Consider the following 72,089-nt stretch of genomic DNA (forward strand, 5'->3'; position numbering starts at 1 on the left):
GTTCACAGAGTAACTTAGTAGAGGAAGGACGCTCACGGAGCACCTATGTCACATCGTATTAACTTCAGAAAAGGAGGTGATTTACCAGCGTTCACAGAGTAACTTAGTAAAGGAAGGACGCTCACGGGGCGCCACGTGCTACATGTCACATCGTATTAACCTCTGAAAAGGAGGTGATTTACCAGCGTTCACAAAGTAACTTAGTAAAGGAGGGACGCTCACGGAGCGCCTGTGTGCTACATGTCACTTCGTATTAACCTCTAAAAAGGAGGTGATTTACCAGCGTTCACAGAGTAACTTAGTAAAGGAAGGACGCTCACGGAGCGCCTATGTGCTACACGTCACATCATATTAACTTCTGAAAAGTAGGTGGTTTACCAGCATTCACAGAGTAACTTACTAAAGGAGGGACACTCACGGAGCGCCCATGTGCTACATGTCACATGGTATTAACCTCTGAAAAGGAGGTGATTTACCAGCGTTCACAGAGTAACTTAGTAAAGGAAGGAAGCTCACGGAGCGCCCATGTGCTACACGTCACATCGTATTAACTTCTGAAAAGGAGGTGATTTACCAGCGTTCACAGAGTAACTTAGTAAAGGAAGGACGCTCACGGGCCGCCACGTGCTACATGTCACATCGTATTAACCTCTGAAAAGGAGGTGATTTACCAGCGTTCACAAAGTAACTTAGTAAAGGAGGGACGCTCACGGAGCGCCTGTGTGCTACATGCCACTTCATATTAACCTCTAAAAAGGAGGTGATTTACCAGCGTTCACAGAGTAACTTAGTAAAGGAAGGACGCTCACGGAGCGCCTATGTGCTACACGTCACATCGTATTAACTTCTGAAAAGTAGGTGGTTTACCAGCATTCACAGAGTAACTTACACAGAGTAACTTACTAAAGGAGGGACACTCACGGAGCGCCTATGTGCTACATGTCACATGGTATTAACCTCTGAAAAGGAGGTGATTTACCAGCGTTCACAGAGTAACTTAGTAAAAGAAGGACGCTCACAGAGCGCCCATGTTCAACATGTCACATCGTATTAATCTCTGAAAAGGAGGTGATTTACCAGCGTTCACAGAGTAACTTAGTAGAGGAAGGACTCTCACGGAGCGCCCATGTGCAACATGTCACATCATATTAACCTCTAAAAAGGAGGTGTTTAACAGCGTTCAAAAACTGGGCTCTGGGGTGGGTTCTAGTACTTACCTTTGGTGTTTTCTAATATTCCCAGCACCACTCTACACACTACACTTGCCTAGAAGGGAAACCGACTTTCGCATTCCACTTTCTTAGTATATTGGTTGTGTTCCCTCTAGGCCCATTTCTAACTATTGTGATTTTCACTATTTGCACTGTTTTCTAACGTTTTTTACAGCTTTTTCTGCATAATAGTGTATATAATTTGTGTATTACTTACCTCCTAAGGGAGTCTAGTCTCTACGGTATTTTTGGCATTTGTGACACCAAATAAAGTACCTTTTGAGAAAATGTACATAAAGTTAATCATACACCATAGCTGCTAGGCATCTGTTTATCTTTATTATGTTGCCATGTGCTCGACAAACCTCTTGAACTTTGATGATTGACCTTGTGCTCGCAGCCTTGGGCTGCAATCTGCTTATTTCTGCCATTTACTTTTTCCAATTACAGTTCAGAGAATTGTCGTGCTTAATCAGTAACTGCCAGAACAAGTTTGTACAGGTCGTTGCCACCTCCTGCCAGCTGTATCTGTACCTTCTCCCACCACACGTGTATCCCTGAAATATTCTGAAGGCCGTAGAGGACCTTGAATACGCTAGGGGTGGAGTTGTCCTCTGACTAAGCAGTTTTGTGTGTATATAAGGTTGGGTGCCCCAGAGTGAAGAGGCAGCCTCCGTAGGATAGTCACTTGACTGTCCTGGGACTCAGTATTAGCTCGAGCTATAAATCCATGTAATAAACTTCTCTTTAGTCCTCCAGTTGGTGACTCCGTCTGATTTGTGAACTCTCTGCTAAATTGACCCTGAGGACATAAAGGGTGTCCCTTCACCGCTGGGAAGGAGACCTCGGGTGGGGGTCTAATCTTTCCTGGTTCCTCATTTATTTTTGTAATACTGAGCATTTTCTTTCATGTGTGTGAGTACTGTGTGACTACAGTGGTACTGCATGAGCTTTGCATATCTCCTAGATAGGCCATGGCTTCTCATCCACACTACCCCTAGAGAGCCTGGCTTCTAGACACTGTCTACATTTCACTGAGCAGGGGCCGGAGGAGGTGACGGGCAGCAGCTGTGAGCTGCCTTTTGATCAGGGCAGGAGCCCTTTAAAACTGCGTGTGCGCTCCCGCTCCGCGGGAAACGCCGAAACTTGCAGGGGCCGGAGGAGGTGACGGGCAGCAGCTGTGAGCTGCCTTTTGATCAGGGCAGGAGCCCTTTAAAACTGCGTGTGCGCTCCCGCTCCGCGGGAAACGCCGAAACTTGCAGGGGCCGGAGGAGGTGACGGGCAGCAGCTGTGAGCTGCCTTTTGATCAGGGCAGGAGCCCTTTAAAACTGCGTGTGCGCTCCCGCTCCGCGGGACGCGCGCGGGCAGCGCCCGGGCGAAGCCCGGGCCAAGGGCGGGCCCGTCCTTGCCCGTCATTGCCAGGAAGAGGCAGGGCAGGGCCACCCCTCTGACACTTATTTTTAACTGTGGTCCCTGATAACCACTCTGTATTTGACTGCCTGAAGGACATACTCAAGCCTATTCACACAGTGTTGGGGTAGTTTTCCTTCAAAGCTCTAGGCCTCTACCTAGCTCGTGGTTAATTACCAATATAAACCCGCCTTTGTTCGCCCCGTTGTGCTCCTACTTGAATCTCCCACTAATCCCCATATATTTTCCAACCGTAAATTTGTCCTTTTGGTAGGTGGAACGTGGCGCAGGGGTTGGAACCCTCCATTCATTTTCCGCCCTGTGCCTGCCTGCTCACGAAAAGTGGATTGGGCCAAACTACACACACATATATGTACCTGGGCCTTTGACCGTAGTTTTGTCCCTGAGATCCGCAAATAGCAGGACTTGAAAGTCCACTTAACGCTTGCTTGGGGCAGAAGTTGGGTTCCAAAAGGCCCAACCATCACTATTATTCAGGAGCTCATTAAAGGCCCTTGGTTTTTTGGCAAAATGGGCCGACGACGTGGGGGGGGATTGGATGGGAAACTGCACTCTAACAAAACCCTGGACGGCTTTTTACAAAAGGCCGTTGGGGAACTTGAAAGAGAAATAGAATTAGTGCAACGATGCCTTACCGCCCCTCCTTCCGCATCCATAAGTCTAGCCCATGATAGCCCAGTTTCACAGCCCCACCCGCGACTAGAGCTCCAGTCGGTACCGTTTATCCCTTCCCCTCCTCCGTCTAAAACTCCTCAAGAGATCCAAGATGTAACTCCAAATGCACCTGCCATTGGTGTCGCACCAACCTTGTTGGCCCAGTGTCCCTCAACAGAAGGTTCCCTTACTTTAACTGAATCCAATACTAAAGGGAAAAGGAAGCGAAGGGAATCTGTCCTCAAAAATAAACGCTCCAGAACCCTGAGTCCCTCCAACTTGGCCCAACCTTCTACTAATGATATGGCATCAATCTCCTTACATAATACCATTAACCCCTATGCAAATGAGTCTATTAGGGATCTCATAAGAGATGAGCTCTCTAAATTACTTCTTCCTATCTCTAACCGTCTTCAAATAATTGAGGACAAACTTGAAAGTCTCACGAGCAGGCAGCTACCTATAATTTCTTTACCTGTAGAAATTCAACCTAATCATGATTCTTTTGCTTCCAATAGTCACACTGGCCAAATACCCAAAAATTTTCCTCCTATTTTAACTCACGACCGGCCTAGTTCCGCTAAAACTCCCAGTATCCTGACGAATAAGCCCCACATGGCCTTAGCTCCCTTACCAAAAGCAACTGCCTCATGGAATAATCCAGTACCTAAGTCGGGAGACGGCACCCCTATTAGGGAATTCTCACAACCAGCATACCAGAAGAAGGATAAGAGTAGGGACTCTCATGAACCTAAAGTGCTTCATTTACCACCTGAATCATGCTCTTATGTTCTTATTATATCCAATGTTCCCGAACTCAAACCTCATTTTTCTGAATCTTTTTTTGAACTTAAAAACAAGGTTATTCACTGGTTGCATGTGAATGCGGGGTTTGCCTTTTCCATGTCACCTTCGATATTGATGGTGAGAAGGGTTGGGTGGGTAGGTCCTCTAGCGAAGATTGGATCTGGGGACTGTATTGTCATTAATTTTAATTCCCCCGATCTTGTTCAACGACTTTCTTTAATTGCTAACAGACCTTATCCTACAACTGGCAAAACTTCTCTTTGCAGGTTACAAGTGTTCTATCCACCTTCCATGTCGTCCTGGAGCACCCAACCATCACCATCATACGGGGCTGGTTCGGTTACTTATACACTGCCTACCCCCGTAACTGGTCCTAGACGTCCCCTATCTTCTCTCTCTGAGGCAGATTGACTAGGAGACGCCTTTCAGGATGTGGTACTGTCTAACTGTGAAGCTGAGTCCATTTGCTCTATTGGCCTTAACATCTTGGCAGATTTTGTTGTCCCGGGTTCACCCACAAGTTCAACATGTCAAGCAACTGAGGAATGCATTTCTAATTTGTCAATTGCTCCCTATACCTTGGGTCACATCAGTATGGTCATTTCACCAAATCCAAACAGTGTTGGGGTTACATCTAGCGTGGTTCTAAAGACACAGAACGAGAAATCTCTTGGTCTTAACCCACCCGAGGGAAGCATCATGGTCTTTAATAGTCCCCCCCTAGTATTTTGTATTCCCAGAATAAAGTTGGGTCCTCATGCTCAGAGGATCTCGATAAGGTACTCAGCTGGAACATAGCTGGATTGGAAAGCAAATTACAAAGCCCAGGTTGGGGTAACCTTATTGATGATCACTTGATCTGTCTTTTTCAAGAAACATGGGCATTAGAACCCAAATATAGACTCGGTTTCAAAAGCTATTGGGTTTCGGCCCGCAAGTCATCCTCTGGGAGACCTTCGGGAGGGTTGCTTGTGTGGCTAAACACTTCTCTCAGATGTAAGATAGAAGAATTAGACACAGGTTGCCCGGACCTGCAAGCTTTATTGTTAATGATTTCTGAAGAAAAACCCCTCCTGTTAATAAATATCTATAACAGGAATGCGAGCCCCCACTCTGAGCCTGACGTTCTGTCGAATTTGGACTATCTTCTTAAAAGCAATCCCTCCTTTTTTGTCTTAATTGGAGGAGATTTTAATGTTACTTTTGAACCCAATCCTCTAGTCCAAGGAATTTGTAAAGAAGAGGATGCCCATTGGGGCATCCCCCAACTAGTCTCCAACAAAAAACCAAGATTGAACAAATCTGCGCGCTTTTTGGCTGACATTGCACTAGCCCATGGCCTCCGAGCCTGTAATGGCCGCTCACATTCGGATACTATTTTGCGACCCACTTTTAGGCGCGGAGAATATAGCAGTCGCATTGACTACATATTTCTTGATATCCGCCTTTGGCGATACATGGTAGATATGAGGGTAGAGGAGCAGCCCGTGAGCGACCACGATCCTCTGATTCTATCAACCAGAGGTCTTTTTCCTTCACTCATAGTACCTCACCCTAGGTCTAATGCTTCCCATCTAGCCCTAACTAATAATAGATGCAATCTTAAATGGGAATCTGTTATCTCCTCCCCTAATCATCTGGCATCTATTTATAGCTTGCTTGCAAAGCATATGGAGTGTATGACCCGGTTAGACGAGTCTGAGGAGGGCGTCAGCCTTCTCACAGCCCATACTGATCGGTTCCAATCTTTAAAACAACTTTTTATAAAAGAGACTGCCAACAACTTAAAAAAAAAATACAATGCTCCTTGGTTCAATAACTCTTGCAGAATAGCACAATTAGCTCTCCTGGATGCAATTAAAGAAGGCCACGCTGCGACACTGAGAATAGCCAGGGGCGCTTATAAGAAGGAATGCTCAAAGGCACGCAGAAGCTGGGAGGAGGCCAGATGGGCCACTATTCTGGATTCAGCTTTATCTAATAATACATCCAGGTTTTGGAAACTAATAGCTGACAATGACATTGACTCTCCTGCCGCGCCTGGCTCTACAATCCTCTCAGCAACTTGGGTAGAGCATTTTGGGCAACTTTATGGAGGTCCACCAGAAGTTTCTCTGTGGCCCCCCAATGATTCATTAAACCAAAAGATCATTCCAATTTCATTTTCTCTATCCGAAACTAGAGCTGCAATAGACTCCCTGAAATGGGGGAAGGCTCCTGGCCCAGATAAAATTCCAGGTGATCTATATAAATCTAGACCTGACATATGGGCTCCCTACCTCAATTTTATCTGCAATGCAATCGCAGCGGGCGCTCCAGTTCCATCTACTTGGAAAGGGGCTGAAATTGTACCGATCTTTAAAAAAGGAAATCCAAACACTCCAGCTAACTACCGTCCAATCAGTCTCCTCGATAACTTTCAAAAAATTTATGCGAAACATCTTCTGTCCCACCTTGAGGAATGGATTATTGAGTTTGAAGCTCTTTCTGATTTACAAGCGGGTTTCAGACCCGCAGTGAGCACAGTTGACCAAGCCCTAAGATTTATGTCTATAAAATGGAAGAATGTTGACCTGGGGAGGGGTAACCTTTATGTGGTCTTTGTAGATCTAAGAGCCGCATTTGACCTGATCCCCAGGAATCTGCTGTGGTCAACCTTATCAAACATGGGAGTGCCATTTGGCCTCCTGAAACTTATAGCTCAATTGCACCAAAATACCTTTGCCCAAATCAGGTGTGGACAAGGGGGCGAGCTGACTGACCCTGTAGCTATCAAAAAAGGAGTTAGACAAGGTTGTGTTTTGGCACCTACTCTTTTTCTGCTCTACATTAATAATTGTATCCACTACCTAGAGAACTGCATAAATGATTCTCCGAAACTGGGTGGGAAAAAAATCCCCTGTCTGCTTTATGCAGATGATACGATCCTATTGTCAAAATCGCCAATGGGAATTCAACACCTGATCAACCAGTTCTGTGCTTACTGTAGCGACTATGGTTTAGAAGTAAACATTAAGAAAACTAAATTCATGATATTCACTAACTCTAAAAAACGATTGCGTACTGATATTAAGATGAATTCAACCCCATTGGAGAAAGTTGAAGAGTTTGACTATTTGGGTCTCAGATTATCTACATCAGGCAAATGGAAGGCAGCTATTGATAAAGGGGCTCTGATCATAAGCCAAAGAGGTGGGGCCTTAGTCCGTAGATCTAGAAAGGCTCCGAGCCCCCCTCTGAACATTCTCGCGGAGATTTATAATGTTCAAATTAGAGCAGCGGCCTTATATGGAGCGGAACTTTGGGGGTCCAACAAAAACCTGGACATTCTGCAAACCAAGGAAAACATTTTCCTTAGGCAGGTGTCCAGGCTAGGTACAGGTACACCAATGACCCCTTTAAGGCTTGACCTTGGTTTAAATGGCATTAAAACCCTAGCGGCCTTAAGACCCCTTTCCTACTGGATTCGTCTATGGAAATCTGCTGAACTTGAACCATATAGGCTGGCTATAAGAGAGTTGATAGCTGCCCCCAAGGCATTGGAGAGAATCCCTTGGCTGAAAGAGATGAAAACCGCCTGGGATAAAATGGGTCTCCCCCATTATTGGAACCACCCGGATCAAATCCCTGATAAGGCTAGGAGATTTGTCACAAGCAGATATTGGGAGAAAGTTAACGAAGATTCCTTGCACCAAAAGGGGGCGGGTAGGTTAACAATGGATTTTCTTCAAATTAAGCATGAACCCTGGGCTGAGAATTTCCTGAACCTCCCTATCCCTCCGTATGCCCGCGCTCTTTACCTGCAGTTAAGATATGGTACATTGCCTATCAATGGGTTCACGGCCCATTGGCCATCTAACATCGCTACAAATGATAGGTGTATTTTCTGCCAACATTGCAAAGAATCATCAGAGCATGTATTATTCTTCTGCCCTCTGTATAAGACACCAAGAAAGAGGTGGATTATTCCCCTCTGTAAAAATATGTCATTTCAGGATAGAGCGACTGCCATTAGAATCTGCACGCATGATTTCTCTCCCAGGGTAGCCATTCCAGTTACCAAATACTTATCGGAGACCTGGTACATCCGTCGCAAATTCATTGCATCTAAAAGCCCCTGAGTCATCTCTATATTAGTCTTTAGAAGGATTTTAATCTGCTCTTTTTATCTTCCTGTATTTTTTTTAGCAGGAAATTTCTATTAGGAAGTTGTTGCCTTCTTCATGATTTCCTGAGACTGCACTAGCCTATATAGCCTTCCCATATAGCTTTTACTGCTGTTTTTTGATTGGTATTCTGATAATGTTTTTTATTCTATTTTTTATTTTTTAATCTAATCAGGCTATCTCTGTCTTTTTGTCTTCTGGTCGTGCACACTGGTCCCCCAGACAAAAAGTTTTATACCTTAATTTTTAGCTCTGTCCCCTTTTTTTTACTACATCTATTTATGTCCTACCTTATTGTATTTATATATTTGATCAAATGCTCTGTCCTGTTGTTCTTATTGCTAGAATGTTTTGACGACTATTGGTTTTACATTGTTACCATGTTTTTATCACTTTTTTTTTTTATGTATGATTGTTATTATTACCTCAAATGGTCTAGATTTCTAGACCGAATGAACTCAAATAAATAAATAAATTTGTGTATTACTTACCTCCTAAGGGAGTCTAGTCTCTACGGTATTTTTGGCATTTGTGACACCAAATAAAGTACCTTTTGAGAAAATGTACATAAAGTTAATCATACACCATAGCTGCTAGGCATCTGTTTATCTTTATTATGTTGCCATGTGCTCGACAAACCTCTTGAACTTTGATGATTGACCTTGTGCTCGCAGCCTTGGGCTGCAATCTGCTTATTTCTGCCATTTACTTTTTCCAATTACAGTTCAGAGAATTGTCGTGCTTAATCAGTAACTGCCAGAACAAGTTTGTACAGGTCGTTGCCACCTCCTGCCAGCTGTATCTGTACCTTCTCCCACCACACGTGTATCCCTGAAATATTCTGAAGGCCGTAGAGGACCTTGAATACGCTAGGGGTGGAGTTGTCCTCTGACTAAGCAGTTTTGTGTGTATATAAGGTTGGGTGCCCCAGAGTGAAGGGGCAGCCTCCGTAGGATAGTCACTTGACTGTCCTGGGACTCAGTATTAGCTCGAGCTATAAATCCATGTAATAAACTTCTCTTTAGTCCTCCAGTTGGTGACTCCGTCTGATTTGTGAACTCTCTGCTAAATTGACCCTGAGGACATAAAGGGTGTCCCTTCACCGCTGGGAAGGAGACCTCGGGTGGGGGTCTAATCTTTCCTGGTTCCTCATTTATTTTTGTAATACTGAGCATTTTCTTTCATGTGTGTGAGTACTGTGTGACTACAGTGGTACTGCATGAGCTTTGCATATCTCCTAGATAGGCCATGGCTTCTCATCCACACTACCCCTAGAGAGCCTGGCTTCTAGACACTGTCTACATTTCACTGAGCAGGGCTAATTGGACCTGGTATAAGGTGTAAGTACCTTAGGTACCCACTACAAACCAGGCCAGATTCCTACTCTCCCTGGACCACAAACAAGCATCCTGGGACCGGTTTCTGGGTATCACCCTTCATCAGCCAGGCTAGCTTGAATACAGTGGCACAGTAAGCACAGGACCCATGTATGGGCATCCACTTCCCACTTAGGGAAACTTTAGCAACACAAAAGGATGATGGACAGAGTGCTGAAACTTTTCAAACACTCACCCCAGTCACATAAATGGATTTAATCAACCGCTCTTCTGCTCGTCATGCCACCCCAGTTTGGACCCAGCCATATGGCAATCAGTCTTGACCTTATTCCCCATGGGAACAGTCTAGCCTGAACTGCCAGCCCAGGTCTTCCCTGGACCAGAAACAAGCATCCTGGGACCGGTTTAAGGGTATCACCCTTCATCGGCCAGGCTAGCTTGAATCCAGTGGCACAGTGAGCACAGTGAGCACAGGACCCACATCTAGGCATACCCTTACCAATTAGGGCCACTTGAGCAACACAAAAGAATGATGGATAGAGTGCTGAAACTAAAGCTAAAGGCGTTCCAATTGTGCCAATGCATCACAACAGTTTTAAGGAGAGAGCTCTGGTTCAGGGAACCTGGTTAGCAGGGGCACGGACCACTACAATTTCTAGGCTACATCATACCTCAAGCAAAGAGTGGGAGCTAACCATTTCAAAAAGAGGCCTTTTCTCACAACCAACACTGTTAAGGGTTTTAACTAAATGAGGGAATATGTGCACATCCTGCTGTGTTTTACTTACATTGTAAGGAGTGATAACATAAGAGGAAATCTCTGCACTGCACTACTTTTTACTACACTCTACGGAGGCATTTACAGAAGAAATGAGATTTGTTCCTACATCAGGGTCATGTGGTTGTGGCCTGCTTCATATAGGAAACCCTGTTTTCTTCCCTGAGAGACTCCCTTGTTGTTTACAAGCAACAAATGAACAGAAAAAAACTTTTGTTCTTGTGTTTTACAACTGTGGATCCTTAGAATGATTCTGGCTTTACTCCCCACTCCTAAGAGAGTGGAAGAGGTAAGAGCATTTATTCTTTACCAAGAAGACTATCTATTATGGTTTACTGGAGGCTGTGATGGGAAGACTGCAGCAGACACTGATTGTATCGGTAATGCAGATGCTAGTGCTGCAGAAACGTTATCATGTAATTTCATTGGTTTCCCAAGCAAAACTAGATCACTTTAAAATCCTCTGTCTTACTCATCAGGCCTTTCACAAAGTACAGAGGTAGTCCAATGTCCTTGTGAGACAAGTTGGTGCCACACAATCTTACATGGCTTCTGCGATTCAGCCAAAAGGGCATAAATCACATTTCTTGTTTCCGGAGGACTAGATGCAGACGGAGGATCTTCAGTGAGCTGGGTCAGCACCTTTGGAATGGGCTACATTTGGCCCCTGGACTCATCTTTTCCCATTATGAAGTCGGAGTTGCTTCAGGAACAATCTGACAATGTACTTATTCTGTTGATGCACTGTCCTGTTTGCTTGTGCTTTCTCTGTCTGTTTTAAGTCCACGAGTCTGTCCTTGGTCCACTAGTGCCAGGAAACCTTTGATCACAGTATGATCAACAGGTAAAGCTTTTCTACAGCTCAAGGGGCCTGCATGAAAAAATAGTGCAGTGCGCACAGATTTCTCACAGTGCACTAACATGCACTGCAGCGTGCACAGATTCCTCATAGTGCAATAGGATGCAGTGTGCACAGATTTCTCACAGTAAAGTAAAGTGCACTACAGCATGCAAAGAATTCTCACAGTGCAGTAAGATGTAGTGCAGCATGCACAGATTCCTCTTAGTGCAGTAAGATGCAGTGCAGTGTGCACACATTTCTCATAGTGCAGTAAGATGTAGTGACACATGTACAGATTCCTTATAGTGCAGTATGATGCAGTGCACAGATCGTTCAGTGCAGTAAGATACAGTGCACTGCACAGATTCCCCACAGTGCAGTGAGATGCAGTGCACAGATCCCCTCTTTAACTCAAATGATTACCACAGTCCCCCAGAGGTTCCCAGATGTAAGAGCCCAGCTCAGCCCGGCTCCTGGCAGAGATTCCTCACAGTGCAGTAAGATGCAGTGCACAGATCCCTCAATGCAGTAAGATGCAGTGCACAGATCCCTCAGTGCAGTAAGATGCAGTGCACAGATCCCCTCTTTAACACAAATGATGACCACAAACACCCCCAGGCCGGAAGGAAAGCCCCCCAGAGGCCCCCGGGTAGAAGAGCCCAGCTCAGCCCGGCTCCTGGCAGAGATTTCTCACAATGCAGTAAGATGCAGTGTACAGATTCCTCACAGTGCAGTAAGATGCAGTGCAGTGCACAGATTTCTCACAGTGCAGTAAGATGCAGTGCACAGATTCGTCACAGTGTACAGTAAGGTGCAGTGCAGATTCCTCATAGTGTAGTAAGATGCAGTGCAGTGCACAGATCCCTCACAGTGCAGTAAGATGCAGTGCACAGATCCCTCACAGTGCAGTAAGATGCAGTGCATAGATTCCTCACAGTGCATTAAGATGCAGTGCACAGATCCCCTCTTTAACACAAATGATGACACAAACACCCCCAGGCCCGGAAGGAAAGCCCCCCAGAGGTCCCCGGATAGAAGAGCCCAGCTCAGCCCGGCTCCTGGCAGAGATTTCACAGTGTAGTAAGATGCCGTGCACAGATTCCTCACAGTGCAGTAAGATGCAGTGCACAGATTCCTCACAGTGCAGTAAGATGCAGTGCACAGATTCTTCATGGTGCAGTAAGATGCAGTGCACAGATTCCTCACAGTGCAGTGAGAGTCAGTGCACAGATTCCTCATATTGCAGTAAGGTGCAGTGCACAGATCCCTCAGTGCAGTAAGATGCAGTGCACAGATCCCCTCTTTAGCACAAATGATGACCACAAACACCCCCAGGGCCAGAAGGAAAGCCCCCCAGAGGTCCCCGGATAGAAGAGCCCAGCTCAGCCGGCTCCTGGCAGAGATTTCCTCACAGTGCAGTAAGATGCAGTGCACAGATCCCTCACAGTGCAGTAAGATGCAGCGCAGTGCACAGACCCCCTCTTTAACACAAATGATGACCACAAACACCCCCAGGCCCGGAAGGAAAGCCCCCCCAGAGGTCCCCGGATAGAAGAGCCCAGCTCAGCCCGGCTCCTGGCAGAGATTCCTCACAGTGCAGTAAGATGCAGTGCACAGATTCCTCACAGTGCAGTAAGATGAAGTGCACGGATCCCTCAGTGCAGTAAGATGCAGTGCACGGATCCCTCAGTGCAGTAAGATGCAGTGCAGTGCACAGATCCCCTCTTTAACACAAATGATGACCACAAACACCCCCAGGGCCGGAAGGAAAGCCCCCCAGAGGTCCCCGGATAGAAGAGCCCAGCTCAGCCCGGCTCCTGGCATAGATTTCTCACAGTGCAGTAAGACGCAGTGCAGTGTGCACAGATTCCTTATAGTGCAGTAAGATGCAGTGCACAGATTCTTCACAGTGCAGTAAGATGCAGTGCATAGATTCCTCACAGTGCAGTAAGGTGCAGTGCAGTGCACAGATTCCTCACAGTGCAGTAAGATGCAGTGCACAGATTCCTCACAGTGCAGTAAGATGCAGGGCACAGATCCCCTCTTTAACACAAATTATGACCACAAACAGCCACAGGGCCAGAAGGAAAGCCCCCAGAGGCCCCCGGATAGAAGAGCCCAGCTCAGCCCGGCTCCTGCAGAGATTTCCTCCAGGATTATTCAGTCTATTTCTACAAACACAGCAGAAGGTGCTGACAATCTCCTACCTGAGCAGAAACCTGTGCAGACATTTCCAGGCTCTCTCCTCCTCCTGGGGATGGGGGGGGGGGGCAGGTGCAGATTTGGAGTCTGAGGGGGGGTCTGAAGATGAAGATAACTGCACAGACAGACAGGGGGTCCTTCCTCCTCCGCAGCAGGCTGGACACAGAGGAGAGGAGGCGGAGACCCGCTGCTTGTGCTGACTCTGCCGCTGCTGACCCAGACGTTATTCTACTCACAGGCCTGGGAGGGGGTGTACGAGGTCCCGCTGCCTGTGCTGTCCCTGACACCGGTCACCCGGAAGTGAAACAGCTCTTCACAGAGGGCGAAGTGGGAGCTTCGAGTTACCAAAGGTGAGTCTTGGGGGGGCAGCTGGAGGAGGGAGGGGTCGGAGGACTTTAAGTCAAGTCTTAGTGTCCAGAGTTTCCCTTTTAGATATATTTTTAAATATAATATCCACGTTTTCTTGTTGTGGAATGTGACTCTTTACTCTGCCTCAGTGAGCTGTGGTTCAGTTTTACACCCACCGGGGAAGGGGACAATAAAAGGCCTCTCGTCCCCGTGTTACTGTGAGAAAGTAGCCTCTTTCTAGCATGGTTACCCCCATCTTTGGCCTGTTTGTGGAAGTTTTTCAGTGTGTTTTTACTGTGTCCCTGGGACCCTGCTAGCCAGGGCCCAGTGCTCACAGTTTGTGGCCTGTGTGTGTTGTCAGTATGCTTGACTGTGTCACTGAAGTGCTGCTAACCAGAACTCCAGTGCTTATGACCTCTACTTACCAAATTTGTCACTACACTTTAGTGACCCCATATTCCAATTCTGATTGGCACAATGTACCCCCTTATAAGTCCCTAGTATACGGTACCTAGGTACCCAGGGCATTGGGGTTCCATGAGATCCTTATGGGCTGCAGCATTTCTTTTGTCACCCATAAGGAGGTCAGACGAACATTTCTTCAGGACTGCCACTGCAGCCTGAGTCAAATAGTGCACACACTATTTCACAGCCATTTTCACTTCACTTAAGTAACTTATAAGTCACCTATATGTCTAACCTTCATTTACTTAAGGCTAGGTGCAAAGTTACTGTGTGTGAGGGCACCCTTTGCATTAGCAAAGGTGCCCCCACGTTGTCCAGGGCCAATTCCCTGGACTACGTGAGTGCGGGGATACCATTGCAAATGGGCACTACATATATGGCAATACATATATGTAGCTTCACAATGGTAACTCCGAATATGGCCATGTGAGGTGTGTAAGATCATGGAATTGTCCCCCCATTCCAAATCTGGTATTTGGGGGCCAATCCCATGCAGCCTTGGAGCTCTACCATGGACCCCAGAGTACTGCCAAACCAGCTCTCTGAGGATTCCACTGCAGCCCCAGCTGCTGCCACCTCATAGACAGGTTTATACCCTCCTGGGGACTGAGCAGCTCAATGCATTTCCTTTGGGTGGAGGGTGTTACACCATCTCCCTTTGGAAATAGGTGTTGCAGGCTTGGGAGGGGTAGCCTCCTGGATCCTCTGGAAATGCTTTGAAGGGTACAGATGGTGCCCTCCTTGCATACACCAGTCTACACTGGTTGAGGGACCCCCAGTCCCTGCTCTGGCACAAAACTTGACAAAGGAAAGGGGAGTGACCACTCCCCTGTCCATCACCACCCCAGGGGTGGTGCCCAGAGCTCCTCCAGAGTGTCCCTGGCGTTGGCCATCTTGGATTCCAAGGTCTGGGGTCCCTCTGGAGACCTCTGAGTGGCCTGTACCAGCAGGTGATGTCAGAGACCCCTCCGGATAGGTGCATACCTCGGTATGTAGCCAATCACCCTCCCAGGGCTATTTAGGGTCTCTCCTCTGGGTCTTTCCTCAGATTCAGCTTGCAAGACACCTCCAGGAATCCTCTGCATCCTCTGCTTCAGCTTCTGACCATCGGATCAACCGCATACTGCTCCAGGAACTGCTGTAACTGCAACAAAGTATCCAGGACAACTCCTGTGACCTGCAACTTCAGCTCCAGCTAGAATTTGCAACAGTTTCCAAGGTGTGCATGCTCTGAGGACTGCCTGTATTCACCCTGCACCAGAAGAACCGAAGGAATCTCCAGCTTCTGCAGGCACCCTTCTGCGATGATGACCGGTACTCTGGGACTCCTCTCCTGCGTCGAGCGTGTTCCCTGCAACACAGGTGGTGGACCGAAGTGACCCAGACTGTCCAAAGGTCCAGCTGTCCAAATTTGGTGGAGGTAAGAGCTTGCCTCCCCGTGTTGCCACAGTACCCCTGTGCACCGCGTCTTCTCCAACTCCTTAGGCTTTTGTGCACCTCTTCCTAGAATTCCTCCAGCACAGTGTCGCCCAGGTCCCCAGCACTCCATCCTGCGACACACAGCTCCCTGAGTTGTTCTCCGGTGGTGTGGGACCTTCCTGTGTAGTGCTGCGACAAGCGCACTTTGCATCTCCTTTGTGCCCGTGAAGCACTGGACCCAGGTCTCTGAAGTGCTGAGGGCTCCCCTCTGTCTCCTAAGTCAGAGTTGAGACCCCGAGGTCCCTCCTGGGTCCAGACAGCTCCTTTTTTATGCAAACTGAGTACTTGCTTGAACCAAGGCTTGTTGGCAGAATCCAGTGACGCAAACAGCCTGCATCCAGCAACTTGATGTTGGACATCACCTGCACCAAGCAGGAACCCGCAGCCATCTTCTTTGATGCTCCTCTGTACTTTTCTTCTTACCAGATAATCCACTTTTGCACCATCTTCTAGGTTGGCAGGGGCTCCTGTCCTTCCTGGACTCTTCTTTGATTTCTGGACTTGGTCTCCTCTCTCCACAGGTCTTCATGTCCAGGAATCCATTGTTTGTTGCATGCAGTCTTGCCTGGTTCTTGCAAAATCTCTTATCACGACTTGTAGTATGTCCTGAGGAAACTTGATGTACTTTACTCCTGCTTTGCTGGGCTCTGGGGTGGGGTATTTTACTTACCTTTGGTGTTCTCTTACACTTCCAGCACCCCTCTACACACTACACTTGCCTAGGGGGGAATTCAACCTTCGCATTTCACTATTTTAGTATATGGTTTGTGTTGCCCCTAGGCCCATTGCAATCTAATGTATTTTCTACTGTTTGACCTATTCTATGACTCTACTTACCTGATTTTGGTTACTAGTGTGTATATTGTGTATAGTACCTTTATTTTTGGTAACAGTGAGTATTGTCTTTTATTGTATATAGGTACTGTGTAACTATAGTGATACTGCAGGAGCTTTGCATGTCTCCTATTTCAGCCTAAGATGCTCTGATACAGCTACCTCTAGACAGCCTAAGCTGCTAGAACACAGCCTACATTTCACTAATATGGGATAACTGGACCTGGTATAAGGTGTAAGTACCTTAGGTACCCACTACAAACCAGGCCAGCCTCCTACAGGCTTTGAAGAAGGTGGGGCAATGGGACGAGCCTTGAGGGATGCCGCAGATGTTGCTGTTAGGTTCTGAGGGGAAGAAAGGTAGGTGGATTATTTTCATGTGAGGAATGATGCAATCCGTCTGAGGGTATCTTTCTGGATCCGGATGTGGTGCAGTCTCTTGATGAGTATGTGGTGGAATACAGTGATGGATGCTGCAGAGAGGTCGAGGATGATCAGGGCTGCTGATTTGCCTCTGCCGCGGAGGGTGCGGATGTCATCAATTGTGGCAATTTGGGCAGACTCGGTGCTGTGGTTGGCACGGAAACCGGATTGAGAGGTGTCAAGCAGGTTGTTTCTCTCCAGGTATTCGGTGTGCTTCTGGTTCATGGCCTTCCCCAGGACGGTAGTTCTGGAGTATGCTGGGGCTAATGGAGGGTTTCTTGAGGAGAGGTGCATGCATTTCTCGGCAGTGGTGTCCAACGCATGTTGATGTTAAAAGGAGACACCTGATATGCTGCAAGGATCAACTTATAGCTGTAGATGAGATGGCGGGAACCCAACGTTGGTACCCCACCATACATTTTCATAAGCATTCTCATCCATGCTACACATACACAGTGAATGTGAGTGCTTAGTTATCACACTGACATTACCAGGGAGTCATAGACAGCTCAACCCAGTATTCTCAGTTAAAAGAGCATATTACCCCACTATTGTAATCAACTCTCACATATTGTTATTAATGTTATAGCTTGGCCAACACCAGGACGTTCATCTACCTAAAGGAACCCTTTTCTGTCCGTTCCAAGACCGTGTGGAACAACAGTCTCACATACAAGTGCAGGCCGTCTTCTTCTCCCACATGGACTTCTGAATCCTGGACCTCTAAGGGGTCCTGCTTTTCTTACAATATATTATGTTCCCCATGCTAAACTATGTAGTTGCTCTATAGCAGAGGGTCTGCCCCCACTAAAACCATGTTTCAGGTTATGCAACTCAGGTGTTAGTTCGGTTTGTTATGGCCAACAGTATCTAAGCTGAGTCCTCCCGCCAAAGAGGCGAAGTCCGCTGTTCTGCTGGCACCCGGTCGTGTTTCATCTGTTTCTAAAAACAGCAGTCAGCAATACAGTTCTAGAGACGATTCTCCTTTTTTAGGTCGAGCCTAGGCTGCGCACATGCTGTCTCTCGGACTGTTGTAATTGCTCTGTGGGCTCTATGGCCACCTACTGGCTTCTTATTGGCTGAGTGCTTGTTATACTTGTATTCTTTGTTTGCTAATGGTTTCTGGCATGCATTTGTCATGTCTCCTTTCGTGTTTATCCGTCCCAAAGCGCAGCGACCAAATACAATCTTCTTACACAGGTTTCCTTTTTAAATGTTTCTGGAACTTTTTTTTTTAATTATTTGTAGTCGCACTGTTGCAATCAGTATGTTTAGCGCCGGTTCAATTATTTTTTTTTTGTGCTCTGCGCGCGTTGCCTTTAACTTGTTTGTGAGCGATCTTTGGCTTGACTGAACTCAACTGCGCTAGATCTTCTGCTGCGCCACCCGGGCTTGACCCTCGTCACGTCCGCCTCATATTCTTACCTCTGGACATTTGTTCAGTCCTCCATCCGGTCCGGTCGCAGGCTCTCTCCCGCTCGGGGTCCTGCAGCGCTCTGCAACCGCCCTCAGGAGCTGTGTTTACAAAATTACTAGTGCGGCTGCCCTGGCCATATGAGTAGCTCCAGCAACCTCGATCCGGCGCCTGGCCCATGCTTCCCATAATGTAAGGCAATGAGTGCAAGAAACAACCCCTAAAGTCGGGTGTGTGTATATTTCACAGGTTTGCTAGTAGTGCAAAACTCGTAAGTGCCATGAGGGACTGTTTGTGCAGAGGAGGCAGGGCTAAACACATAATTCAGTATCCGTTTATACAGTGAAAACCAAGGTACCACTCTTTCATGAACTTGCATCTTTTTATTCCTGATGTACATTTGGCGATGTAATGTGGTCATTAATAGGACCGACTGCATGAAGTAAATTCAAGTGTTTGCATAGAAATCGATGAACTTAAAATTCCCTCGCCTGTATAAGTGCGTGTAATTAATTGAAGATTACATTTGGGCATTTTGGTGAATATTATGACAAAGTTTCACACCCTCATGTTCAGGTCGAGTTGCGATCTTTTCAGTACTTGAATATAAATGAAAGTATTTTCTTGTCATGTGAACACTGGAAAGTGGAATGAAACAAAAGGCAATGAGGTCACAGTTTGGGGCGCACACTGATCCTGGGAGTTTAAGGAAATTGGTATTTGAGTGAAAACTTCGCCTAGATGCCTTTTTTGGTAACAATATTCCCAGTCTTCGGATCCTTCAGAAGAAGTTTGAAGGGAAGGTAGTGATGATTCAGACAACATAACTGCAGTGTAAGTAGGGAAGGAGTGGGGCACACGCCATACAGCTGTCCAAACTAGCCGAACAGAATCTGGAATGGGCAAACATGTCAGATAAACTTGCATGCAGACCATTCACTAAACTGGGCACTGTTGTGGGATTCCCTTCTCCTCTCCCTCTTCTCTTCGTCTTCTCCTCTCCCTCTTCTCTTCGTCTTCTTCTCCTCTCCCTCATCTCTTCGTCTTCTTCTCCTCTCCATCTTCTCTTCGTCTTCGTCTCCTCTCCGTCTTCTCTTCGTCTTCTTCTCCTCTCCATCCTCTCTTCGTCTTCTTCTCCTCTCCCTCTTCTCTTCGTCTTCTTCTCCTCTTCCTCTTCTCTTCGTCTTCTTCTCCTCTCTCTCTTCTCTTCGTCTTCTTCTCTTCTCCCTCTTCTCTTCGTCGTCTTCTCCTCTCCCTCTTCTCTTCATCTTCTTCTCCTCTCCCTTTTCTTTCTCTTTGTCTTCTTCTCTTCTCCCTCTTCTTTCTCTTTGTATTCTTCTCCTCTCCCTCTTCTCTTCATCTTCTTCTACTCTTCTCTTCTTTTTCTCCTCTTCAGCGTCTTTTCTTCTTTCTCTTCTCCTCTTCTCTTCCTCTTTCTTTCTCTTCTCATTTTCCCGTCTTCTCTTCGCATCTTGTCTTCTCTTCTTTTCGTCTTCTCTTCCTTTTCTTTCTCTCATCCTCTTCCTTTTCTTCCTCTTCTTCTTCCTTCTCTCCTTGAGTTGAGACAGCCAAGGCTTGTTACAAAGACACTTTCTGAGGTGAGGGAACAGCTCCAATAAATGTGTCTTTCCTCCTCTCCCACTTATCCTGGGTGTAGTCTGGGAGGTGAGGCTGTCTCCTATGACACTAATTCTGGTGGCACCCGTTTAGGTGAGGTAAGCCTGGTAAATACTTCTGGTATCCAAATTACACTCTGAAAAGGGCTCCTACAAATCTTATCAAAGCGCTTCACCGCCCCATCAGAGCATGAAACTACATATCATTTCTAAAGTGCATTCCAGTGCATATTCTCACTCTAGCAGCTAACTGTTACTTCCCTCTGTGCATGTTGTGTGCACAGATGCTATGGACGGTATTCTTCTGTCTGGCTAATTCTCTTCATTTTTTGCTGCAGTTAGAGGAAGAAGGTAAATGGAAGTGCTTTAGTTATACACAGGGCCAGTGGAATTATATGGCATGAAAAAGACGAAATTATGTGGCAGAGTTGACCAATTTCATGTGGCAAGAAAAGTCCAGTTATTAATTTACAATGCCAATAGCTCTTACTCGAGCAAATGCGAGACCTATTGCATTGCAATTGCTTGTTTTTGGATGCGTTTGAAAAGAAAAGTTTCTTTTTTTGATTTTCTTTGCTTAAGAATACGCAGCTGTTAGACCTGCTAGCCTTAGTGTGGTCATCCCCAACTTTTCTGACACTGTTTTTGCTGGTTTTAGGACTTTGTGCACTTTACCACTGCTAACCAGTGCTAAAGTGCATATGCTCTCTTCCTTAAACATGCTAACATTGGTTCATGCCCAATTGGCATATTTGATATACTTATAAGTCTCTGGAAGTGCATTAGATGTGTCCAGGGCCTGTAAATTAAATGCCACTAGTGGGCCTGCAGCACTGATTGTGCCACCCACATAAGTAGCCCCTTAACCATGTCTCAGGCCTGACATTGCAAGGTCTGTGTGCAGTTTCACTGCCACTTCGACGTGGCATTTAAAAGTACTTGCCAAGCCTTAAACTCCCCTTTTCCACATATACGTCACCCCTAAGGTAGGCCCTAGGTAACTCATAGGGCACGGTGCTATGTAGGGAAAATGTAGGACAGGTACATATGTGTTTTAAATGTCCTGGTAGTGAAAGACTCCTATATTTGTTTTCCACTACTCTGAGACCTGCTCATTTCATAGACTAGCATTAGGACTCCCCTCATATATTTTTGAGTGGTATATTCTGATCTGAAAGGAGTAACCAGGTCATATTTAGTGTGACCAGAATGGTAATAGCAAATCCTGCTTATTTGTGAGGTTGGATTGTATATTACTATTTCATAAATGCCACTTTTAGAAAGTAGGGCATCCGTTTTCCACTGCTGTGAGGCCTGCTCCTTTCATAGGCTAACATTAGGGCTACCCTTATATACTGTTTGAGTAGTAGAGTCTGATCTCAAAGGAGTAACAAGGTCAAATGTAGTATGGCCAGAATGGTAATACAAAAATATAATTGTTTAAGAAATGCCACTTTCAGAAAGTGAGCGTTTCCTTGCACTTAAAATCCTTCTGTGCCTTACAATCCACGTCTGGCTGGGTTTAGTTGACAGCTCCCTTGTGCATTTCACTCAGACAACCCCAAACACAGGATGCTCAGTCACACCTGCACACATCTGCATACTGAGTGGGTCTGGCTGGGAGGATGGAGGGCCTGATACTTACATGTCAAAGGTAGTGGCCTGCCCTCACACAATGGACTGCCACACCCCATACTGGGACCCTGGCAGACAGGATGGAACTGAAAGGGGGCCGTGTGCACTTCTAAGCCACTCTTTGAAGTCTTCCCCACTTCAAAGGCACGTTTGGGTATTTAAATAGGACCTCTGCTCCTATCACCTCAAACACTTCCTGGGAGAGAAACTCTGCACCAGAACCTGCAACCTGCCAAGAGAAGCTGACTGGCTGCCCAAAGGACTCACCTGACTGCTTTGCTGAAAAGGACTTGTGCCTTGCTGTTGCCCTGCTGCCTTGCTGTCCTCTGGTTCTGCTGAAGAAGTCCTCTCCAAGGCTTGCCTCCTGTTCCTTGAAGTCTCAGGACCAAAAAGACTTCATCCTGCAAAGAACTCCTTGTGTGGCGAAAGTCTGATGCACAGGCGTCAAGAAACGATGCACAGCCTATATTGCGGTGAAAAATCACTGCACGCCGTACCTGAATGACGCAGCCCGGCTCCCCGAGAGCAGATCAACGCAGCACCAGCGTTGCGACTGGAACTTCGACGCATGGCCCACTGTATCGACAGATAGACGAGCCAGAACAACGCAGCCTGACTTCCTGCGAGAAGAATTGACGCAACACCTGCTGTGCAACAGAAATTTGCATCGCCCACCGGATCAACGCAGTGCCAGAGACTTTGTCCTGCACGCCAGGGGTTTCACTGCATCGTCCCCGGGGCATCCAAATACCCCGCAACCCTAAGAAGATCCAAGTCAGCACGCCGGAAATCAATGCAAAGCCTTCCCTGCGTGGAAACTTATCGATGCATCGTCTGTGTGCACCCGGAGAAACCGCCGCACACCTCCCGGTTTTCCACACATCTCCTCCTCTGCGGTCCCTGGCGGAGATTTTAAATGCAAACCAGGGACTTTGTTCTTGCAAGAGACACTTGTTGCTTTTTAAGAACTAAAGACTCTTTTTATCATTTTCTAAAGTGATAGCTCAACGTGTACTTATCAAATCTTGATTGTTTTGACCTGCATTTAACCAGATAAATATTCTATATTTCTCGAAACACTATGTGGTGTTATACTGTAATATTGCATGACTTATTGCTCAAATTCTTTACACATTGCCTTCTAAGTTAAGTCTGACTGCTCAGTGCCAAGCTACCAGAGGGTGAGCACGGGATAATTTGGATTGTGTGTTACTTATCTGTCTAGAAAGAGGGTCCTTGCTTGGACAGGGGGTAACCTGACTGCCAACCAAAGACCCCATTTCCAACAGCCACCCCTTCCTAATAGCAAATCGGTATTTGGTCGCAAACCAAAGTTGTGATTCGGTAACATGTGACCATGTCGTAGTTTGGATTTGATACTTACCAAAATGCTTTTTTGTGGTTGCAAACTGGCCGATACTGCGGATTGGCCCTTTTGAAAACAGAAAAAAGCTTGACACAGGGGGTCTTTTGTCTTTAAGACAGCTACCTTTCCTTAAACATATTTATTTTCAATTGTTTTCACTTTTGAATCTCTGAATCCTTTCAAATGCCATTGTGCTAAAGTTACATTGTTTTTTTGGAAGGATGAAGCTGACACTATTAGTGTGATGGATCGGCCTTCTGTTGTGCAAGCAACAAGGCATGAATTTCTGCGAACTGTGCAGCACAACCACCAAAGGTTTTAATGTGAATATATAATTAATCAAATTTGTGGTTTGCAAATTTTCCCTGTACTGTAGCACAAGTCACAGAGTATTTCTATATTGAAACAACCACAGGCTGTGCAGAGACATCTGTATAGAAGAGTCTCTTTTGGTCACTAATGGATAGGATATTAGGCGTTTGTGGTATATATTGTGTGTCTAGTGGAGAAATTCTTAAATGTGAAGAATCAGATCATCTTAAAATTTTATGACAGCTGCACTTAAAGATGGAGCCTACTGCACCTAGCGCAGGTGTAGAGAGCAAGCATTAGAAATGCTTGCTTTTGTCACCAATTCTAGTTTCAGAATAGAACAAGCTATAATTATTAGTTTCACTTGCAACAAAGGGCTCACTTTCAAACTGGCCATTTGTACCACACTAATAATTTTGTCAATAGATGTGATTTGTAAGCAGTAGGAACTGCCCTTCATTGTAAGCTATGTATGTGTTACCAAAACAAAGCTCAGTATAGGTGGCAAATAAGCCTTTCTGAAGTTATAAGTTTCTTAACATAATTGTAGGCAATAGGTTGGCACATGTCAGTAGTAAGTCCGGTGCCAACCCTTACCCTTGCTGGACAATTCATATCTGAGAAAAATCTCATTCAAGCCCCAGTTGTTCTACATCATCATCTGTTATGTAAATGGTGTCAATATAAGATTATGCCTCTGGATCTTCCTGTAAAACCTCAATGATGGGTGCTGAAAATATACCAGGACTATTCTTATCGCTCACTGGCCATAATTTAAAATGGAATTAAGGGGGATCGTAGCCGAGACGTGTCTCCCCTGAGCACCTCATGTCAGGCCCCAAATCCACCCAGTAAATGGCACATCTTTGCAGGAGTGGCACTCACCCTTGGTCAACCCAACCATGGCAGTGATGGGGCAAGCTGTGGGCCCACAAGATCCAACCGTAGCTATTTGTTGGTAGAATCTGCCTGCTCCTGACGACTGGAGGAGGCACAGTGCCATCTTGAGGCTGCATTGTAGGGATAACTCAACCCGGACTGTGCTCTGTTACGGGAGCCAGCTCAGAAGTGTGGAGGTTCATAGCGGGCATCCCACATAGGTGAGCCACCGCACTGTTTGCGGTACTGCAATAAGTTCTGCATGCCCTCTTGTTGAGGATCCCACTGCTGGAGCTCTAACATCAGGCCCTCCGGGAAGAGTGGGTCTGCTATACACATGCCAAGCACCTGGGTGATGGTCTTTTTGGGTGGGACCCCACCTTGTTTGACAGACACTGGACCCCGTGCAGGCATCACAGGCAACCTGGCAACGCGGGGGTGAAAGCATAGTAGACAAGCCCCCTAAAAAGCCCAGCAGTCCCCCCCACCTGATGCAAATCTTAGTGCCACTGTTGTAAAATGAATGTGTGCCAGGCCCACGGGCCATAAATATAGCTTTGAGCCGCATTTGCCTTACTTCTTTGCTACCCCAACCAGCAGCTCTGCAGCACCATATTGCCTGAAGGAACCACTCATCTTTAATGGATTGGGGGGCAGTTACTGTTGAAGTCCTTAGTGGCAGGTGGGTAGGGACTGTTGCAGACCTTCCTCGGATGAGGGCACTCCGCCTTGACCTCCTTCCTAGAGAAAGCGTGTCCACAGACATCCTGCTTTATTGGTGATCAGTTAGCATGTTTTCTACCTCCTGCTGAACATTGATTCTAACTGTGAGTATTAATGGGGATAGGGGATCCACATGTGTTTTTTCAGGAGCCTGTCCCTACCTTGTTGAACTGTACTGTTCTTCTCCAAGACTCTTTATTTCAACTATTTCTTGTGTGAGGTACTATAGACCTTATAGATAGCAGGTTGCCGGATTGGCCACTTGGTGCTCGGCTCTGCAACTACGTTGGTTTTGTTTCTGTTATTTAGTTTTTGTTTGTTTTTATTGACACACATGTGCACCATGATCTGGATTGACAAAGGGGGGCCACCCTCTGAACACTATAGTTTCTACATGAGTAGGAATCACTTACATACATTTCCATGACTGCAGATCATTTTCCTCACTGTCCAAGGCTTCCATACCCCGATCAAACACAGAATGTTGATGAATTGTCCACGCCTCAAGAACTCCTGCAAAAGTCTCTACTCCTGTTGGACCCTATGCATTTTTACTCATCTTATACTCATAAATCCTGGTGGTGGGTGGCTATTCTTCGCTGAGATCTCTGCTTTGAGATGGACAGTACTTACAGGGATTGGGAGGGACCACAGCTGATTCTATATGTCATGTTTAGCTCTACCTAGATGACTATTGCTGCTATATATGGCATTAACGAAAATAGTGAGGAGTTCTACTCTAACCTTTTTCTGAGGCTCTCTTACTTTGGAAGGGGAACATAATTATTAGCGGGACTTTAATATCTCACTGGACTCCTGACTTAGCCGCTCTTGTCCCCGACAGAATGAACCTTGCACACCTCCAGCTTTAACTCAGGGCATCCTAGGCCAGGCCTTCATAGATCCCTCAGGAGCGTGACTACACTTTCTTTTCTTATGTCCACAAGACATACTCATGGTTTGATTATTTCTAATACTCAAATGCTTGACAGTGTTGAAATAGGAGAAACTATAATTATTAATTACACTTGCAACAAAGGGCTCTCTTTCAGACTGGCCATTTGTACTGCACTTAGGGCCTCATTATGACCCTGACGGTCACCAGACAGCCAGAGTCACGGTCGCAGTTTGACTGCCACCAAAGTGGCGGTCCGACTGTGGTGAAAGCGCCACAGTCAGACCGCCGGCATAGCCAGGTTGCCGCCGAGTCTCGGTGGTCTCAATCCACCATGGAAGACCCCCATGACCAATATCACCAGACAACTCAACATATTATTAAATGGATAGCTGGACTCATGCTTGATCACTGATTTAGAACATAAATACATTTGGAATCCCTATCCAAGAATTCCATGTATCTACACTTTACCAAAGATACACAAAGATAGAGCCAAACCACCGGGTCTTCCAATCAAATCAGGCATAAACTCCTCTACAGAAAGACTATCTGAATACGTAGATATCTTTCTTAAACCTTTTGTCCAAAATTTCCCTTCCTTCATTGAAGATACCAAAGACATTCTGAATAAATTGGAAGATCTGCAGTGGTCATCTGACATGCTGTGGGTTACTTTGGATGTTGCATCTCCTTATAGTTACATCCCAAAAAAACAGGGCATAGAAGCTGTAAGACACTTTTTATCCAAAAGATCAGCCTCCTACATGGAACACATAGATATGCTCATTGATATGATCAATTTTATTCCGGATCACAATGTTTTTATCCACGAAGGACAGTGGTACAGACAGGCCCAGGGAGTAGTCATGGGCTCGCATTTATTTCCTTCATATGCTAATTTGTATATGGGCTATTTTGAACTGATACATCTTTGGTCCACAGGCCCCCATTTTTGACGGAACACATATACTTTTGGGGCAGATATATTGATGATATTCTACTTATATGGACAGGAACCCAATCACAGTTGTTAGATTTTCATGAATATTTGAATAACAGTGATTTTAATAATAACATGACAATTGAATTTGATACAAAGTCTATCCATTTTCTGTATATTTAAATTTCTAGCCATAATAATAGAGTACATACCAGATTATATTGCAAGCCCACAGCATGCAATTCATTACTAATGGCTAACAGTGTTCAACCGGCATGTCAAATATCCTCAATACCCTTTGGGGAAATGATAAGGAAAACAAGAAATTGTAGTGATCCACAAGTTTGTGAACACGTGTTAGACTGCCTTTAGCAAAGATTCAGACAAAGAGGTTATTCAAATGAAACTATCAACCAAGCCAGGACCAGGACAGACAAGGTGACACACTTATCTCTTTTGGTGAAACGCAGGAAAAAAACAACTAAGAGGGGAAAGTAATATTCTTTTCTGCACACCTTTTAGTAGGGATAGTAACACCATCTATAAAATACTATCTAAACATTGGCACATACTTATATCTGATACCACATTGGCACAGATCATTCCAAACAAACCCGAACCATTAGAGATTGGGTGTGTAACAGCTTTTTGCCTCCTCGACATGAAACCACTACAAAAACTGGTTACCAGCTCTACCCAATGGATCTTTTAAATGTGGAATATTTAGGTAGGGTAGGTCGCTCCCCCTGCCGCTGCAGCTCCTCCAAGTTCCCGAGTTCCTGTGTTCCTGAGACCCACCTAACTGTAAGTACCCCCCTCCTCCCAGCCCCTCGCCCTGCCCCGCGCCACTCACCTTCTCTCCTGCTCCTGCTTCTTTTCCTCCTCTCTGTCTCTTCCTCCTCGCTCCCCCTCTGCAATCTTCTTCTGTGTTCTTCTGTTCTTCTCTTCTGTTCTTCTGTTCTTCCCTTCTGTTCTTCTGTGTTCTTCCGGTCTTCTGTGTTCTTCTTCTCGGTTCTTCTGTGTTCTTCTGTGTTCTTCTGTGTTCTTCTCTGTTCTTCTGTGTTCTTCTCTGTTCTTCTGCTCTTCCGATCTTCTGTGCTTCTGTCTTCTGTTCTTCTGTTCTTCTGTCTTCTGCTCTTCCGGTCTTCTGTTCTTCTGTCTTCTGTTCTTCTGTCCTCTGTTCTCCTGTCTTCGGCTCTTCTACCTCCTCCGTCTTCTTCCCCCGAGCCTGCCCTCCTGCTCCTTCCTCATCCCCCTCCCTCACTCGCCTCCCCCTCTCTCACCCCTAGCTAACCCGTTCGCTATCTACCTCCCTCACTCCTCCTATCTTCCTATCTCTCTAGCTCCCTATCTCACTATCTAACTCCCCCACTCTCCACCTCCTCCTACCTACCTATCTGTCTATCTATCTATTTCCCTATCTATCGACTTCTCTATCTATTTTCTCTATCTATTTCTCTATCTCTCCCCCCTCCCGCCACCCCCTCTACTACCTATCTCCCTATCCTCTCACTCTACCTCTCTCCCTCACCCACCTCTACAACCCCCCCTCCCCTATCTTCACAACCCTACTCCTATCTCTCTCCCTAATCTCCAAACCTCCTAACACTCACCCTCCTCCACCCTAAACCCCCTCCCCCAGCTCCTCTCACTCTACCTGTCCCCCCCCTCCCTCGCGCTTTCCCGCCGCGACCTCCTGCACGCCCCCGCCCCCCAGCTCCCATTCGCCCCCAGCTGACCCCTCCCCCCCCTCCTACCTCTTATGGCGGCCGCTGCGCGACTGCGCAGCGGGCGCGCGCAGCGGCGCGCCAGAGGCAAGCCCGTCTGCGCCCGTCTGCGCCTGGCCCGCGCCCAGCGCCACGACCCCTGGTCCCCAGCTCCCCCAAGCCCCGCTGATCCGCTACGACCCCACCACCCTCCACGCCCTCAACCCAGGGCGCTCCAAAACCTGCTTCCTAGCTCACCCCAAACGCACCCATGGACCCTTCGCCTGCAACTCCTGCAAACGCATCTTCCACCACGCAACTACCACGACCACAAGCCCACGCGCCATCAACCACCTCAAGTGCATCCTGGTCAACGCTCGTTCCGTCCACAAGCACGCCGTTGAACTTTGGGACCTCCTGGACTCCACAGCCCCGGACGTCGCCTTCATCACGGAGACATGGATGAACGCCTCCTCTGCTCCAGACATCGCTACCCGCCATCCCCGAAGGCTACAAGATCTCCAGAAAAGACCGCACCAACCAAGTAGGAGGAGGTGTCGCCATCATCTTCAAAGACTCCATCAGCGTCACCACCTCCACCGAAGACCCCCCCCTCGCCGCTGAACACCTGCATTTTCAGATTCGCACCGACCCAAGGACCACCCTCAGAGGATCCCTCGTCTACCGTCCTCCCGAACCTCGCGCCTCTTTCAGCGACGCCATCGCCGACTTCATCTCCCCGCACGCCCTCGCCTCACCGGACTACATCCTCCTAGGCGACCTCAACTTCCATCTGGAACAAAACAACGACCCCAACACCACCACCCTGCTCGACAACCTCGACACACGCTCGACCCTATCTTCTCCGCCAGCAAACACGTCTTCTTCAGCCACACCTCTGCCCTACACTGGACCGACCACAGCTGCGTCCACTTCACATTCCGACGCGAGACCTCCCACCTCCGCACTCAACCCATCCCTCGTTGACAGTGGAACAAGATCCCTGAAGAGCAACTCTTCTCCGCTCTCGCCGCCAACCAACCCACCCTCACCACCGACCCCAACGACGCAGCTCTCAACCTCACAAACTGGATCTCCAACTGCGCTGACAACCTTGCTCCCCTCAAACGCACGCATCGACAGACCAACACCAAAAAACCTCTCTGGTTCTCTGACACCCTCAAAGAATCAAAGAAAACTTGTCGTGCCCTTGAGAAGGCCTGGCGCAAGGACCACACCGCTGACAACATGACCGCCCTCAAGAACGCTACACGCGAACACCACCACCTGATCCGCACTGCCAAAAGGAACTTTTTCACCGACAGACTAGACAAAAACAGCCACAACAGCAGAGAACTCTTCAGCATCGTCAAAGAGTTCTCCAACCCCAGCGCCAGCGCCAACGCCGTCACGCCCTCACAGGATTTGTGCGAATCCCTTGCCACTTTCTTCCATCGCAAGATCAGCGACCTCCACGACAGCTTCGGACACCAGACCCAACCATACACCACTGAACCCGCTTCCCCGGACATCACCCTCAACAACTGGACCCACATCAACACGGAAGAAACCAAATCCATCATGAACTCTATCCACTCCGGCGCCCCTTCGGACCCCTGCCCGCACTTCATCTTTAACAAAGCCGACGACATCATCGCCCCGCACCTCCAGACCGTCATCAACTCTTCTTTTTCTTCTGCTACCTTCCCCGAATGCTGGAAGCACGCTGAAGTCAACGCCCTACTAAAGAAACCTACGGCTGACCCAAGCGACCTGAAAAACTTCCGCCCCATCTCTCTTCTACCTTTCCCAGCCAAGGTAATAGAAAAGACCGTCAACAAACAGCTGACCACCTTCCTGGAAGACAACAACCTGCTCGACCCTTCACAAACCGGATTCCGAACCAACCACAGCACGGAAACCGCCCTCATCTCAGTCACAGACGACATCAGAACCCTGATGGACAACGGTGAAACAGTCGCCCTCATTCTCCTCGACCTCTCGGCTGCCTTTGACACCGTCTGTCACCGCACCCTAATCACCCGCCTACGCTCCACCGGGATCCAAGGCCAGGCCCTGGACTGGATCGCCTCCTTCCTCGCTAACCGCTCCCAAAGAGTTTACCTCCCTCCGTTTCGCTCAGAACCCACCAAGATCATCTGCGGCGTACCTCAAGGCTCATCGCTCAGCCCGACACTCTTCAATGTCTACATGAGCCCCCTCGCCGACATCGTACGCAAGCACGACATCATCATCACCTCCTACGCCGACGACACCCAACTTGTACTCTCCCTCACCAAGGACCCCGCCAGCGCCAAGACCAACCTACAAGAGGGTATGAAGGACGTCGCAGATTGGATGAGGCTCAGCCGCCTAAAGCTGAACTCTGAAAAAACGGAAGTCCTCATCCTCGGCAACACCCCGTCCGCCTGGGACGACTCCTGGTGGCCCACGGCCCTCGGCACCGCACCGACCCCCGCAGACCACGCCCGCAACCTCGGCTTCATCTTGGACCCTCTTCTCACCATGACCAAGCAAGTCAACGCCGTGTCCTCCGCCTGCTTCCTCACTCTCCGCATGCTCCGCAAGATCTTCCGCTGGATCCCCGCCGACACCAGAAAAACCGTGACCCACGCCCTTGTCACGAGTCGCCTGGACTACGGCAACACCCTCTACGCCGGGACCACCGCCAAACTCCAAAACCGCCTGCAACGCATCCAAAACGCCTCGGCCCGCCTCATCCTCGACGTACCCCGCAACAGCCACATCTCTGCACACCTGAGACACCTGCATTGGCTCCCAGTCAGCAAAAGGATCACCTTCCGTCTTCTCACCCACGCACACAAAGCCCTCCACAACAAGGGACCGGAATACCTCAACAGACGCCTCAGCTTCTACGTCCCCACCCGCCCCCTCCGCTCCGCTGGCCTCGCACTTGCTGCCGTCCCTCGCACCCGCCGCTCCACGGCGGGAGGGAGATCTTTCTCCTTCCTGGCGGCCAAGACCTGGAACTCCCTCCCCACCAGCCTCAGGACCACCCAGGACCACTCCGCTTTCCGGAGACTCCTAAAGACTTGGCTGTTCGAGCAGCGATAACCCCCCCTTTCCCCCCTAGCGCCTTGAGACCCGCACGGGTGAGTAGCGCGCTTTATAAATGTTAATGATTTGATTTGATTTGGAAAGTGCAATATGTGTAATTTAGCAATGCATAAGACTTATAATTTTAATTTCAACCAAAGCAAATCCTACTTGATCAATTCATTTATAAATTGTAACACAAAATGTGTGATATGTAGGTTCTCCTATGTGGATGTGGAATAATTTATGTTGGCAGCACCACTAGGGCACTCAAAGAACGCATTCAAGAACATATGAGATGACCACGAAATAATGACTTGACCTCTCCCCTGGTTAGACACATGAATGAAAAACATATAAGATATGAGCTGCCGAACATCACATTTTTGGGAATAAATCACGTCAAGTCCCATCAAAGAGGTGGGAACCATATAACAGAGTGGAGGAAAAAGGAGGTCAGTTGGATTATAAAATTAAGGGCTATGGATCTAGGTATCAATCAAGATAGTGAATTGTACCACTTTCCGTAATTCAAGATCTCACACGACACTCATTGAAATCTGAATAATCAATCAATTGTCAATTTTTCACATGCATATGATCACCTATGCTACAGCCGTACAAATGATGTTATTTTCATGCCTCATCAGGACACTTTTCACTGGCCGAGGGACATGCCGGCAAAACTTTAATACCTTCCTGGAACCACATTTACCTCATCTACCCAATACACACAACTGGAGTTTTTTTGACTGATTTATCGTATAGTTACGAAATAAATGGAATAAAACAGACCATTCGGGTACACAATAGGAAGACTGTTACAATGTTCCTTCACAGAAGCGCTTGCAACCTACATTTTTCTTGGGTTTTTTTTGTGAAAGATTATCAGGATGCAATTATCATCTATTGCTTGAGACATATTGTGTTTAGGCTGTTGCCCTGAAGAAGTCTCAATATTGAGACGAAACACGTGTCGGCTGATACTTCAATCTACCCAGCAACATCTCTTAATCGACATTACAACCTTTATGTACATTCAGATCACATTTTTTTGTCTTACTTCATGAACCATAATAATGTACAATCGTTTTTCATGTAATATGATGTTTTATTTACAGTCATGAACTATATTAATGTACAATCGGATTGCATGTGTTATGACGCTTTACTCACAGTCCACTATACTGCGTTGTGTTGATACCATAACCATATATTATTAAATGTATTGTAAAATAATACGGTTCTAAATTATGTGACAATTCTTTTGGAGTGCTCCGTTATGTTTTGTTGGTATTAATAATCTAAACAGTTATTCTGGCTAGACGCTACACATCAGGGCAACAGATGTGTTGTAACATAGAGGCACCTAGCAATTGAATGTGAGAACAGATGACAAATTTCAAGACGAATGGGATGTGCATTACCTTTTACGGTTGTTGCATGCTTTTTGAAACAACTTGGTTTCTGTACAGCGTTGGAGCTTGCTTTAAAGCTCACTCATGTGTATACATTCCCTGAGGTCCTCAGGCATGTATGAGGGAAATGAGGATTTTACCTCCTCTCCTGAGTGTGCATCCCGTAGAAAGGATGGAGGACAATGATCCTCTGCAAGAATGGTATTGTCGGCTTCTGATAAATGCAGCAGGAATATGGCTTTAATTTTCTGTGGCATATCCCCTTCAATTAATATTTCTATAATCTAAACCCTGTCTGGAGAATGTATATGTCCATCTGGAGTTTCCACCTGTGCATATTCTTCAGTCTAATATACCAACAAAAGTTCTCAAAGAGTCTGGAGCACTATTTTCTCTCAGCTGGGCTGTCCACTAGCGCTGTCACCCAAGTCATGTTTTGCAGAAGTATCCATAGTTTGCAGGACATTTTTTACTTAATCAAGTGTCTTTCTTTTTAAAGTGAGTAATGGAGTTCCAGCTATTCTCTTCCTTCTTTATAGTAACCTCAGCGTTATGTCCTGATTCGCCTTTCTGAGAATGGGAAGAAAGACTGTCAGCGTATAGATGCCAATATGGCTTTTCTATTTTGTCACAGTCCCTCAAATTGTAGCCACCTTGGCTTGACTCCTGAGTGGATGGAAATCCAGTCCCAATCTTTTTGTTTTACTGTCTTTTTAGTCTTTTTACTCTCTTTCTACTCTCTGGTGTAGTGTTTTCCTTACCAGAAGCCTCAGTCTCATTTTTTGTTTTGAGATGCGGTTTTGACAGATTGGGATCCCAAGGTATCACGGCCCTCAGACGTATATGTACCCAAAATTATTTTAGGTTACTCCTGTTCATGCTCGTTGAGAGCCTCTGGCAAATGCCCAAAGCTGCTGCTTCTTTGCTCAGAGTGATTGAGGAAACTGTATTAAGATTTTCTATTCATTTCAATCCTAGATCTAGAGCTAGTGCAGCTTTGCACTCACCTTAGTACATCAGGTGGTACCGCCAGTGAGGGTCTGCAGTGCGTAGTCGTGTGGATACTTCCCCAGGTGTTAAACTCCTCTGAAGGTGGCACCATTCCTAGGGACATCACATAGTCAACATGCTGCTTGTCTGTTTGATGTTGCAAGCAATCCAGAGGGCAGTTTTGTTGCTTATAAGGGGCACTTTTCCCGTAATAACGTTTATGGTCCATGGAGTGATTCTCTGTACGGAACCCAGTGTCTGTGGTGCAGGTCGTACTCAAACTGCTGTGCCTGCTTTGTTCTGCAGTACACACTGTCTGACTCACCTATCTAGGATACTGTGTGTACCCAGCCAGTATGGGTCCAGGAGGCCCCCACTTTAGGGAACCCAGTCTGACAGTCTGAGGTGTGTGCGGTATGTGACCAACAAACCAATCTTAGTGATCTTGATCGAGCACTGGTACCTCCAGATCAGGATATGCTTGGTGTTGTACAGGATCAAAGTCCACCCCTGAGGAAAACATTTCAAAGACAAATGCAGGATATACAACAAATGTTATTGCACCCCTGTTATCATGGACACCTCTGTCTTCACAATGTTGTGTAACTTCTGCCCTGTAATTGACTCTTATCACAACAGGAGCTCCCATGTTTAATGAACCATTTCAACTAATTTGGGATCCAAAATGCAGAAACGACATATTTATTTAGATTAGTAGTTTTGCCCTAATAAGTTCCCTTTATGGTCCACTTGGGAAAAAGTGTGCCTTCAGTCTCTCTGCCTGCTAGGGAGCTGGTGGGATGATTACCCCCAATCTCACCACCTGGAAGGACAAAAAGTCAACTAGACACCAGGGAAATTTTGTAATTCTTTTTTTTTTTTACACGGGTGAGGGCTACCCACCATGGGCATGGCAATGCCCCACCCCATAAAAGCAGTAAGTCTTTCTGCCCCACCAGGGAAGCTGATAAGGGCGATCACCCCCGATCTGCCCTCCTGGGGGGTGGGACAGAAAGCCCACTAGGAACCAGTGAACATTTGCAAAACAAAAAAATTACAGGCGTGGGGGCTGTCCACCATGGGCATGACAATGCTCCCACCCTAAAATGCCACAGGCAGTCTTTTTGTCCCCCTGGAGGAAGATGGGGGTATTTACCCCCAATATGCCATTTGGGGGAGGGGCAGGAAGCCCACTAGACACCAGGGACTGCATTTATGCAGTGTTTTTTGTGTGGGGGGGGGGTGCTCCCCTGGGCATGAGCCTGAGCTCTGCACCATCCTATGGCCTTATTGACTTCCTGCTCTACCAGGCTGGGTGGATAGGGGTATTCATCACCAGTCTGCTCTCCCTCGGGGCAGAAAGCCCATTAAACACCAGCCATTTCGAAACTGAGCCAAAACAAACAAAAGGAAGGGGAGGCTACAGTGGCATGGAGCCATATCCCGTCCACAAAGGGTTAATAGTGTTTTTCCACCCTAATGGGGGCAGGTGAGAGACTTGTACCAATTGGTGAGGTTCCCCCAACTATGTCAGAAAGTCCACCTGACATTAGGACATAAGAAAGTGGGGCAGGTGTTGTAAGCTGACACACTTTTTGGGCAAGCCCATGGGGTCTTCACCCACCCCAGATTTTATTTTTTTTCAAAACTTTCCCCGGTGTCTAGGGAGTGTTCTGCATCCCTTCAAGCCCTCCCAGGCAGTTGAGGGTAAACACGCCCATCGCCACCCCCCTCCCCCAGGTGGGGCAGAAACACTCATGCTGTCGTTTTTGGGGGGAGGGCATGGCCATGCTTGGGGCAGGCAGCGCCCACCCCTATATATATTTTTTTTCCCTGCTCTCTAGTGCTCATTCTGCCTATCCCCATGGCATATCAGGGGCAATCACCTCCTCCTCTTCCCAGGGCACAGAAAGACCAAGATATTTGGAGGTGGTGGGGGAATACACGCCTGTTGCCAAGGGGCCGCTCAACAATGTCCCTGGAGCCTAATCTATGGATTCCTGCTTAGGTATCGCTCCCAAGGGGCAATTCCCAAGGAAGGATCCACTGGGCAAAGATATCTTCAGAAAGGGGAGATTATCTACTTTCCAATGACACCTTTCCCAAAGGTACTGGGTGTCTTCACCATGAGAGACAGAAATAGTTGTGTGTCCTCAGTGTAGGAGAGGACGTTGATGTTGTGAGAGCGATTAATTCTGGCAAGAGGGATCATGTGTGCATTGAAGAGGGTCAGGCTTAGGGAAGATCCTTGTGGAATTCTGCAGATGAGATCATGGGCAGAGCAGATCCATCGGAGTGCATCTCCTTGGATTCTGATGTTGTGTACGTGTAGGATGAGGTTGGGGTGAGAGACTGCCTCTCTCTGCAGAGAGTACCAGGAGGATGAGGACACCTTGTCTCTTCTGTCCAGAGTCATGCGGATATCATTTATGGCAGAGATGTGGGCTGTTTCCAAGCTGTAGAGTGGTATTGAGGAGCTGGTGTTCATTGAGGTATTCAATGAGGTAACTGTTGATCATTTTCTCTAAGACCTTAGCATGGAATGGTAGCAAGGAGACCGGCCTGTAGTTGGTGAGCATTGAAGGGTCTGCGGACTGTTTCTTCAGCTGTGGGGGAACAATTGTGTGCTTCAGTCAGGCCGGTCCTTCCTCAGTGTCTGAACGAAGATCGATATGCACCGCCAACTTTAAATGCTGTATTAGCGCAGAGTATTTGAGTGGCCAGGCAAGAGAAGGGGGTTTAGAGGATAGGAACAGCCAGGAGGGAGATATGAAAAAAGAGAGCACACATAATATTAAGATGGAACGTGAGTTTTGAGTTTCCTGTAAAATCTTCCGCACTTTAAAAGGAGTGAGTTTTTACCCACTCTATCTCTTTCCCACTGTTTTGAGGGTTCCAGTCTCTATGCAGGATCTTTTAATAATAGCTTGTAAGATAGGGGGATCAGATGAAATCACTTGTTCAACGCATACCTTTTAATACCTTAGCTACACTCTATTCTAGACACTGTTACAGGTATACATACCAATAAGAGTTCCATTAAACATTTTTCTCTCTCTTCTTCGATTGTTCAATGCCCCAGGTTAAGTCACCTGACTGAGAGAGTGTAGGAAAGTACCATCTTGCCTGGCATGTTACCCCCATTTTTCACTGTATATATGTTGTTTTAGTTGTATGTGTCACTGGGACCCTGTTCTCCAGGGCCCCAGTGCTCATAAGTGTGCCTGAATGTGTTACCTGTGTAGTGACTAACTGTCTCACTGAGGCTCTGCTAATCAGAACCTCAGTGGTTATGCTCTGTCATTTCTTTCAAATTGTCACTAACAGGCTAGTGACCAATTTTACCAATTTACATTGGCTTACTGGAACACCCTTATAATTCCCTAGTATATGGTACTGAGGTACCCAGGGTATTGGGGTTCCAGGAGATCCCTATGGGCTGCAGCATTTCTTTTGCCACCCATAGGGAGCTCTGACAATTCTTACACAGGCCTGCCACTGCAGCCTGAGTGAAATAACGTCCACATTATTTCACAGCCATTTTACACTGCACTTAAGTAACTTATAAGTCACCTATATGTCTAACCTTTACCTGGTAAAGGTTAGGTGCAAAGTTACTTAGTGTGAGGGCACCCTGGCACTAGCCAAGGTGCCCCCACATTGTTCAGGACCAATTCCCTGAACTTTGTGAGTGCGGGGACACCATTACACGCGTGCACTACATATAGGTCACTACCTATATGTAGCTTCACAATGGTAACTCCGAATATGGCCATGTAACATGTCTAAGATCATGGAATTGCCCCCTCCATGCCATCCTGGCATTATTGGTACAATTCCATGATCCCAGTGGTCTGTAGCACAGACCCTGGTACTGCCAAACTGCCTTTCCTGGGGTTTCACTGCAGCTGCTGCTGCTGCCAACCCCTCAGACAGGTTTCTGCCCCCCTGGGGTCAAGCCAGGCTTGTCCCAGGATGGCAGAACAAAGGACTTCCTCTGAGATAGGGTGTTACACCCTCTCCCTTTGGAAAATGGTGTGAAGGCAGGGGAGGAGTAGCCTCCCCCAGCCTCTGGAAATGCTTTCTTGGGCACAGATGTGCCCAATTCTGTATAAGCCAGTCTACACCGGTTCAGGGACCCCTTAGCCCCTGCTCTGGCGCGAAACTGGACAAAGGAAAGGGGAGTGACCACTCCCCTGACCTGCACCTCCCCTGGGAGGTGTCCAGAGCTCCTCCAGTGTGCTCCAGACCTCTGCCATCTTGGAAACAGAGGTGCTGCCAGCACACTGGACTGCTCTGAGTGGCCAGTGCCACCAGGTGATGTGAGAGACTCCTTCTGATAGGCTCCTTCAGGTGTCAGTAGCCTATCCTCTCTCCTAAGTAGCCAAACCCTCTTTTCTGGCTATTTAGGGTCTCTGTCTCTGGGGAAACTTGAGATAACGAATGCAAGAGCTCATCAGAGTTCCTCTGCATCTCTCTCTTCACCTTCTGCCAAGGAATCGACTGCTGACCGCGCTGGAAGCCTGCAAAACTGCAACATAGTAGCAAAGACGACTACTGCAACTCTGTAACGCTGATCCTGCTGCCTTCTCGACTGTTTTCCTGGTGGTGCATGCTGTGGGGGTAGTCTGCCTCCTCTCTGCACTAGAAGCTCCGAAGAAATCTCCCGTGGGTCGACGGAATCTTCCCCCTGCTACCGCAGGCACCAAAAAGCTGCATTACCGGTCCCTTGGGTCTCCTCTCAGCACGACGAGCGAGGTCCCTCGAATCCAGCAACTCTCTCCAAGTGACTCCCACAGTCCAGTGACTCTTCAGTCCAAGTTTGGTGGAGGTAAGTCCTTGCCTCCCCACGCCAGACTGCATTGTTGGAAACCGTGTCTTTTGCAAATACTCCGGCTTCCGTGCACTTCCGGCGGAAATCCTTTGTGCACAGCCAAGCCTGGGTCCACGGCACTCTAACCTGCATTGCACGACTTTCTAAGTTGGTCTCCGGCGACGTGGGACTCCTTTGTGCAACTTCAGCGAGTACCGTTTCACGCATCCTCGTAGTGCCTGTTTCTGGCACTTCTCCGGGTGCTACCTGCTGCTAAGAGGGCTCCTTGTCTTGCACGACGTCCCCTCTATCTCCTGGTCCAATTTGCGACCTCCTGGTCCCTCCTGGGCCACAGCAGCATCCAAAAACGCTAACTGCACGATTTGCAGCTAGCAAGGCTTGTTGGCGTTCTTTCGGCGGGAAAACACATCTGCACGACTCTCCACGGCGAGTGGGATCCGTCCACCAAAGGGAAAGTCTCTAGCCCTTTTCGTTCCTGCAGAAACCGCAGCTTCTTCTGTCAGTAGAAGCTTCTTTGCACCCACAGCTGGCATTTCCTGGGCATCTGCCCATCTCCGACTTGCTTGTGACTTTTGGACTTGGTCCCCTTGTTCCACAGGTACCCTAGATTGGAAATCCACAGTTGTTGCATTGTTGGTTTGTGTCTTTCCTGCATTATTCCTCTATCACGACTTCTTTGTCTTTTGGGGAACTTCAGTGCACTTTGCACTCACTTTTCAGGGTCTTGGGGTGGGCTATTTTTCTAATCCTCACTATTTTCTAATAGTCCCAGCGACCCTCTACAAGGTCACATAGGTTTGGGGTCCATTCGTGGTTCACATTCCACTTTTGGAGTATATGGTTTGTGTTGCCCCTATACCTATGTGCTCCTATTGCAATCTACTGTAACTTTACATTGCTTGCATTACTTCCTTTTGCTATACTGCATATTTTTGGTATTGTGTACATATATCTTGTGTATATTTGGCATCCTCATACTGAGGGTACTCACTGAGATACTTTTGTTCATATTGTCATAAAAATAAAGTACCTTTATTTTTAGTATATCTGTGTATTGTGTTTTCTTATGATATTGTGCATATGACACCAGTGGTGTAGTAGGAGCTTTGCATGTCTCCTAGTTCAGCCTAAGCTGCTCTGCTATAGCTACCTTCTATCAGCCTAAGCTGCTAGGAATACCTCTTCTACACTAATAAGGGATAACTGGACCTGGTACAGAGTGTAAGTACCCCTTGGTACCCACTACAAGCCAGGCCAGCCTCCTACACTGATGCAGGGGTTCAGCCAGGTTTCTGTGAGAAATGTAGGTCAGGGCGTGGGGCATTTAGTCCAGGATGTCTGTGGCCTGGTTATTGAGTAAGCGGATGTTGAGGAGCATGCATGTGAGTGCGGAGCATTGTGTGACTAGTTGCAGGAATGTGTGAGTGTGAGAGAGTGGATTGTTGGGTGCTGTTGGTGTAGACGCGGTGTGTGATGGGTGTGGTAAGAGCATAAAACTTGCAGGAAGTGCAGGAGAACACTTCCTTGATGTTGTGTGGTGCGGTAAGGCACCAGCATGTGGAAGGGCTGCTGAGGTTGAGGGCATACAGGGTCTCAGTGAGGTAGTGGTGGGATTGGGGAGGACCAGGGTTCCTGGCGCTGGGCATCGTCTAGGCATGATCAGGTGCAGATGGGCTTGCTTTTGACACACCTTCAGGGTGACAGCCATGCCCACAGAGCGCCTTCCATGGGCCCTGGGAAGGGGGAAGGCTAATGCCACTTCCTCTGCGAAATCCAGAAATCCAGTGATGTCACTTTCTCTGCAGATGGATGATGGACAATCCAGTGATGTCACTTCCTGTGCAGATGGATGATTGACTCTCTCTCTCTGAAAGTGCTAAAATCAACCATAAAGTGTCCAAAAAAATTTCTAGTAGTAGTTTATAAGGAATATAGAACACTCATGGTACAACAGCGTTGTAACGCATAAGAATCACAGTGCTTCCTTCAAGTCATCCCCTGAGAGCAGTAGAATGCGTAGTGCAGTGTGTGGACGTCCAGGAGCTCATGCGTTCTGGGCTGTAAGGAAGGGAGACGCCTTAGTCCCTGTTACATGACACTATGGCAGCCATCAAGTTAAAGAGAACAACTGACCGGTGAGGGTGTGTCCGGCTAGGCACTGTGTCGCCCACCACAGTTGGTAGAGTTTGAAGTTGGGGGCACCCAGCCCTTGTTCAAATGGAGCATATAGTTTGTGCATTGCTGCTTTCTTCTGAACCGATCCCTAAATCAGGTGGATGAGGGTAGAATTAAGGTCTTGATAGAAGCATTTTGGCAACTGGACAGGCAGTGCTGAAAAATGGTACAATAACTAGCAGTTTGGCTATCGTCATTCTGCCCATGGGAGAGAGAAGCAGTGATCCCCAGAATATCAAGGAGTTGCGCATGCCAGCCAGGACCTTCACCAGGCTCCTTTGTAACTAATCTGTCTCAGAATGGTATATATTTATCCACAAATATTTGAATGTATCATACTACCATCCCAGAGCCAGGAGAGGCAGCCCTCCACTCTTGTTCTGTAAGACTACACAAGCAGAACAAGCAGGACTTAGACCAATTCAGTTCTAAGCTTGACATGCTTCAAAAATCTTCAAACCTTTCCATCACCTGTGGGAGGGTTCCGTGGGGTTCGTGGAGGTACACCAGCTCATAACCCGCATCCAGCAAAATAGCCACTGATTGGTGTCCCCCACTGTGGCCTCTGTATACACACCAGGTTTGTGAATGGTTTTATCGCTAGGGCAAATATGATCCTTGACAATAGAAAGCCTTGCCTGGTGCCCCGATGTATACTGACCACAGTAGAAATCTCACCGCATGTGCGCACCCGAACCACTGGGTTGGTATGTACTATACCCATCCTGTGTAGTATTTCTGGGGGAAAGTCCATTTTCTCTAGCACAGCAGTCTGGTAGGGCCACACTAAGGTGTCAAAAGCCTTCTCTATGTCCAGAGATAGGGCTGTAGGGAACAGGTCTGTGCACTCACATTCTTCCATGATTCGGAAGAGATGCAGTAGGTTTAGGAAAGTATTCCTGTTTGGTGTGAAGGCGTTTCAATCAGGGTGTGCCAACGGGGAGGTAGTGGTATAAATCTGTTAGCTATAACCTTTCCCTAAAAGACTGCAGTCGGTTTTGAGGAGAGACAGCCAGCCGCAGGCATTTGCAGGTGTTGTGAAACATAGGGAGCGTTCGGAGTCCACCACAGGCAATTTGGCCACGTACGTAAGAGAATATTTCATGCTGAGTTGCTGGAGCTTCCCTGTGACCAGCAAGAATGAACCTCGGAGATCTGTACTTCTGTAGTGTAGTCTGAATACATGTTAATTGAGGCCTTGGAGATACACCAGGGATCCTTGAACCTGGCAACTTGCAGTATGTGGTTGTGGTCTCAGTAGTTCGAGACAAGTCACCTGTTTTGCTTTACTTTCGACTGAGCCAAGATATGCACACTGAAAGGAGTCAAAAAGATTCTCTGGAATGCACTTCTTAATCTGAAGAAGACATTTATTATATCTTTTTGCAAGGTTCGTGAAGGAAGGTTTGATTAGTAAAAAGTGTACCTCCAAAATGTGCAACCACAGCGTGAGACTATGTATAAAAAGTCTCCAATCTGTAAACAGCAAATATATACATGCAAGGATACAAACACTTATATATTGATATATAGATATATATTCATATGCAATGCAAAGCAAATAATTTATAAAAATTCATCACCGTAATAGGGCCCACCAAATGCTTCATCTTTCTCATGCCAGCAAGAAGAACGACTCCTGTTCAACTGCAAGAAAGAGACACCCGCTCCTGACTGAAGTCTCGGAATTTATCGCTACTGAACTGAGTCATCTTTTTATATCTTTGAATAATTATGAGTGAACTTTCTCGAAAGCCCTCCCTCTTAGAGGGGAATTATTTTTAAAAAAATGCTGGCTACTGTAGGTCAGAGTTGGAAAAAAAACAAGTGTCAAAGGTTGGCCAAGACCTCGAGGCTTGCTTTTCCCAAGGCTGCACTAGAGAAAAACACTTAATAAGCGCTTCTTTATCATGATAGTGTTCGGTGGGAGAAAAACACAAGCTTAGTTTATCATGTGGAAAAACACAGCTCATCTGCAATGCCTCAACTGCAATGTCTAACGCCACGACAAAGCCAATAGGCAGCTAAACTGAATACAAAATGTCATGTCCAATGCCACGTTAAAGCCAATAGGCAGATAAACCAGGTGCAAAGCAGTGTGACATGACATCAGTGGTCACTACTCAAAACATTACATCACCCCTCGCCCTTTCTTTACTAAGTTACTATGCGAACACTGGTAAATCACCTCCTTTTCAGACGAAAGTAGATGTGACATGATCAATAGAACATTTAGTTAAATATCTGTGTATAGTGCAATAACCCTTGCTGAGTTTCAAAGATGGTAAAAGAGATATGATGTTTATGCCAGTTAAATATTGTGTATTCAATTTCTGTTACTTTTGCATTTCATAATTGTAAATCTCTTTGCATCCAACAGGAAACAAGCCTTGAATGCATGAAATGCTTATGAATAACAACAGTGGTTCTGTAAATCTACAAAAATGGTCAGAAATAATCAACTCCAGGATTCAGGAAAACATCAGTGCAGTCAGAGACTGAGGACCCTGAACATAGACAGATAAATGCTGGAAGAAGCTCTGAAGGACGATTCAGTAAACATAAGAGTCTGAGCTGTGCAACTTCACACCACAAGACTAAGAAAAGACCTCTACAAAATTAAGGAAACAACACTGACAAACCACCTCCTGAATAAACTGGTGACCAACACCAGCTTTGATCACGGGATCTGTATGATGTGACAACCACAGTGCTCTGATTATAAAATGATAACAGGCCTTAATTCAGTGCGCTAGGTGTATCGTAAACACTTCATGGCTGCACCACAGGAACCAGAGTAAAGCACAACGGAGTGGATAAAACAACGGAAGGGTAAAGGAAAGAGGAGTTTTGCTGTCTTCAGTACAACGGACGGTCCCAGCGTGCACCCAACAAAAGGAGGAGGATTAATCTGTACCCACAAGCGTTGAAATATAGGAAACGTGAGAATAATACAACTGCTTTATAACCATGTTGGCACATCAGGAAACACAGTCATGGGCTGTAGACAAATATAGACCCGACCCAGAGACACTAACCAAGAAAGAAGAATCATATACATACAGTTTCTCGTCCCTTTTACAGCACCATCAGCCAACACACACAGGAGAAAAGCCATTCAGATGCAGTAAATGTGTGAAAGGTTTTAGTCGATTATCAAACCTGCAAAGACATCAGCGAACACACACTGGGGAAAAACCATACCATTGCAATGAATGTGTGAAGAGCTTCAGTCATTTATCAGATCTCCAAAAACATCACCGAACACACACAGGGGAGAAACCATACCATTGCAGTGAATGTGTGAAGAGTTTTAGCCACTTATCAACACTACAACAACATCAGCGAACACACACCGGGGAAAAACCTTATCATTGCATCGAGTGGGCAAATAGTTTTAGTGCATCTTCATCATTAAGGAAACATCAGCAAATACACACTGGGGAAAAGCCCTTCGGATGCAGTGACTGTGGAAGTAACTTTAGTGACTTTTCGACATTAAGGAATCATCAGCGAATACACACAGGAGAAAAGCCATTCAAGTGCAGTGAATGTGAAAAGAGCTTCAGTTTTTTATCAAACCTAAAACAGCATCAGCGAATACACACAGGAGAAACCATATAACTGCAGTGAATGTGTGAAGAGCTTTAGTCGGTTATCACACCTCCAAAGCCATCAGCGAACACACACAGGGGAGAAACCATACAACTGCAGTGAGTGTGTGAAGAGATTCAGTCAAATATCAGATCTCCAAAAACATCAGCGAACACACACAGGCAAAAAACCATACCAATGCAGTGAGTGTGGAAGTAGTTTTAGTGCATCTTCAACATTAAGGAAACATCAGCGAATACACACAGGTGAAAAGCCATTCAGATGCAGTGAATGTGTGAAGAGCTTTAGTCAGTTATCAGACCTCCAAAGCCATCAGCAAACACACAAAGATTAAAAACTATTGAAGTGCAGTGAGTAACAGAAGAGCTTTATTCGATGAATTCCCGAAGATGATAACATTACAAATATGTGGGACATTCTAATGCCAATTGATGATAAGTAGATGATAGAAGCCCCGGCTAGTAAGTAAATAAAAACACACAGATAGTTGTAGAATTATAAGTGTCTGTTCTCAGTGATTGATTATTCCATGTCTTTACATTTAACAAAAAGAAAAGAAGTTGTAAGCAACACATTAAGACATCAGCAGAGTGTGGACTAAAAGGAAAAGTGTTTCTTTGATGAAGTAGAGTTATAAAGAAAAACACCCAAGCACACCTGCTCATGCTGCCTGTAAAAGCAACACTATGACCAATGCTTGGACTAACACGTGTATTTCAGCTAACTTCTGGTATTAGTGCTAAAACATATAAACCCAACACACTCATACCGATTCAACAAGCACACACGAGAATATTCATAGCTGATTGTGGTGTTTGGGCGCTTTATGCAACATTGATGGTTCAGTGACAGCAGCAAGACAACAGTTCCCAAAAGCACGAGAAGTGAAAGTAAGAAATGTGAGCTGTAACTATCTGGGTTAATGTTTGCAGTAGTCGGCATTTACCTTCCAAGACCTAATGCTGGAGAAGGGATGCTCTTTCCATCATCACATGCATTCGTAAATGCACCCACCATAGTGGTACTTCCCCAGTGGGGTTCAACAGCTGCATCCTTGGGAGATTGGAGGGCTCAATATATTTTATGCGTTTCTTATTTGCAGAGAATCCTTCAACCATATTCTGACTCGTGCAAGGATAGAATGCATAATTGGCAAAATTATTGATAGGAGGAAAAGATGTTGAAAAGTTTAGTTCCTAATAGGTTTCTGAAAGTTTGACAGTTTAGTAAAAATTGAATCTTCAGAAGTAAAGAATTCCAGCTCTTAGAAGCTAAAATCCAGAACTATTGACTCCATGCTATACATTTCTGAAACCTTGAGTAGAAAAGAAACACAAATGATATTCAGATTTATGTTTATAAGCAAAAACAAACCCTCATTTTATAAACTCTGCTGGTGAATGAAAGGACTTTAAAAGTAGGTGCTGCCTCGTGAGTAAAGAATGACCACAAATAAGATAGGCGGCAGCTTTCTGAATCATCTGAAATTTGCTTTTGTGATGCAGGAACCACCAAATACTCATAACCCAGCCTTGCGTAGAGGAAGGAGTTCTCCGATAAAATACTCATGTGAGAAGAAAGAAAATGAAACATCTTCAGTAGCCAAAGCTGGTTAAACGAATGCACTCCTCTGAATTAATAGTAGCAAAGTGCAGAGTCCCTCTTGCCGATCACCAGCACCTGGTAGTTGTAGTTTGGGGCGAGGTCCCTTTCAGAACTTGGAAATGAAACTATTACTTGCTGTTTAATACCAGAATGAGCACAGTAGAGTTCTGCACATCCTGCATGTTTCACATTGAAGATTTTGTGAACCAATGAGAGTCAAGTGTCGCTGCACCTCTCAATAAAGAGAGATCACTTCTGATGGATATTTCTACCTACGATTCCTCACCTATAGCATAATCCGCAGACGCCAGTCTGGAGCAGGAATCTTCAAGGCTATCACATTGCCGGTGGGTGGCCTGGCATTGCATTGGTGCCAAAGGTGGCATTCAGTGTTGTTACCGAAGCCATATAGCGTTCACCCTGGCACAAGGATGTCAGTTACCTTTTTCTTCTCTTGGTGCAGGTCTGGAGCTCGCTTTCTCAAAGAGTCTTGAGTTTTCTCACAGAAATGTTTCCAACAAGTGCAGTACCTTGTCCTCTCCCAAGAGATCGGGGTTCAGGCCCTGATGGTATTGGGAGTGGCAGATGGCCATAACAGATGCCCACTTCATCTGCCACTAGTGCCTCGGTTCAGACCACGGCTCCCGGTCCTGTAACTACTGCCAGAGCAAGCACCCAAAGGTCATCAAGGACCATGAGACGAGGCTCTTCATGGCCCAGGTGAGGGATGAGAAGCGCAGATGACACTGCTTCCGACCACACTACATCTCAAAAAGAAAATGTTTAAGAGGCAGGCCCTAGCTCAAGTGCTAATGGCTTTGGAAGCTAGAGACTGTATGGTGTCACTCGACCTGCAGGATGCGTACTTCCACATCCCAATACTGCATTTGCATCAGAGGTATCTTGTTTTGTAGTGGGTTCTACGCACTCCTAGTTTGCAGTGCTACCATTTGAGTTAACATCGGCACCTCGAGTTGTCACAAAGGTGATTGCAGTAGTTACAATGCATTTCCGAAGGTTGGGCACACCTATTTTCTCGCCGTAACTGGATGACTTGCTAATCAGACTTGGATCGATAAAGGTGGTATCTCCCAATCTGCAGTCGAGTAGCCCTACTGTTCGACCTGAGTTTCTCAACAAATGAGGCGAAATCCCACCCAACTCCCGTCCAGTGACTCAACTTTATAAGGTCAGTACTGGACACAACTCTTCCCCACGCCGTTCCCCCACCTCAGAGGATTACAGACATTCAGGGGAAATGGTTCCCTTTTTCCAACACAGTGTGAAAGTCCCAGTATTGTAGGTCCTCTGACTCCTAGGTCTGATGGGTTCCTGCATTCTCCTAGTCTTATATGAATTTTGGCACGTGTGGGCCCTACAGTGATGCCTCTGCGATCAGTGGCTACAATACAGGGGAGATCTGTTGGACTCCATCATAATCTCCCCCAGTGCTGCAGCAGAAGTGGTTTAGTGGGGGAACGAGGTGAACCTGAGTGGCAAGATGACCTTTGCTCCCCCTTCAGCCGTGGCTATGGTAGTAATGGATGTTTCCACTTCAGGGTGGGCAGCTCGTCTACAGGATCTGGTGATCAGAGGCCTTTGGACTCTGGGAGAACAGGTTCTGTTACAACTGCAGGCAATGTGGAGGGCACTCAAGGCTTTCTTCTCCATCCACGGTCGGTCTGTCCAGATCCTGGCAGACATCTCTGCAGTGATATGCTATGTCAATAAGCTAGAATCTCATCTCATTTGCCTGCAAACATTGAGACTGGTCTTGGGGACACCTCCTAGGGATTTGGATCATTACCACAGGTAAATAAGTTTTTCATTCCTAGCCTCATGCCTACCTGTCTGCGTGGCATGGCAGTGGTTCACAGAATTGCCTTCTGCATCTGGGCAGAGGGCAGTGAGGATGTTTGAATAATTTAAATGGGTTGTTGATTGATAAGAAATCTGTCTCTAGCTTTCAGTGCAGATGTGCAGAATAAGGAGCTGCACACAGTCGCTCACACAGCCAGTAGTGTGATCCAAGCAGACAGATAATAAGAAAACAGAATTGCATTTTGCAAGCTGCTTTTGTCAATGTATTGTTGCCCTTAAAAAGAAAATAACGCTATTTTTCTTTTTTTTTTAAAAGCTAATGCGAGAAACTGTAAATATGTAATACCTTTCCACCTAATATCACATGACCCAAGTGTTCTGTAATAATTGGCCAAAGGTATGAAACATACTGAAACTAGAGAGGAACTGTCTAAGTATGTGAATTTTATGTCATAAATTGACATAATTAGCCTAACAATTCATGTCATTCATAGGTTGGAGGAAGCTACTGGAAGATATTTTTGCAAGTGCCATTTAGCCATTGGTGTTTTAAACTATGGATTCCTTTAAGTTAGTTTTTAGACATTGGATGCAAGTTATACTTTTGGTGTGGCAGTTCCTTGTTTCCCTACTACTGTTTATGAATCGAATAACTGATGTTAAATGCATTTTTGTCATTGATGTATTCTTCTGTACTATTGAAGTAACACTTTCATGCAATATACACTAATGTACATTGATTCTAAAATAAAAATTGATTGATTCATTCACTCACATTCTGTCAGCTCTTCAGTGAGAATACTGCAATGTACGTCTGGGACAGTGATTCTTAACCTGTGCCCCAGGGAACCGTGGAGGTCTGTGAACCTACTCAGGGGGCCCTGTGACTGCTTAGAAAATCAAAGAATGTTAAGAGATTAATAAAGTGTATGTAAGAAAAGGCTCAAAATGTACAACTGAAACTTTTTTAAACGTTCTGTAAATGTTAAGGAATTCGAAATTTGAGGCTGAAAATTAAGTTGCTGTCCTCAGATTGATCTGTGGGAGCAGTGCAAGCGCATCAAACAGAATATAGTATGGACGATGAGTGGCCTCAGATTGATGTGTGGGAGCAGTGCAAGCGCATCAAACAGAATATAGTATGGACGATGAGTGGCCTCAGATTGATGTGTGGGAGCAGTGCAAGCGCATCAAACAGAATATAGTATGGACGATGAGTGGCCTCAGATTGATCTGTGGGAGCAGTGCAAGCGCATCAAACAGAATATAGTATGGGCGATGAGTGGCCTCAGATTGATCTGTGGGAGCAGTGCAAGCGCATCAAACAGAATATAGTATGGGCGATGAGTGGCCTCAGATTGATGTGTGGGAGCAGTGCAAGCGCATCAAACAGAATATAGTATGGACGATGAGTGGCCTCAGATTGATTTGTGGGAGCAGTGCAAGCGCATCAAACAGAATATAGTATGGACGATGAGTGGCCTCAGATTGATCTGTGGGAGCAGCGCAAGCGCATCAAACAGAATATAGTATGGACGATGAGTGGCCTCAGATTGATCTGTGGGAGCAGTGCAAGCGCATCAAACAGAATATAGTATGGACGATGAGTGGCCTCAGATTGATTTGTGGGAGCAGTGCAGGCGGACGATGAGTGGCCTCAGATTGATCTGTGGGAGCAGTGCAAGCGCATCACACAGAATATAGTATGGACGATGAGTGGCCACAGAATATAGTATGGACGATGAGTGGCCTCAGATTGATCTGTGGGAGCAGTGCAAGCGCATCAAACAGAATATAGTATGGACGATGAGTGGCCTCAGATTGATCTGTGGGAGCAGTGCAAGCGCATCAAACAGAATATAGTATGGACGATGAGTGGCCTCAGATGGATCTGTGGGAGCAGTGCAAGCGCATCAAACAGAATATAGTATGGACGATGAGTGGCCTCAGATTGATGTGTGGGAGCAGTGCAAGCGCATCAAACAGAATATAGCATGGACGTTGAGTGGCCTCAGATGGATCTGTGGGAGCAGTGCAAGCGCATCAAACAGAATATAGCATGGACGATGAGTGGCCTCAGATTGATGTGTGGGAGCAGTGCAAGCGCATCAAACAGAATATAGCATGGACGATGAGTGGCCTCAGATTGATCTGTGGGTGCAGTGCAAGCGCATCAAACAGAATATAGTATGGACGATGAGTGGCCACAGATTGATCTGTGGGAGCAGTGCAAGCGCATCAAACAGAATATAGCATGGACGATGAGTGGCCTCAGATTGATGTGTGGGAGCAGTGCAGGCGCATCAAACAGAATATAGTACGGACGATGAGTGGCCTCAGATTGATGTGTGGGAGCAGTGCAAGCGCATCACACAGAATATAGTACGGACGATGAGTGGCCTCAGATGGATCTGTGGGAGCAGTGCAAGCGCATCAAACAGGATATAGTACGGACGATGAGTGGCCTCAGATTGATGTATGGGAGCAGTGCAAGCGCATCAAACAGAATATAGTATGGACGATGAGTGGCCTCAGATTGATTTGTGGGAGCAGTGCAGGTGCATCAAACAGAATATAGTATGGACGATGAGTGGCCTCAGATTGATGTATGGGAGCAGTGCAAGCGCATCAAACAGAATATAGTATGGACGATGAGTGGCCTCAGATTGATCTGTGGGAGCAGTGCAAGCGCATCAAACAGAATATAGTATGGACGATGAGTGGCCTCAGATGGATGTGTGGGAGCAGTGCAAGCGCATCAAACAGAATATAGTATGGACGATGAGTGGCCTCAGATGGATGTGTGGGAGCAGTGCAAGCGCATCAAACAGAACATAGTATGGACGATGAGTGGCCTCAGATTGATCTGTGGGAGCAGTGCAAGCGCATCAAACAGAACATAGTATGGACGATGAGTGGCCTCAGATTGATGTGTGGGAGCAGTGCAAGCGCATCAAACAGAACATAGAATGGACGATGAGTGACCTCAGATGGATGTGTGGGAGCAGTGCAAGCGCATCAAACAGAACATAGTATGGACGATGAGTGGCCTCAGATGGATGTGTGGGAGCAGTGCAAGCGCATCAAACAGAACATAGAATGGACGATGAGTGACCTCAGATGGATGTGTGGGAGCAGTGCAAGCGCATCAAACAGAACATAGTATGGACGATGAGTGGCCTCAGATTGATCTGTGGGAGCAGTGCAAGCGCATCAAACAGAATATAGTATGGACGATGAGTGGCCTCAGATTGATGTATGGGAGCAGTGCAAGCGCATCAAACAGAATATAGTATGGACGATGAGTGGCCTCAGATTGATCTGTGGAAGCAGTGCAAGCGCATCAAACAGAATATAGTATGGACGATGAGTGGCCTCAGATTGATGTGTGGGAGCAGTGCAAGCGCATCAAACAGAATATAGTATGGACGATGAGTGGCCTCAGATTGATGAGTGGGAGCAGTGCGATCTGTGGGAGCAGTGCAAGCGCATCAAACAGAATATAGTATGGACGATGAGTGGCCTCAGATTGATCTGTGGGAGCAGTGCAAGCGCATCAAACAGAATATAGTATGGACGATGAGTGGCCTCAGATTGATCTGTGGGAGCAGTGCAAACGCATTAAACAGAATATAGTATGGAAGATGAGTGGCCTCAGATTGATCTGTGGGAGCAGTGCAAGCGCATCAAACAGAATATAGTATGGACGATGAGTGGCCTCAGATTGATCTGTGGGAGCAGTGCAAGCGCATCAAACAGAATATAGTATGGACGATGAGTGGCCTCAGATTGATCTGTGGGAGCAGTGCAAGCGCATCAAACAGAATATAGTATGGGCGATGAGTGGCCTCAGATTGATGTGTGGGAGCAGTGCAAGCGCATCAAACAGAATATAGTATGGGCGATGAGTGTCCTCAGATTGATGTGTGGGAGCAGTGCAAGCGCATCAAACAGAATATAGTATGGACGATGAGTGTCCTCAGATTGATGTGTGGGAGCAGTGCAAGCGCATCAAACAGAATATAGTATGGGCGATGAGTGTCCTCAGATTGATGTGTGGGAGCAGTGCAAGCGCATCAAACAGAATATAGTATGGGCGATGAGTGGCCTCAGATTGATGTGTGGGAGCAGTGCAAGCGCATCAAACAGAATATAGTATGGGCGATGAGTGGCCTCAGATTGATGTATGGGAGCAGTGCAAGCGCATCAAACAGAATATAGTATGGACGATGAGTGGCCTCAGATGGATCTGTGGGAGCAGTGCAAGCCCATCAAACAGAATATAGTATGGGCGATGAGTGGCCTCAGATTGATCTGTGGGAGCAGTGCAAGCGCAACAAACAGAATATAGTATGGACGATGAGTGGCCTCAGATTGATGTATGGGAGCAGTGCAAGTGCATCAAACAGAATATAGTATGGACGATGAGTGGCCTCAGATTCATTTGTGGGTGCAGTGCAAGCGCATCAAACAGAATATAGTATGGACGATGAGTGGCCTCAGATTGATCTGTGGGAGCGCATCAAACAGAATATAGTATGGACGATGAGTGGCCTCAGATTGATCTGTGGGAGCAGTGCAAGCGCAACAAACAGAATATAGTATGGACGATGAGTGGCCTCAGATTGATGTATGGGAGCAGTGCAAGTGCATCAAACAGAATATAGTATGGACGATGAGTGGCCTCAGATTCATTTGTGGGTGCAGTGCAAGCGCATCAAACAGAATATAGTATGGACGATGAGTGGCCTCAGATTGATCTGTGGGAGCAGTGCAAGCGCATCAAACAGAATATAGTATGGACGATGAGTGGCCCCAGATTGATCTGTGGGAGCAGTGCAAGCGCATCAAACAGAATATAGTATGGACGATGAGTGGCCTCAGATGGACTAGAAAAGCTACAAACCTCCTATTAGAATTTAAATGTTGATTTCTCATTTTTTGCACATTAAATAAAATATTTCTTCGTTTGTGTATTTGTTTGCTAAATGCTTGTTTTTGTGTTTTTTTGTCCATAGTTTTGTGGTTAAAAAAATCAAAAATGCTTAGTCCGAGGTCCCCGGCTTCCACTAGTGACTCAGTGTGGGTCCTCAGATTGCAGTAATGACGCAGGGGTCCACTGAAGTCAAAAGGTTGAGAACCACTGGTCTAGGGTCTTCCTCATGAAGGAGGTGTCAAAAGTCTGATTTAACATTCAGTTACAGCTTAAAGTGGAGGCACAGACTCATAAGCCTCAAACCTGTTGGTTGCCTCTTCCTCATCCTCATTGATTGCAGAAGGTACAGGATCAGGTCCCCTCCTCGTTGTTCAGATGGACCACCAGCTGGGTAACTTCATCATGCATTTCAAAGTCAAGATTTCACGATGTAAAGAATAAAGGCAAGACAATTGTGTAAGCATTGAGGAGGGTTGGGACAACACCACCTCCTGTGTGACTTGCCCTACTCAAGTACTGCAAACAGGAGTGCGATTGTTTCTATGTTAACAGCGTTCTTTATAAGTATCTCTTTCTGCCAAACCCAACCTATTCTTTACTCTGTCCAGCAGCACCTGTGCATGGCTGGTGGGTGAACACCAGACGCTGTCTGTCAAACCAAAACTATTTTACACCCTCTCTGGCAGCACCTATAGGAGACTGGTGGGTGAACACCAGACACTCTCTATCTCAAACCCAACCTATTGCATGCTACCTCCTGCAGCACCTGTAGGAGACTGGTGGGTGAACAGCAAACCCTGTCTATGTCTAGCGCCAAAGTATAAATATGGAGTTAAGTTTGCGCAGAATTAGCATAAAAAAATGATGCTAATTCCACGCAAACCGAGTATAAATATGGGCCTAGGTCTTGACACTACCAGTGGTTGGTGATAACCGATTGTAGTAGTGTGTTATAAGTCTTTATACCTGACCCCCTGTGGGGAGACTGGTTGCTGGATCTTCCTTGTAAATCTGTGCAGTATTCCATGGCTGGGATTTGAGTTCCTATGTGTGTAGGAAACCCTAAATTTGTAGGGTGCTTCATAGGATTAGCATTTGTGTTTGGGTTGGAATGTCCGGTGCATGGTGTCCATTTGTGTTCCCCTGCCCTTGGTGCCTAACTGTGACCATCTGGCATCATGGTTTTTCTTTTTTCCCCAGTGTCACACTGATCTGATGGATGTGTATAAAGGCTTAGGCTTGTCCCTTGACCTGGACCTGGAGGGGCAACCAAAGCATGCCCTCATTTGTTGGACAGTGGCCTAAAATTTCGGTCATGGTTTTATCATGTAGAGCGGTGGTGGCTCCGAGTTTTGTGAATCAGTAGTTGTGAACCGACCTTTTAATCTGTGTCACATGAATGGAGGCCTACTGCCCACCCTTATAAAGTTCTGCTTCTATGCACTAACCCAGTTCCTAGTGCTAACATCCTGTGCATGTTATGTGTGCACGTTCATGTGTTACCTGTATGAGACATTTGTTGTGTGTACCAGTGAACCAGAGAATTGAAAACCTATGGGTTTCATTTTGGAAGTCCCGGACCTGGTCAAGTGTACAAGACGGGTTGAGTTTTTTCCCAGAAAGTGGGAGTGTTTTCATGACATTCCTGAAGCTGGAGGGAGGAGGCCTAGACACTGAAGTAGGGAAAAAGGAAACAGTGCTCCCTTTTGAAATTCGAGTAGCTCCTTTTGCTGTGAGCGTAGGTAATTTGTCTTCATGAGCACTGCCATTTGGTAGGTGGTGGGGTGAAGTGTGGGACTGCAGGCTCTGTTGTTCAGGGTGTGAAGTTTCCTTTAACTGAGGACCATCTTTTCTGTGTTTTGTGACCACTGTTGTGTGTGGCTGTTGATAGCCAGGTGCAGAAAGCTCACCGCTATTTGTTCCTCTGTTGTGGGTAGTCCAAACTGGAAACGACCCTGCTGTGAAGAGCATCACTCTACACAAATGCTGTGTGTGGAAGGCAACGCAGAGGGATACGTCACAGAAGAACAAACTTCTGTAGGGCCTAGGAGGTTAGACTGTCAGTGTCGCCTTGCACTTTCTTAGAATTTGGGGGGCTGCCTTATTGGGGCGTGATAGCCAGACGTCGGCTGAGGGTGCTTCCTGCCAGGGCTGGCACTGGGCGGGCCACATGAAGAGGAGCGGCAGCCCCCTGACTTATCACCTCAAAGCCTACCGCACCCCACACCACCTGGGAGGCAGGGGGTTGCAGCAGAGGAGCTGTTCAGAGACTGATGTTAAGAGGGTTGTTACCAGGCCTTGAGAGTAGGAACAATTCATGCAGTGCAGTGATATGCTTCATTACCAGGTGTTTAAAGACAATATAACACACTCAGACAGAGTGATATGCCACTCACGGAGACGCCCAAATACCAGTGATTTGCCCTTTTAATTCCGATGGTCAGCAACTTCATTTAACTGCCCATCTGGCCCATCCAATTGCAAGGTCAGCTGATTTACCACAGAGCTGGTGCTTTCCTTATTGAGATGTCATCAGCTCCAGGCAGGTGACAGCTCTGGGCAAAAACCAGGAAAAATGAGGATTTACAAGGGGAACCAAATGCAAAATGACCAATTTGTCCAGTTAATTATCATTTCCAAGGATTCCACTTGTAATTGCCTGGTAATTCTGCCTCCATAGTTACCTGAATTCACAATATCAGTAAATCCAGGGGGCCCTTGGAGAGGTACAGGGGTGCTGTCTTGACTCAAGCTTTGACATATATGTCACCCACAAAACATTTCCTCTTTGAGTTGGTCAAAAAAGGAAGCCCACTTTCTGGCAAATCAGTTTCCTAGGGGCATATTTAAGAAAAGTTACACAGTGCTGCACCACTTTTCTTGCACCCATTAGCACCCCCGTACCGCCACCATGTGTGCACCGTATTTAAAATACGGTGCACTATGGTGCAGGGTAGGGGGCAATAGCGTCATTTTTCTTTCTACACTATTGATGTACTGTAGGAGGCTGGACTGGCTTGTAGTGAGTACCAAGGGGTACTTGCACCTTGCACCAGGCCCAGTTATCCCTTATTAGTGTATAGGGTGTCTAGCAGCTTAGGCTGATAGATAATGGTAGCTTAGCAGAGCAGCTTAGGCTGAACTAGGAGACGTGTGAAGCTACTACAGTACCACTTAGTGTCATATGCACAATATCATAAGAAAACACAATACACAGTTATACTAAAAATAAAGGTACTTTATTTTTATGACAATATGCCAAAGTATCTTAGAGTGTACCCTCAGTGAGAGGATAGGAAATATACACAAGATATATATACAATAGCAAAAATATGCAGTATAGTCTTAGAAAACAGTGCAACCAATGTATAGTTACAATAGGATGCAATGGGGAAACATAGGGATAGGGGCAACACAAACCATATACTCCAAAAGTGGAATGCGAACCACGAATGGACCCCAAACCTATGTGACCTTGTAGAGGGTCGCTGGGACTATTAGAAAATAGTGAGAGTTAGAAAAATAACCCTCCCCAAGACCCTGAAAAGTGAGTGCAAAGTGCACTAAAGTTCCCCTAAGGACAAAATAGTCGTGTTAGAGGAATAATGCAGGAAAGACACAAACCAGCAATGCAACAACTGTGGATTTCCAATCTAGGGTACCTGTGGAACAAGGGGACCAAGTCCAAAAGTCACAAGCAAGTCGGAGATGGGCAGATGCCCAGGAAATGCCAGCTGCGGGTGCAAAGAAGCTTCGACTGGACAGAAGAAGCTGAGGTTTCTGCAGGAACGAAAAGGGCTAGAGACTTCCCCTTCGGTGGACGGATCACTCTTGCCTTGAAGAGTCGTGCAGAAGTATTTTCCCGCCGGAACGACGCCAACAAGCCTTGCTACACGCAAATCGTACGTTTAGCGTTTTTGGACGCTGCTGGGGCCCAGGAGGGACCAGGAGGTCGCAAATTGGACCTAAAGAGAGAAGGGACGTCGAGCAAGACAAAGAGCCCTCACTGAAGCAGGTAGCACCCGGAGAAGTGCCAGAAACAGGCACTACGAGGATGCGTGAAACGGTGCTTGCTGAAGTTGCACAGAGTCCCACGTCGCCGGAGACCAACTTAGAAAGTCGTGCAATGCAGGTTAGAGTGCCGTGGCCCCAGGCTTGGCTGTGCACAAAGGATTTCCGCCGGAAGTGCACAGGGGCCGGAGTAGCTGCAAAGTCGCGGTTCCCAGCAATGCAGCCCAGCGAGGTGAGGCAAGGACTTACCTCCACCAAACTTGGGCTGAAGAGTCACTGGACTGTGGGGGTCACTTGGACAGTGTCGCTGGATTCGAGGGACCTCGCTCGTCATGCCGAGAGGAGACCCAAGGGACCGGTAATGCAGCTTTTTGGTGCCTGCGGTTGCAGGGGGAAGATTCCGTCGACCCACGGGAGATTTCTTCGGAGCTTCTGGTGCAGAGAGGAGGCAGACTACCCCCACAGCATGCACAAGCAGGAAAACAGTCGAGAAGGCGGCAGGATCAGCGTTACAGAGTTGCAGTAGTCGTCTTTGCTACTATGTTGCAGGTTTGCAGGCTTCCAGCGCGGTCAGCGGTCGTTTCCTTATCAGAAGGTGAAGAGGGAGATGCAGAGGAACTCGGCTGAGCTCATGCATTCGTTATCTAAAGTTTCCCCAGAGACAGAGACCCTAAATAGCCAGAAAAGAGAGTTTGGCTACCCAGGAGAGAGGATAGGCTACTAACACCTGAAGGAGCCTATCAGCAGGAGTCTCTGACGTCACCTGGTGGCACTGGCCACTCAGAGCAGTCCAGTGTGCCAGCAGCACCTCTGTTTCCAAGATGGCAGAGGTCTGGAGCACACTGGAGGAGCTCTGGACACCTCCCAGGGGAGGTGCAGGTCAGGGGAGTGGTCACTCCCCTTTCCTTTGTCCAGTTTCGCGCCAGAGCAGGGGCTAAGGGGTCCCTGAACCGGTGTAGACTGGCTTATGCAGAATTGGGCACATCTGTGCCCAACAAAGCATTTCCAGAGGCTGGGGGAGGCTACTCCTCCCCTGCCTTCACACCATGTTCCAAAGGGAGAGGGTGTCACACCCTCTCTCAGAGGAAGTTCTTTGTTCTGCCATCCTGGGCCAGGCCTGGCTGGACCCCAGGAGGGCAGCTGCCTGTCTGAGGGGTTGGCAGCAGCAGCAGCTGCAGTGAAACCCCAGGAAGGGCAGTTTGGCAGTACCAGGGTCTGTGCTACAGACCACTGGGATCATGGGATTGTCCAACTATGCCAGGATGGCATAGAGGGGGCAATTCCATGATCATAGACATGTTACATGGCCATATTCGGAGTTACCATGGTGAATCTACATATAGGTAGTGACACGCGTGCACTACATATAGGTCACTACCTATATGTAGCTTCACCATGGTAACTCCGAATATGGCCATGTAACATGTCTATGATCATGGAATTGCCCCCTCTATGCCATCCTGGCATTGTTGGTACAATTCCATGATCCCAGTGGTCTGTAGCACAGACCCTGGTACTGCCAGACTGCCCTTCCTGGGGTTTCACTGCAGCTGCTGCTGCTGCCAACCCCTCAGACAGGCAGCTGCCCTCCTGGGGTCCAGCCAGGCCTGGCCCAGGATGGCAGAACAAAGAACTTCCTCTGAGAGAGGGTGTGACACCCTCTCCCTTTGGAAAATGGTGTGAAGGCAGGGGAGGAGTAGCCTCCCCCAGCCTCTGGAAATGCTTTGTTGGGCACAGATGTGCCCAATTCTGCATAAGCCAGTCTACACCGGTTCAGGGACCCCTTAGCCCCTGCTCTGGCGCGAAACTGGACAAAGGAAAGGGGAGTGACCACTCCCCTGACCTGCACCTCCCCTGGGAGGTGTCCAGAGCTCCTCCAGTGTGCTCCAGACCTCTGCCATCTTGGAAACAGAGGTGCTGCTGACACACTGGACTGCTCTGAGTGGCCAGTGCCACCAGGTGACGTCAGAGACTCCTGCTGATAGGCTCCTTCAGGTGTTAGTAGCCTTTCCTCTCTCCTAGGTAGCCAAACCCTCTTTTCTGGCTATTTAGGGTCTCTGTCTCTGGGGAAACTTTAGATAACGAATGCATGAGCTCAGCCGAGTTCCTCTGCATCTCCCTCTTCACCTTCTGACAAGGAATCGACCGCTGACCGCGCTGGAAGCCTGCAAACCTGCAACATAGTAGCAAAGACGACTACTGCAACTCTGTAACGCTGATCCTGCCGCCTTCTCGACTGTTTTCCTGCTTGTGCATGCTGTGGGGGTAGTCTGCCTCCTCTCTGCACCAGAAGCTCCGAAGAAATCTCCCGTGGGTCGACGGAATCTTCCCCCTGCAACCGCAGGCACCAAAAAGCTGCATTTCCGGTCCCTTGGGTCTCCTCTCAGCACGACGAGCGAGGTCCCTCGAGTCCAGCGACACCGTCCAAGTGACCCCCACAGTCCAGTGACTCTTCAGCCCAAGTTTGGTGGAGGTAAGTCCTTGCCTCACCTCGCTGGGCTGCATTGCTGGGAACCGCGACTTTGCAAGCTTCTCCGGCCCCTGTGCACTTCCGGCGGAAATCCTTCGTGCACAGCCAAGCCTGGGTCCACGGCACTCTAACCTGCATTGCACGACTTTCTAAGTTGGTCTCCGGCGACGTGGGACTCCTTTGTGCAACTTCGGCGAGCACCGTTTCACGCATCCTCGTAGTGCCTGTTTCTGGCACTTCTCCGGGTGCTACCTGCTTCAGTGAGGGCTCTTTGTCTTGCTCGACGTCCCCTCTCTCTGCAGGTCCAATTTGCGACCTTCTGGTCCCTCCTGGGCCCCAGCAGCGTCCAAAAAACGCCAAACGCACGATTTGCGTGTAGCAAGGCTTGTTGGCGTCCATCCGGCGGGAAAACACTTCTGCACGACTCTCCAAGGCGTGGGGGATCCATCCTCCAAAGGGGAAGTCTCTAGCCCTTGTCGTTCCTGCAGTATTCACAGTTCTTCAGCCTAGTAAGAGCTTCTTTGCACCAACCGCTGGCATTTCTTGGGCATCTGCCCATCTCCGAGCTGCTTGTGACTTTTGGACTTGGTCCCCTTGTTCCACAGGTACCCTCAGACAGGAATCCATCGTTGTTGCATTGCTGATTTGTGTTTTCCTTGCATTCTCCCTCTAACACGACTATTTTGTCCTTAGGGGAACTTTGGTGCACTTTGCACTCACTTTCCAGGGTCTTGGGGAGGGTTATTTTTCTAACTCTCACTATTTTCTAATAGTCCCAGCGACCCTCTACAAGGTCACATAGGTTTGGGGTCCATTCGTGGTTCGCATTCCACTTTTGGAGTATATGGTTTGTGTTGCCCCTATCCCTATGTTTCCCCATTGCATCCTATTGTAACTATACATTGTTTGCACTGTTTTCTAAGACTATACTGCATATTTTTGCTATTGTGTATATATATCCTGTGTATATTTCCTATCCTCTCACTGAGGGTACACTCTAAGATACTGTGGCATATTGTCATAAAAATAAAGTACCTTTATTTTTAGTATAACTGTGTATTGTGTTTTCTTATGATATTGTGCATATGACACTGAGTGGTACTGTAGTAGCTTCACACGTCTCCTAGTTCAGCCTGAGCTGCTTTGCTAAGCTACCATTATCTATCAGCCTATGCTGCTATACACCCTATACACTAATAAGGGATAACTGGGCCTGGTGCAAGGTGCAAGTACCCCTTGGTACTCACTACAAGCCAGTCCAGCCTCCTACATTGGTTGTGCAGCGGTGGGATAAGTGCTTTGAGACTACTTACCACTCTTGTCATTGTACTTTTCATAAGAGAAAAATATACAAAACAAGGTCAGTGTATATACACATAGCCAAAAAGTTTTGCATTTCCTCTTTTCACTCTTTTCTAAGTGCTGAAAAGTACTTCTAAACTTTCTAAAAAGTTCTTAAAAGTTTTAAAAAGTTTTTTCACTACAAATAGGTTCAGTGGACAATTCCCACTGCTCTAAACTAAAACTTACTGATAGAAACTCTGAAAATACATCTTCACATTGTTGCTTAGCTAAAAAACTTCAAACAGGGTGGTTTACATCCCCACAGGGAAGTAACCATATAGTGGATGATAAAGGGAGTAACCAATCTATTGCAGAGCTACTCTCTACTTATCACCACTTAGACAATAAAGTCTCAACTGGCCAAGGTTAGCCTTATTGTCCTTCGTTTGGGGGGGGGTTGTGTGAGAAGGTAGCCTCTTTCTAGCCTTGTTACCCCCACTTTTGGCCTGTTTGTGAGTGTATGTCAGGGTGTTTGTCACTGTTTTCACTGTCTCACTGGGATCCTGATAGCCAGGCCTCAGTGCTCATAGTGAAAACACCATGTTTTCAGTATGGTTGTTATGTGTCACTGGGATCCTGCTAGTCAGGACCCCAGTGCTCATAGGTTTGTGGCCTATATGTATGTGTCACTGGGACCCTGTCACACAGGGCCCCAGTGCTCATAGGTGTGCATGTATATGTTCCCTGTATGGTGCCTAACTGTCTCACTGAGGCTCTGCTAACCAGAACCTCAGTGGTTATGCTCTCTCATTACTTCCAAATTGTCACTAACAGGCTAGTGACCAATTTCACCAATTTACATTGGCTTACTGAAACACCCTTATAATTCCCTAGTATATGGTACTGAGGTACCCAGGGTATTGGGGTTCCAGGAGATCCCTATGGGCTGCAGCATTTCTTTTGCCACCCATAGGGAGCTCTGACAATTCTTACACAGGCCTGCCACTGCAGCCTGAGTGAAATAACGTCCACGTTATTTCACAGCCATTTTACACTGCACTTAAGTAACTTATAAGTCACCTATATGTCTAACCTTTACCTGGTAAAGGTTAGGTGCAAAGTTACTTAGTGTGAGGGCACCCTGGCACTAGCCAAGGTGCCCCCACATTGTTCAGAGCCAATTCACTGAACTTTGTGAGTGCGGGGACACCATTACACGCGTGCACTACATATAGGTCACTACCTATATGTAGCTTCACCATGGTAACTCCGAATATGGCCATGTAACATGTCTATGATCATGGAATTGCCCCCTCTATGCCATCCTGGCATTGTTGGTACAATTCCATGATCCCAGTGGTCTGTAGCACAGACCCTGGTACTGCCAGACTGCCCTTCCTGGGGTTTCACTGCAGCTGCTGCTGCTGCCAACCCCTCAGACAGGCAGCTGCCCTCCTGGGGTCCAGCCAGGCCTGGCCCAGGATGGCAGAACAAAGAACTTCCTCTGAGAGAGGGTGTGACACCCTCTCCCTTTGGAAAATGGTGTGAAGGCAGGGGAGGAGTAGCCTCCCCCAGCCTCTGGAAATGCTTTGTTGGGCACAGATGTGCCCAATTCTGCATAAGCCAGTCTACACCGGTTCAGGGACCCCTTAGCCCCTGCTCTGGCGCGAAACTGGACAAAGGAAAGGGGAGTGACCACTCCCCTGACCTGCACCTCCCCTGGGAGGTGTCCAGAGCTCCTCCAGTGTGCTCCAGACCTCTGCCATCTTGGAAACAGAGGTGCTGCTGACACACTGGACTGCTCTGAGTGGCCAGTGCCACCAGGTGACGTCAGAGACTCCTGCTGATAGGCTCCTTCAGGTGTTAGTAGCCTTTCCTCTCTCCTAGGTAGCCAAACCCTCTTTTCTGGCTATTTAGGGTCTCTGTCTCTGGGGAAACTTTAGATAACGAATGCATGAGCTCAGCCGAGTTCCTCTGCATCTCCCTCTTCACCTTCTGACAAGGAATCGACCGCTGACCGTGCTGGAAGCCTGCAAACCTGCAACATAGTAGCAAAGACGACTACTGCAACTCTGTAACGCTGATCCTGCCGCCTTCTCGACTGTTTTCCTGCTTGTGCATGCTGTGGGGGTAGTCTGCCTCCTCTCTGCACCAGAAGCTCCGAAGAAATCTCCCGTGGGTCGACGGAATCTTCCCCCTGCAACCGCAGGCACCAAAAAGCTGCATTTCCGGTCCCTTGGGTCTCCTCTCAGCACGACGAGCGAGGTCCCTCGAGTCCAGCGACACCGTCCAAGTGACCCCCACAGTCCAGTGACTCTTCAGCCCAAGTTTGGTGGAGGTAAGTCCTTGCCTCACCTCGCTGGGCTGCATTGCTGGGAACCGCGACTTTGCAAGCTTTTCCGGCCCCTGTGCACTTCCGGCGGAAATCCTTCGTGCACAGCCAAGCCTGGGTCCACGGCACTCTAACCTGCATTGCACGACTTTCTAAGTTGGTCTCCGGCGACGTGGGACTCCTTTGTGCAACTTCGGCGAGCACCGTTTCACGCATCCTCGTAGTGCCTGTTTCTGGCACTTCTCCGGGTGCTACCTGCTTCAGTGAGGGCTCTTTGTCTTGCTCGACGTCCCCTCTCTCTGCAGGTCCAATTTGCGACCTTCTGGTCCCTCCTGGGCCCCAGCAGCGTCCAAAAAACGCCAAACGCACGATTTGCGTGTAGCAAGGCTTGTTGGCGTCCATCCGGCGGGAAAACACTTCTGCACGACTCTCCAAGGCGTGGGGGATCCATCCTCCAAAGGGGAAGTCTCTAGCCCTTGTCGTTCCTGCAGTATTCACAGTTCTTCAGCCTAGTAAGAGCTTCTTTGCACCAACCGCTGGCATTTCTTGGGCATCTGCCCATCTCCGAGCTGCTTGTGACTTTTGGACTTGGTCCCCTTGTTCCACAGGTACCCTCAGACAGGAATCCATCGTTGTTGCATTGCTGATTTGTGTTTTCCTTGCATTCTCCCTCTAACACGACTATTTTGTCCTTAGGGGAACTTTGGTGCACTTTGCACTCACTTTCCAGGGTCTTGGGGAGGGTTATTTTTCTAACTCTCACTATTTTCTAATAGTCCCAGCGACCCTCTACAAGGTCACATAGGTTTGGGGTCCATTCGTGGTTCGCATTCCACTTCTGGAGTATATGGTTTGTGTTGCCCCTATCCCTATGTTTCCCCATTGCATCCTATTGTAACTATACATTGTTTGCACTGTTTTCTAAGACTATACTGCATATTTTTGCTATTGTGTATAAATATCTTGTGTATATTTCCTATCCTCTCACTGAGGGTACACTCTAAGATACTGTGGCATATTGTCATAAAAATAAAGTACCTTTATTTTTAGTATAACTGTGTATTGTGTTTTCTTATGATATTGTGCATATGACACTGAGTGGTACTGTAGTAGCTTCACACGTCTCCTAGTTCAGCCTGAGCTGCTTTGCTAAGCTACCATTATCTATCAGCCTAAGCTGCTAGACACCCTATACACTAATAAGGGATAACTGGGCCTGGTGCAAGGTGCAAGTACCCCTTGGTACTCACTACAAGCCAGTCCAGCCTCCTACATTGGTTGTGCAGCGGTGGGATAAGTGCTTTGAGACTACTTACCACTCTTGTCATTGTACTTTTCATAAGAGAAAAATATACAAAACAAGGTCAGTGTATATACACATAGCCAAAAAGTTTTGCATTTCCTCTTTTCACTCTTTTCTAAGTGCTGAAAAGTACTTCTAAACTTTCTAAAAAGTTCTTAAAAGTTTTAAAAAGTTTTTTCACTACAAATAGGTTCAGTGGACAATTCCCACTGCTCTAAACTAAAACTTACTGATAGAAACTCTGAAAATACATCTTCACATTGTTGCTTAGCTAAAAAACTTCAAACAGGGTGGTTTACATCCCCACACGGAAGTAACCATATAGTGGATGATAAAGGGAGTAACCAATCTATTGCAGAGCTACTCTCTACTTATCACCACTTAGACAATAAAGTCTCAACTGGCCAAGGTTAGCCTTATTGTCCTTCGTTTGGGGAGGGGTTGTGTGAGAAGGTAGCCTCTTTCTAGCCTTGTTACCCCCACTTTTGGCCTGTTTGTGAGTGTATGTCAGGGTGTTTGTCACTGTTTTCACTGTCTCACTGGGATCCTGATAGCCAGGCCTCAGTGCTCATAGTGAAAACACCATGTTTTCAGTATGGTTGTTATGTGTCACTGGGATCCTGCTAGTCAGGACCCCAGTGCTCATAGGTTTGTGGCCTATATGTATGTGTCACTGGGACCCTGTCACACAGGGCCCCAGTGCTCATAGGTGTGCATGTATATGTTCCCTGTGTGGTGCCTAACTGTCTCACTGAGGCTCTGCTAACCAGAACCTCAGTGGTTATGCTCTCTCATTACTTCCAAATTGTCACTAACAGGCTAGTGACCAATTTCACCAATTTACATTGGCTTACTGAAACACCCTTATAATTCCCTAGTATATGGTACTGAGGTACCCAGGGTATTGGGGTTCAAGGAGATCCCTATGGGCTGCAGCATTTCTTTTGCCACCCATAGGGAGCTCTGACAATTCTTACACAGGCCTGCCACTGCAGCCTGAGTGAAATAACGTCCACGTTATTTCACAGCCATTTTACACTGCACTTAAGTAACTTATAAGTCACCTATATGTCTAACCTTTACCTGGTAAAGGTTAGGTGCAAAGTTACTTAGTGTGAGGGCACCCTGGCACTAGCCAAGGTGCCCCCACATTGTTCAGAGCCAATTCACTGAACTTTGTGAGTGCGGGGACACCATTACACGCGTGCACTACATATAGGTCACTACCTATATGTAGCTTCACCATGGTAACTCCGAATATGGCCATGTAACATGTCTATGATCATGGAATTGCCCCCTCTATGCCATCCTGGCATTGTTGGTACAATTCCATGATCCCAGTGGTCTGTAGCACAGACCCTGGTACTGCCAGACTGCCCTTCCTGGGGTTTCACTGCAGCTGCTGCTGCTGCCAACCCCTCAGACAGGCAGCTGCCCTCCTGGGGTCCAGCCAGGCCTGGCCCAGGATGGCAGAACAAAGAACTTCCTCTGAGAGAGGGTGTGACACCCTCTCCCTTTGGAAAATGGTGTGAAGGCAGGGGAGGAGTAGCCTCCCCCAGCCTCTGGAAATGCTTTGTTGGGCACAGATGTGCCCAATTCTGCATAAGCCAGTCTACACCGGTTCAGGGACCCCTTAGCCCCTGCTCTGGCGCGAAACTGGACAAAGGAAAGGGGAGTGACCACTCCCCTGACCTGCACCTCCCCTGGGAGGTGTCCAGAGCTCCTCCAGTGTGCTCCAGACCTCTGCCATCTTGGAAACAGAGGTGCTGCTGACACACTGGACTGCTCTGAGTGGCCAGTGCCACCAGGTGACGTCAGAGACTCCTGCTGATAGGCTCCTTCAGGTGTTAGTAGCCTTTCCTCTCTCCTAGGTAGCCAAACCCTCTTTTCTGGCTATTTAGGGTCTCTGTCTCTGGGGAAACTTTAGATAACGAATGCATGAGCTCAGCCGAGTTCCTCTGCATCTCCCTCTTCACCTTCTGACAAGGAATCGACCGCTGACCGCGCTGGAAGCCTGCAAACCTGCAACATAGTAGCAAAGACGACTACTGCAACTCTGTAACGCTGATCCTGCCGCCTTCTCGACTGTTTTCCTGCTTGTGCATGCTGTGGGGGTAGTCTGCCTCCTCTCTGCACCAGAAGCTCCGAAGAAATCTCCCGTGGGTCGACGGAATCTTCCCCCTGCAACCGCAGGCACCAAAAAGCTGCATTTCCGGTCCCTTGGGTCTCCTCTCAGCACGACGAGCGAGGTCCCTCGAGTCCAGCGACACCGTCCAAGTGACCCCCACAGTCCAGTGACTCTTCAGCCCAAGTTTGGTGGAGGTAAGTCCTTGCCTCACCTCGCTGGGCTGCATTGCTGGGAACCGCGACTTTGCAAGCTTCTCCGGCCCCTGTGCACTTCCGGCGGAAATCCTTCGTGCACAGCCAAGCCTGGGTCCACGGCACTCTAACCTGCATTGCACGACTTTCTAAGTTGGTCTCCGGCGACGTGGGACTCCTTTGTGCAACTTCGGCGAGCACCGTTTCACGCATCCTCGTAGTGCCTGTTTCTGGCACTTCTCCGGGTGCTACCTGCTTCAGTGAGGGCTCTTTGTCTTGCTCGACGTCCCCTCTCTCTGCAGGTCCAATTTGCGACCTTCTGGTCCCTCCTGGGCCCCAGCAGCGTCCAAAAAACGCCAAACGCACGATTTGCGTGTAGCAAGGCTTGTTGGCGTCCATCCGGCGGGAAAACACTTCTGCACGACTCTCCAAGGCGTGGGGGATCCATCCTCCAAAGGGGAAGTCTCTAGCCCTTGTCGTTCCTGCAGTATTCACAGTTCTTCAGCCTAGTAAGAGCTTCTTTGCACCAACCGCTGGCATTTCTTGGGCATCTGCCCATCTCCGAGCTGCTTGTGACTTTTGGACTTGGTCCCCTTGTTCCACAGGTACCCTCAGACAGGAATCCATCGTTGTTGCATTGCTGATTTGTGTTTTCCTTGCATTCTCCCTCTAACACGACTATTTTGTCCTTAGGGGAACTTTGGTGCACTTTGCACTCACTTTCCAGGGTCTTGGGGAGGGTTATTTTTCTAACTCTCACTATTTTCTAATAGTCCCAGCGACCCTCTACAAGGTCACATAGGTTTGGGGTCCATTCGTGGTTCGCATTCCACTTTTGGAGTATATGGTTTGTGTTGCCCCTATCCCTATGTTTCCCCATTGCATCCTATTGTAACTATACATTGTTTGCACTGTTTTCTAAGACTATACTGCATATTTTTGCTATTGTGTATATATATCCTGTGTATATTTCCTATCCTCTCACTGAGGGTACACTCTAAGATACTGTGGCATATTGTCATAAAAATAAAGTACCTTTATTTTTAGTATAACTGTGTATTGTGTTTTCTTATGATATTGTGCATATGACACTGAGTGGTACTGTAGTAGCTTCACACGTCTCCTAGTTCAGCCTGAGCTGCTTTGCTAAGCTACCATTATCTATCAGCCTATGCTGCTATACACCCTATACACTAATAAGGGATAACTGGGCCTGGTGCAAGGTGCAAGTACCCCTTGGTACTCACTACAAGCCAGTCCAGCCTCCTACATTGGTTGTGCAGCGGTGGGATAAGTGCTTTGAGACTACTTACCACTCTTGTCATTGTACTTTTCATAAGAGAAAAATATACAAAACAAGGTCAGTGTATATACACTTAGCCAAAAAGTTTTGCATTTCCTCTTTTCACTCTTTTCTAAGTGCTGAAAAGTACTTCTAAACTTTCTAAAAAGTTCTTAAAAGTTTTAAAAAGTTTTTTCACTACAAATAGGTTCAGTGGACAATTCCCACTGCTCTAAACTAAAACTTACTGATAGAAACTCTGAAAATACATCTTCACATTGTTGCTTAGCTAAAAAACTTCAAACAGGGTGGTTTACATCCCCACAGGGAAGTAACCATATAGTGGATGATAAAGGGAGTAACCAATCTATTGCAGAGCTACTCTCTACTTATCACCACTTAGACAATAAAGTCTCAACTGGCCAAGGTTAGCCTTATTGTCCTTCGTTTGGGGGGGGGTTGTGTGAGAAGGTAGCCTCTTTCTAGCCTTGTTACCCCCACTTTTGGCCTGTTTGTGAGTGTATGTCAGGGTGTTTGTCACTGTTTTCACTGTCTCACTGGGATCCTGATAGCCAGGCCTCAGTGCTCATAGTGAAAACACCATGTTTTCAGTATGGTTGTTATGTGTCACTGGGATCCTGCTAGTCAGGACCCCAGTGCTCATAGGTTTGTGGCCTATATGTATGTGTCACTGGGACCCTGTCACACAGGGCCCCAGTGCTCATAGGTGTGCATGTATATGTTCCCTGTATGGTGCCTAACTGTCTCACTGAGGCTCTGCTAACCAGAACCTCAGTGGTTATGCTCTCTCATTACTTCCAAATTGTCACTAACAGGCTAGTGACCAATTTCACCAATTTACATTGGCTTACTGAAACACCCTTATAATTCCCTAGTATATGGTACTGAGGTACCCAGGGTATTGGGGTTCCAGGAGATCCCTATGGGCTGCAGCATTTCTTTTGCCACCCATAGGGAGCTCTGACAATTCTTACACAGGCCTGCCACTGCAGCCTGAGTGAAATAACGTCCACGTTATTTCACAGCCATTTTACACTGCACTTAAGTAACTTATAAGTCACCTATATGTCTAACCTTTACCTGGTAAAGGTTAGGTGCAAAGTTACTTAGTGTGAGGGCACCCTGGCACTAGCCAAGGTGCCCCCACATTGTTCAGAGCCAATTCACTGAACTTTGTGAGTGCGGGGACACCATTACACGCGTGCACTACATATAGGTCACTACCTATATGTAGCTTCACCATGGTAACTCCGAATATGGCCATGTAACATGTCTATGATCATGGAATTGCCCCCTCTATGCCATCCTGGCATTGTTGGTACAATTCCATGATCCCAGTGGTCTGTAGCACAGACCCTGGTACTGCCAGACTGCCCTTCCTGGGGTTTCACTGCAGCTGCTGCTGCTGCCAACCCCTCAGACAGGCAGCTGCCCTCCTGGGGTCCAGCCAGGCCTGGCCCAGGATGGCAGAACAAAGAACTTCCTCTGAGAGAGGGTGTGACACCCTCTCCCTTTGGAAAATGGTGTGAAGGCAGGGGAGGAGTAGCCTCCCCCAGCCTCTGGAAATGCTTTGTTGGGCACAGATGTGCCCAATTCTGCATAAGCCAGTCTACACCGGTTCAGGGACCCCTTAGCCCCTGCTCTGGCGCGAAACTGGACAAAGGAAAGGGGAGTGACCACTCCCCTGACCTGCACCTCCCCTGGGAGGTGTCCAGAGCTCCTCCAGTGTGCTCCAGACCTCTGCCATCTTGGAAACAGAGGTGCTGCTGACACACTGGACTGCTCTGAGTGGCCAGTGCCACCAGGTGACGTCAGAGACTCCTGCTGATAGGCTCCTTCAGGTGTTAGTAGCCTTTCCTCTCTCCTAGGTAGCCAAACCCTCTTTTCTGGCTATTTAGGGTCTCTGTCTCTGGGGAAACTTTAGATAACGAATGCATGAGCTCAGCCGAGTTCCTCTGCATCTCCCTCTTCACCTTCTGACAAGGAATCGACCGCTGACCGTGCTGGAAGCCTGCAAACCTGCAACATAGTAGCAAAGACGACTACTGCAACTCTGTAACGCTGATCCTGCCGCCTTCTCGACTGTTTTCCTGCTTGTGCATGCTGTGGGGGTAGTCTGCCTCCTCTCTGCACCAGAAGCTCCGAAGAAATCTCCCGTGGGTCGACGGAATCTTCCCCCTGCAACCGCAGGCACCAAAAAGCTGCATTTCCGGTCCCTTGGGTCTCCTCTCAGCACGACGAGCGAGGTCCCTCGAGTCCAGCGACACCGTCCAAGTGACCCCCACAGTCCAGTGACTCTTCAGCCCAAGTTTGGTGGAGGTAAGTCCTTGCCTCACCTCGCTGGGCTGCATTGCTGGGAACCGCGACTTTGCAAGCTTTTCCGGCCCCTGTGCACTTCCGGCGGAAATCCTTCGTGCACAGCCAAGCCTGGGTCCACGGCACTCTAACCTGCATTGCACGACTTTCTAAGTTGGTCTCCGGCGACGTGGGACTCCTTTGTGCAACTTCGGCGAGCACCGTTTCACGCATCCTCGTAGTGCCTGTTTCTGGCACTTCTCCGGGTGCTACCTGCTTCAGTGAGGGCTCTTTGTCTTGCTCGACGTCCCCTCTCTCTGCAGGTCCAATTTGCGACCTTCTGGTCCCTCCTGGGCCCCAGCAGCGTCCAAAAAACGCCAAACGCACGATTTGCGTGTAGCAAGGCTTGTTGGCGTCCATCCGGCGGGAAAACACTTCTGCACGACTCTCCAAGGCGTGGGGGATCCATCCTCCAAAGGGGAAGTCTCTAGCCCTTGTCGTTCCTGCAGTATTCACAGTTCTTCAGCCTAGTAAGAGCTTCTTTGCACCAACCGCTGGCATTTCTTGGGCATCTGCCCATCTCCGAGCTGCTTGTGACTTTTGGACTTGGTCCCCTTGTTCCACAGGTACCCTCAGACAGGAATCCATCGTTGTTGCATTGCTGATTTGTGTTTTCCTTGCATTCTCCCTCTAACACGACTATTTTGTCCTTAGGGGAACTTTGGTGCACTTTGCACTCACTTTCCAGGGTCTTGGGGAGGGTTATTTTTCTAACTCTCACTATTTTCTAATAGTCCCAGCGACCCTCTACAAGGTCACATAGGTTTGGGGTCCATTCGTGGTTCGCATTCCACTTCTGGAGTATATGGTTTGTGTTGCCCCTATCCCTATGTTTCCCCATTGCATCCTATTGTAACTATACATTGTTTGCACTGTTTTCTAAGACTATACTGCATATTTTTGCTATTGTGTATAAATATCTTGTGTATATTTCCTATCCTCTCACTGAGGGTACACTCTAAGATACTGTGGCATATTGTCATAAAAATAAAGTACCTTTATTTTTAGTATAACTGTGTATTGTGTTTTCTTATGATATTGTGCATATGACACTGAGTGGTACTGTAGTAGCTTCACACGTCTCCTAGTTCAGCCTGAGCTGCTTTGCTAAGCTACCATTATCTATCAGCCTAAGCTGCTAGACACCCTATACACTAATAAGGGATAACTGGGCCTGGTGCAAGGTGCAAGTACCCCTTGGTACTCACTACAAGCCAGTCCAGCCTCCTACATTGGTTGTGCAGCGGTGGGATAAGTGCTTTGAGACTACTTACCACTCTTGTCATTGTACTTTTCATAAGAGAAAAATATACAAAACAAGGTCAGTGTATATACACATAGCCAAAAAGTTTTGCATTTCCTCTTTTCACTCTTTTCTAAGTGCTGAAAAGTACTTCTAAACTTTCTAAAAAGTTCTTAAAAGTTTTAAAAAGTTTTTTCACTACAAATAGGTTCAGTGGACAATTCCCACTGCTCTAAACTAAAACTTACTGATAGAAACTCTGAAAATACATCTTCACATTGTTGCTTAGCTAAAAAACTTCAAACAGGGTGGTTTACATCCCCACACGGAAGTAACCATATAGTGGATGATAAAGGGAGTAACCAATCTATTGCAGAGCTACTCTCTACTTATCACCACTTAGACAATAAAGTCTCAACTGGCCAAGGTTAGCCTTATTGTCCTTCGTTTGGGGAGGGGTTGTGTGAGAAGGTAGCCTCTTTCTAGCCTTGTTACCCCCACTTTTGGCCTGTTTGTGAGTGTATGTCAGGGT

At 47.2% G+C, this 72,089-nt stretch overlaps 1 protein-coding gene across 1 annotated transcript; it reads left to right on the forward strand.

Moving 5' to 3' along the window:
- Positions 1-13,693: 13,693 nt before the first annotated feature.
- Positions 13,694-48,938, forward strand: LOC138287226 (zinc finger protein 239-like). The gene is made up of 2 exons (XM_069227580.1): positions 13,694-13,777; positions 43,341-48,938. The coding sequence occupies exon 2, from the start codon at positions 43,931-43,933 to the stop codon at positions 44,582-44,584; it is 654 nt and encodes a 217-aa protein (XP_069083681.1). The 5' UTR covers positions 13,694-13,777; positions 43,341-43,930; the 3' UTR covers positions 44,585-48,938.
- The last annotated feature ends 23,151 nt before the right edge of the window (positions 48,939-72,089 follow it).

This window comes from Pleurodeles waltl, chromosome 4_1 (assembly GCF_031143425.1).
Source record: "Pleurodeles waltl isolate 20211129_DDA chromosome 4_1, aPleWal1.hap1.20221129, whole genome shotgun sequence".
Lineage (NCBI taxonomy): Eukaryota > Metazoa > Chordata > Amphibia > Caudata > Salamandridae > Pleurodeles > Pleurodeles waltl.

Excerpts from the sequence above, each read along its gene's own strand:
- LOC138287226 (XM_069227580.1), top strand. The coding sequence starts at position 43,931 with ATGTTGGCACATCAGGAAACACAGTCATGGGCTGTAGACAAATATAGA.